At 32.6% G+C, this 72,089-nt stretch overlaps 3 protein-coding genes, 2 long non-coding RNA genes and 1 pseudogene across 7 annotated transcripts in view; 3 read left to right on the top strand and 3 right to left on the bottom strand.

Annotated features, from left to right (window-relative positions):
* Positions 1 to 2,242, bottom strand: part of LOC115957173 — a 7,663-nt gene extending 5,421 nt beyond the window's left edge. The window contains exons 1-2 of the mRNA XM_031075390.1: positions 1,882 to 2,242; positions 201 to 509 (exon numbers count right to left, since the gene is read on the bottom strand). Coding sequence (XP_030931250.1) covers positions 201 to 509; positions 1,882 to 2,242 — 670 coding nt within the window. The remainder of the gene's footprint in view (positions 1 to 200; positions 510 to 1,881) is intronic.
* Positions 2,243 to 19,317: 17,075 nt separating this feature from the next.
* Positions 19,318 to 21,059, bottom strand: LOC115954707. Its single transcript, XR_004083945.1, has 3 exons — positions 20,961 to 21,059; positions 20,678 to 20,718; positions 19,318 to 19,714 (listed from the first exon to the last, which is right to left on the bottom strand). It is a non-coding gene; the product is annotated as an uncharacterized LOC115954707 (long non-coding RNA).
* A 160-nt stretch (positions 21,060 to 21,219) lies between these two features.
* LOC115954475 lies at positions 21,220 to 22,828 on the top strand. Its single transcript, XR_004083917.1, has 2 exons — positions 21,220 to 21,495; positions 22,577 to 22,828. It is a non-coding gene; the product is annotated as an uncharacterized LOC115954475 (long non-coding RNA).
* A 12,072-nt stretch (positions 22,829 to 34,900) lies between these two features.
* Positions 34,901 to 36,906, top strand: LOC115958094. 3 transcript variants are annotated; one of them, XM_031076458.1, is made up of 6 exons: positions 34,901 to 34,974; positions 35,064 to 35,433; positions 35,501 to 35,542; positions 36,181 to 36,259; positions 36,363 to 36,414; positions 36,481 to 36,906. In XM_031076458.1, coding segments are annotated over exons 2-6 (234 nt in total). In that variant the 5' UTR covers positions 34,901 to 34,974; positions 35,064 to 35,373; the 3' UTR covers positions 36,482 to 36,906. The 3 variants fall into 3 exon arrangements, with proteins under 3 accessions (XP_030932318.1, XP_030932316.1, XP_030932317.1); XM_031076456.1 differs by having other exon boundaries at positions 36,344 to 36,414; XM_031076457.1 differs by lacking the exon at positions 36,481 to 36,906 and having other exon boundaries at positions 36,363 to 36,451.
* A 1,763-nt stretch (positions 36,907 to 38,669) lies between these two features.
* LOC115954423 (organelle RRM domain-containing protein 1, chloroplastic-like) lies at positions 38,670 to 45,728 on the top strand. Its single transcript, XM_031072274.1, has 9 exons — positions 38,670 to 39,091; positions 39,190 to 39,287; positions 39,435 to 39,675; positions 39,816 to 39,913; positions 39,997 to 40,062; positions 43,636 to 43,725; positions 44,068 to 44,136; positions 44,219 to 44,325; positions 45,513 to 45,728. The coding sequence occupies exons 1-9, from the start codon at positions 38,751 to 38,753 to the stop codon at positions 45,588 to 45,590; spliced, it is 1,188 nt and encodes a 395-aa protein (XP_030928134.1). The 5' UTR covers positions 38,670 to 38,750; the 3' UTR covers positions 45,591 to 45,728.
* Positions 45,729 to 53,859: 8,131 nt separating this feature from the next.
* Positions 53,860 to 63,224, bottom strand: LOC115958509 (annotated as a pseudogene).
* Between the last annotated feature and the right edge of the window lie 8,865 nt (positions 63,225 to 72,089).

Raw genomic sequence — 72,089 nt, 5'->3', positions numbered from 1 at the left:
AAGATTAATTGTTTAAATTTAAGTTTTTATAGTTTAAAACATTGCACACATAATTTTGCCAAAATCAGAGAAAAATGATTTTATTAATAAATTAAAATTTTAAATATTGTGAGTTATATCTTTATCTTCATAAATTTGCAGTCTATATATAAGTTTGTCGTTGTCCTGCGGATTAAGCTTATTTTAGAATGTTTGATCACGTTCATTTTCTAAAGACGGAAGAGAGATAGCTACTATTCTGTACAAGAAGAAATTAAAAGAGAGATAGCTACCTCCTGATTTGCCAAATTCTGCCAAGGTATCCCAAGCAATTTGGGCAGTTCTTGTACTTTTCTTAAAGCTAAAAAATGCATCCGACGATTCCCAGATCAAATATAAAGCTTTGACATTCTTCTTGCTCCAATCATCTTCGGGTTCGGTGGCTGCTTCAACAATGTTCCAAAGTCTTTGCTGCTTCAAATAAGCTTCCATCCGGACGCTCCAAGCCATGTAATCATATTCCTCAGGAACTAAAAGTAAAAGAACAGCAATTATATCTATATGTTCTTTTTTTGATAGAAGCAATTAGATATATTATGTACATATACGAAACTTTTGCTATCTATCTTTTGCAAGATACTTAAAAATAAAAAATAAACCCTTAAAACACCCACATAAATATACAAACATGCATAAGCGCATGTGCAAATATTAGAAAAAATATCTCTTAATTTTTAATATTAGAATAGGTCATAACTTTTAAACATATTGGATTACTTATATTATTAGTTGGGATGAAGAGAATTGAATCCTGAATGTTTTCATTAAAAACACTAAAAAAATACTAGTTAAGCTGCAAAACTTTGTATTACATAACTTATAAATATATTGCAAACAATTTTGTTTGATACATAATGTTGGAGAGAACTTATTATCTTATTAAATCCTAATGAGCATATAAATGTAAAAAATATCAATACTATTTTATTGTAACATTAAATCTGACCAATTCAGTTATTCCTTTGATCATTAACTATAATTAATTTAATATTTTAGTTCTCAATCAAATATGGACAAGCAATTAAAAATTTAAATGAGGATAAAATATTTATACAATTCTATATGTCCATTCATCAAACTTGATAAGTGAATTAATTAAAAAAAAAGTCCGGTTAACGGATGCTTTTAGAAAATTTGTTCATGAACCATTTTAGTAAAATTTTAATATCATTTTTATAGAAAATATAAAAAAGCTGTCAAAAAAAATGAAGAGAAGTGCTATGATTACAACATTTTCACAATATTTTTACAACAAATCTTAAATGGTAATTTATTACTAATTCTAATATGAATCTACTATTGAAATTTTTTTTTACCCACTAGTAACTGTTAGTAACAATTTGCCATGTAAAATTTGTTGTGAAAATTTTGTAAAATTATTGTGGATATATCATTTCTCTAAAATTAATAACTTTTTTTCCATAAAAAATTTCTAAAAAAAGTTTCTAAACTAATACTTCAAAGAGATCCGTTAACTTTTTCTATAAAAAAATGCCAATAAAATTAATTAAGTCATTATAACCAGTACTACTTATTCAAAATTAAGAAGGTACCCTAGAAAATATAGTTAGTGTAATTTAGAGGGTGTGTATATATATAATTGAGGTTTTATTGTTTGGTTTGTAATAACTACAGTTGTTTTGCTTGGTTTTGATCTGGTTGGTCAAGGGTGAGCTAGCTGCCAAGTTTTAACAGCAGCGATGCGCGTTTGAGTTTTCTTTCTTTCTTTCTTTTTTATAAAAAGTTTACTTTCTTTCTTGATATATATATAGACTACATATCCAACCATAAAAATGTTTGACCATGAGCATGTGCATTTTTTAGAGAGAGATCTAGAAATACCTATGTAATCACTTTTGTGGAATTCGCATATTTCTGCCAAAGTATCCCAAGTAACTTTGGCCGAAGTAATCCCCCAAATCGAGAAACGTAAGCGATATCCGCATGAAAACAAGATCACTGCTAAAGCCATGGCATTCTTCTCGGACCAAGCCTCAAAAGCGGCTTCATCATTTTCCACAATGTCCAAGAGCTGTTGATTCGTCAAATAGGTTTTCACTTGAAGACTCCAATCCCTATAATTGTCTACGTCATCAAGACGCTTAATAACAGCTGGAATCGACTCAAGACGTTCAATAACAGCTGCAAATCCACTTTTTATCTGTGAGAATATCTGTACAGCATTGATAAAAGGAAGATTCATTATGTATCATTCGAGTTCCCTATGTTACTTGCAGACTACTAACTAATGTAATGTTTAATAATCATTTGCTACTTTTTAATTTTTCCTAATGAATAAATTATTTTTTGGAAAGAAAAAAAAATACTAGGATTTGGAGCGTAATATACAAGTACAAACATTTGTCCTAAATCTGACAAACTTAAAAAACACACATAAGTATAGCATATGTGCATGCATATACATTAAAAGAAATATATCTTGTTTTTTTTTTTTTGAGCGAATATATATCTTGTTTTTTAATAATAGAATTAGAATAGGTTTTGACATGTGAACATATTGCATGACTATATGAATAGTTGGGGAGAGGGGGAATTGAACTCTGAATGTCTTCATTAGAAGCATCTAAAAGTATTAGTGGAGCTGCAAAACTCTTAGCATTGCATAACTTATAGCATTTTTTTTTTTAAATTTTTTTTATACAAGATAGAAATTCTACTCTAGTCTAATTTAGTATTTTGATTCTTAATCAAATATGGACAAGGAATTAAAAAATTAAATATATAAAAAAATATTTGTGCAATTCTATATTACCATATATAAATCAAACTTATAACTCATAAGTTTTTTTTTTTTTTTTTTTTAAATAGTGTCAACCTATAACGTCCGTTCCTGATAATAATTTTTTATCATCAGACCAAAACACCAATCGGTTTTTAGTGTAGGCAGAGATTGAACCCAAAATCTCTTATTCAACCATTAAAGACTTTATTAGTTGAGCTAACTGGAGTCCACATAACTCATAAGTTAAGTGAATATAAAAAATGCAAATAGGATTAATTAAGTCATTAAAGGAAGTATTATTGATTCAAAGTTAAGTGGGTAACGTAGAAAGTAATATTTTTATTACAAACCCAAAGTCGGATTTGATGTTATAATAAACAGAGAGAGAGAGAGAGAGAGAGAGAGAGAGAGAGAGAGAGAGAGAGAGAGAGAGAGAGAGAGAGAGAGAGAGAGTTAATGTAATTGGTTGGTGTGTATATATGGTTGAGGTTCTGTTTGAATTTTTGTTTTTTAGATAAAGCTTTTATTGTTTGATAAGTTGGTAATAACCAATAACAACAGTTGTTTTGGTTGGCTTAGACCTCTAGTTGGTCGTGGTGTGTACTAACTTCCAAGTGTAACTAACAGCAGTGCTGTTAGTTACACCAGTAAGAATGAAAGTTTGTGTTTGATGTTTTTCCCCCTTTTTTTTCCCTGAAAACGTTAAACTTTCGTTCTTGATACACATTTATCGGACTCATACTGGATAACTATACTAAATTAAAAATGTTTGAGCATGTGCATTTTAGAGAGAGATCTAGAGATACCTATATGTAACTTACTTTCGGAGACTGCGCATATTGCTGCCAAAGCATCCCAAACAATTTTGGCGGAAGTAATACTCTCAAGCTGGTCATCGAACCCGGCCTGAAACCAAAAACTTGAATACTTGATCAGTCCTAAAGCCATGTCATTCTTTTCTGCTTTGGGAGGGTCATCGATTCCTTCCACAATGTCCCAGAGTTGTCGATCCGTCAATATGGCTTTCACTTTAAGACTCCAATCCAAATAATTGTTCCCGTCATCCGCAAGAAATTCAAAAGCAACTGCAATTGCAAATACAATTATTCGATACATAAATTTTGAAGAAAACTTATTAAATCCTAATGAGAATATACATGTACGAAAATATCAATACTGTTTTATGTGTAACATTAAATCTTACCTATTTAGTTATTCCTTTGATCATTAGCTATAGTTAATTTAAGGTGTTACGTTAAAAATGTTTGAACATGTGCATTTTAGAGAGAGATGTAGAGATACCTATTTAACTTACTTTTGGGGAGTGCGCATATTGCTGCCAAAGTATCCCAAGCTTTTTTGGCCAAACTAATCTTCTCAATCGCGTAACGAAACTCATTATGGCACTCACGCCTGATCACTTTTAGAGCCACGTCATTCTTTTTGGACCAAGCCTCAAAAGCAGCATCATCATTTTCTGGGTTAGGAGGTTCACCGGTTCCTTCCACAATGTCCCAGAGCTGTCTACGCTCCAATAATTCTTCTTTCACTTCAAGACTCCATTCGTTATATTTGTCCACGTCATCAAGATGTATCACTTTTAAATCTGTGAATGCATCCACTTGTTGTGAGGAGCAAATATATACAACATTGATAAAAGGAAGATTTGTTATGTATCAATGATTGTTGCTTTATTGACTTCCCTAAGCTACTTGCTTACTACTAACTAACTAATGTAATGTTTAATTATTTTGATATATATTTTTAAAATTTTTCCTGATGAAAAAAATATTTTCTGGAAAATAAAAAGAGAATATTCTAGTATATGAATCCTAATACACTAATGGCCAAAAGACGGGAAAAAATAAAAAAAAGCATTTTAATTAAACGATAATAAAGAAAGCCACTTAAAGAAAACACTAACGACTAAAATATGACTTCGTTTTTATTCTCTTTTGTTTTTTCATTAATCTTGAGTAAATATTTTTTCTTTTTTAGAAGATTTTCCTAGAGTAAATCAAGAACACAACACAAAATTCAATTTATTTAATAGAATCTCTAGCAACCTAAAAAGTAGTGCGTACTTATCCACTTTAATGGCTATGGCATTAGAGAGAGTGATTTTAGGGGATAGTCTTAATTTTACTAAAAATGTCTTAGAATAATACTATAGCCACAAACTATTTTACAATATTTTTATAAAATGTTGATGTGAGATATTAATATTCTGACCCTAATGAGTTGGTTTAATAATTCTTTAAAGTCTTGTGATATCCATGAGATCTTGAGTTTGAAATCTCTTGCTAGTATTTTAAGGTCATCTTAAGAGATTCCTCCCTAAAATAATATGATGCTTGTTTGAAAAAAGAATAGAAATATTAGATATCATATCCAATCCTAAGTCAGGGTTCATAATTCATTATCTTAGTCAAGGATCATTATCCCACGACCTATATTAATGAAAACAAAAGTATCATAATTTTACTAGTAATAATACTATGCAATGATACAAGTAAACTAACTTTGGCCTAACTTTGGCTTAAATCTCTCTCCCCAATTCTAACATGGTGTTAAGAGTATTTATAGTCTTCTTTGGCCTCTACTTTTTTTTTTGCCCCTTATAAATTATAATTTTCAAATCTTCTAGGCACTATTAATTTTGAGTCACAAATCAAAATACTCGAAAAGATTAGTAGTACATCTACAGAACATCAATATCGCTACTATCAAAATCTAGAAACAACTCCCTCATGTGCCTTTTAGAGGTATATGCAACCCGCGAAATCAATTGCTGAATAATCATTGGAAATGCTGTCCACAACCGATGTCATCATTGTAGCTACTAGTACTATTATTATCCAGCCATTAGCAACACTCTCATCTGTTGATCCATCAATTTGGCATTGGCACTACCATTATCTGACCATTGCAACTATTCTGCGACCATATTCCGTCATCGACCATCACTTACTATTGCAGTCAACATCTTTTACACAATTTCAATTCCACGTCAAGCATGGTTATACATATCCAATTTGGTCTAAAATGATCAACATTAGGTTTGAGGATGGGTGTTTGACATATCAAACTCAATCTAATTCAATACCCAAATCAATTATCTTAGTTTAGATTTATCGTACTAGGACCTATTTGTATGTGTTACCCTAGATTATCTCTAGATTATTGGGATTGATACATGTACTATATAGATATAACCAGTATGTTTTCTCTACGTGACAAGTAGTGTGAACAAAGTGATAATGATTCAACTTATACTATGTTCCATTACTGCTAATTTAAGTAGCCTTAAGGTTGATCTAGGGTTTAATTTACTAAGTACTTTAGAGAATTAGGAATTCATGTTGTGTGTTACTTATGGTAAGGGAGAGAAAGAGAGCTATTTGGATGCGAATGAAACTTGGGTCTTGTAAAAGTACTTTTGTGACACTTTCTAATCTTTTTATTTTCCTAGCAATGATGGCCATGGAGACATAAGTTTAAAGCCGAAAGATGAGTAACGTAAATCTTTGTATTTCCTATGCTATTGTTTCTTTTAGTTTTCTATTTTTATTTTGCATAAACTTACTATTATTGGCTACACACACAATAAATAGTTATCAAAACTTAACAATAATAGCTTTGGCTTTCTCAACAAATAAAAACAGATAATTTTGACCAAAAAAGAATCCATTAGAAATTTCATGATTTTCTTAATACATGTAAAATATAAATTCCACCCCACGTGTTTGGTATACAAATGAACAAATTAAAAAAAAAAAAAAAAAAAAATACAGATGAACAAGTTCATAAAGAATTTTATAGAGTTTTCATACATGTGATACAATCTGGGGCTCTTTCATGTGAGTGTGTGTTAAAAACACAACACTAAACAACGTTAAACAAGAGACAAAGAAACGATGCCGTATCATTAAACAAGAACAAACGAAAATTCACAAAGTGATGTTGTATGGAGAAAAATGGAAATTAACCTTAAAATTCAAACATTATAATTAGTAGTTTAAGTTTTCAAACTATATTTTTTACTAGCATCTCGAGTCTAAGAGACTTGACTTAGGGTCTATAAATCGAGTTTTTGGGACTCGATTTTCATGGGTTGTTCATGTCTGATGTGACACTTTTTCCACATGGCGTCTACCTGGAAATCGAGTTGCTAAGACTCGATTTACATCTAAAAAGAAAACAAAAAAAACCACAACGACAACAGCAACAACAATTCCTAAAAATATGTGTTCATCAGAGAAGGGCGACCGGGGTCGTGCGGCGACGGGGGTCACGCGGCTACTTGGGTCGCGCTGTGACCGGGGTTGCACAGTGACCTGGGTCGCGCGCGGCCTAGGTCGCGCTCGGCCTGGGTCGCGTTGTGACCTGGGTTGCGCTCGACCTGGGTCACACTGCGACCTGGGTCGCGCGGCGACCTAGGTTTGGTGCAACCTGGGTTGGCGAGCTTACATCTCCATTTCGTCGGCAAGCTTGCATCTCCATTTCTTCTTCTTCCTCTTCTTCTTCTCTCTTTCTTTCTTTTTTTCTTTCTTTCTGCATTTTTGCTGTTTCTGCATTTTGGGTCATTAATAATTATTATTTTTGGGTTAGAAATCTAGTCTTAGAGACTCGATTTCCAGGTAGATGCCACGTGGAAAAATTGACACATCAGATGTGAACAACCCATGAAAATCGAGTCCCAAAAACTCGATTTATAAACCCTAAATCGAGCTTCTTAAACTTGAGATGCTAGTAAAAAATATAGTTTGAAAACTTAAACTACTAACTGAATAGTTGGGAAATTATGGTTAATTACCCATTTCGTCCATATTGTATAGATAGCACACGTGTCATAATCGTATTGGTTTCTTTTGCAATCGTTGCGTTAGTTAGATTTGTTATTTTTGTTTTCTTTTCCCGGTCTTTTTTTGGGCTCGCGTACATGCTCTGTTATGTAGTATAGATAGCAGAGGAGCTTTGTATTTTATTTTTATGCTCTCCATTTCTTTTCTTCAATATCAAGAATCTTATTAAGAGAGAGTTTCTTTCTCAGTTTTATTCAAAAAGTTTATTTTTCTATAACCCTATCAATGACCAAATGGGCAAAGACTCACCGAAACCACCACCACCACAACCACAACCACACCGAATACAGCAAAGAAACAACGGCAACCACTCCAGTGTTATTATTTTAGCTATTATTTTATCATCAATTTGCAAACCTTAAGCTATTATTTTAGAATGTTAGAGCATGTGTATTTTCAGGAGAGATATAGCTACCTGAGTATGGGTCAAGGGTATCCCAAGCAATTTCAGCCTCACTAATCTTCTCTATCAAAGAAAATCTGTCCAACCCCCAGGATTCCCTGATCAAATATAAAGCCAAAGCATTCTTCTTGCTCCAATTAGGTGTAGTTGGTTCGGTGGTTGTTTCAACAATGTTCCAAAGATCATGATACATTAAAACTTCTTTCATCCGATTGCTCCAATGCACATAACTTACTTCCTTCTCCTCTGAAACTGAAACACAAGCAACAATTTAATATATCATTCTCACATATAAAATTGTGACTCAGTGAAGATTCTATTAAACTCTTTTAGATATCCAAAATACTGTAGCGGGTGTATTAGGTATATTACATTTCAACCAATCTTGCTTTACGTGTTTGCCTGATTTCACATTTCAATTTCTCCTCATAATTCCAATGTACACACTCTGCATTCCAGACAATTGTTTACAAAGAGTGGACATCGTGTATGCACATTTTTTTGAAAGGGGGAAGCAGTGACTTTTTCTAAGACTTTTTGTTATGACACTGACCTCCCTTAATTTGGAATAAGATAGTCACTTCCTTTAAAATAAAAATTATTTACACATGCCCTCCCCTGAATGATTAAAAATTCATTAAAATTCTTTGGGGAATTTTTTTTTTTTTCCGAAGTTCCTATCAGAGAAATGTGAATGGCAATCTAAGTGAAGGGTAAAATACAAAATTAAAGTTTTTTAGAGCCTATTTTTGGTTATTTAGGAGAGGTTAGTGTAAATAGTTTGTATTTTTATTCCAAATTAGAATTTACTCTTTTTCAAAGTGATGTCCGGTGTGTATAGAGTGTGAATATTGGGAGTATGAGACAATTAATAATTTTTCCATTTGATAATGAAAATATATTATGATTTAATTAACAGCAAGAGATTAAAATCCTAAGGAAAAAAAAAATAGCAGTGAGCAACTTCATGGCATTTTCCTCACCTAATTATATTTAACTTGTAATTTAGAAGATCTAAATGAAAGAAAAATTACAAAATGGGTAGAAGGGAAGCTCACTAAATCTTTACCAGTACCAGCCACCCGAACAAGAATATAACTAGTAGTAGCCATTATAAAAATAAAATTCCAATAATTGATAGCAAGTCTGGGAGAACAAAATAAAGTTGGACAGATGGGGGGAAATTTTAACTAGTGTGGAAAACATAACATAATTACATTTTTTTGGATGAAGCAAAAAAGTGAAATTTACTGAAACTTGGATCAAATCTGATGAAGAAATTTGTAGCAAATGATTCTGTTATATACAACCTACAGCTTAGACATCTAAATAGAGAAACCTACAGGTAGCTTAGTTATGTATTTAACCCACCATTGTGACAGTACACGTGTTATGTTGTCATTGGTACCTAGAGTTGGTGGACCTTTCTGTTATGTTAATTATAAGCTATTAATTAGCCAGAGTTTCAGTTTTTCTTATTTTTCCAGTTTTGTATTCTCTGCTTCTTGCATATATAAGCAAAGATTGAGTTATTCATTCAATGAGAAATCAGAGAAGATTATCACATTCTTGATCTCCAATCACTAATTTGACCCTAATATTTCAATATCGTGTCAATTTAGTCTATATATTGTTATCTCTTAGATGAAAATTGCTGACATGACTAATGACCAAAATAAAAAATTAGTTGCCATTGATGTGGCAATAAACTAATTTTTTATTTTGGCCATTTGCCACATCAGCAATTTTCATCCAAGAGATAACAGCAGAGACTAAATTAACAAAATACTGAAAGGTTAGGAATCAAATTGAAATATAATACAAAGAATAGAGACTAAATACATAATTTACCATAAATTTAAATACTAGCCTCTCTAGATTCTTATTAAAAATATGTAATGCACTTAAATAGTTGACTAATGTATTTTTAATTCCCTCTAATTACTCTTACGTCATATATAGCTCATTAAATTATAATGTATTTAAAGTATACTATATTTGTTTTTTATTTTTATTAAATTGACTTGTATATAGCTTGGTCACCCTTGAAAAAGTTTTTGGCACTGCCACTGATTCAATGGTAGCTTTTTCAACGTTTGCTAAAACCCGTTCGCCAACCAGGCTTCAACCAAAGAATATGCTTGAAACTCTTACTATTGGCACAATGGAGGATAATCCAAGCACTATTCTTGTTACTCAACTTCATATGGATGACACAATTACAACACCTGAAAGTAGATATTTTCTCATGGTAGTGACTGCCAAAAATAAGATTTTTTATGTTGATGGAACAATCTTGCAACCCTTAGATTTCTTGAGCCCAGTGTTTAATGCATATATAGAGGCACTATAAATAAACTAAAGAAATGAATTAAATAAACTTGAAAGTAAAGAATTGAATTAAAAGAAAGTGAAGTTTAAAAACTAAACTGAATTGAATTTGAGACAAAATTAGAGGGCGTAATTTGTAATTTAACCAAAAACTTATTAGATAAATAGTATGAAATTTGACCACAAAAGAGCCTAATTTTATTTTTAGGAAAAAAAAGAGCCTAACTTTATGATTATAGCATAAAAGCATATTACAAGACCACGGATTATAATTTATTTATATCTAAATAAAATTGCCATGGGAGATGGGGGTGTTTCTGCAGTAGTATCAAAGTGGGTCTTTTCTGAATGCTTCAATCATGGATTTGGCACCCATCACATGTCCTCCGACATAAGGCCATTCCCGCTGTTCAAACGTTGGCTTTGCTTCTGTTAATACTGCTGGTGTATTAAAGTTGTATTGGTGGTGGCAACCAGACGAGACAAAGGGGAAGGAGGAAAAGCATGATGATTCTGTATTCCCATTCATTTCTTTCTTTTAAGGTTTTTTTTTTGGGGGGGGGGGGGGGTAGGGGGTATGTTTATTATCATATCTTCTAGAACTTAGGCCTATTTGAGGTATAAAATGTGTAAGCACGTGCAGTAGAGAGAGAGACATAACAACATAATGACTTTTAGGGATGCTGCATATTGCTTCCAAAGTTTCCCAAGCAATTTTGAAGGAATCAATCAGACTAATCACATGACATATCCGTTGCGGGCATGAAACTTGGATCACGTGTAAAGCCATGGCATTCTTCCTTCTCCAAGCCTTGAAAGCAGCTTCATCATCTTCTTGTTTAGGACATTCGTTGGTTGCTTCAACAATGCCCCAAAGATCTAGAGCAATCAAATAGGTTTTCACTTGGACGCTCCAACCCAAATAATTGTCTACTTTAAGAACTTCACTTACAGCTCCACTTGAGGATGTCCTTGTTTCCATCTTTAATCTGTCAATGTACCTACATGGTGTTAGGATCAGAGTACACTTTGGCAATCAAATCTGGTAAGAATATAGCCCAATCAGGTACAAGTTTAGAATCGGGGCAGCTAAAATTGTTGTCTGTTTCTTTTAAACGTTTATAGTCTTTTATGGGTCGGATCAATTCAAGATGTTATGTCATAACTTTAGTCCAAATGGTTCCAAAAATAATGTGAACACATGTTATATATAAAACATTAAAATAAAAAATAATGAAAATTAAATATCTCATAAGCATAACTAAATACATAAACTTTAAGGACAGAATATAACCTACTGGGATAAAGAGAAAATAAATAAATAAATAATTGGAAGAATAAAAACTACAATAAATATATATATATATAAAATAAAATAATGAAAAAAAAAAGCTACTCAGTATTAGTAATAAATCTAAAATTAAAAATATTTATATTAGAGAATTGCACATCAAACTACTTGTCAGTTTAGCACCCCCTCTATCTAATTAGTCCTCTCTTACTATTCCCCATCCCCCCCCCCCCAAAAAAAAAAAAAAAACCATCCAAACTGACCATAAACATGTATTTACACTGCTAAATAACTCAATAAATCGTTATTCTTTTTTCTTTAGGCGGATTTAAGAGGGTGAAGATACTTGCCTAGGTTTAAAGAAATAACCGAAGTCTAATTATTAAGCCAGAGGTAAGACCATTTGGTGGGTTTGAGGTGGAGTTTAGATTAGGATTTATAGACTGGTAAAAAAAATAAATAAAAAAGCAAGAACATTAATAAAAAGGTAAATTGCAAATTACACCCCTAAAGTTTGAGGTGTTTGGATTTTACACCTAGAGTATTAGAATTTGGATTTTACTCCCTGAAATTTGGGGTTGTTTGGATTTTATATTCTAATGTTTCAGAATTTTGGGTTGTTTGGATTTTACTCCCTGAAATTTGGGGTTATTTGTTTTTTATAATGTATTATTTAATTAAATTATTAATTATTGGTGTTTAGTTGCTTCATTAATTTTTTTTTAATATCTCACCTCACGCCACACGGTCCCATGGCCCCATCTAGGCATTTACCCCCAACTCAATAGATAAGATTCACACAAGATAAAGAGCCAATCAAATAAAGTCACAAATCACAATACAGTAAAAGACAAACTCACCGACACCACCATCACAATGACACACGGATAAAGTCAACAAAAAACAGGGACAAATAAATTGAATAATTATAAAGACTTAAAGACTAAAGAGAGAGAATCAAACTTAAAGACTAAAGACTTGAATAATTATAAGAGCTCTCTCTCAGATCACAGTGGCACAGTCCACTCCACAGCAAAACCCAAAGATTAAGAGAGAAAAAGAGAGAGAGAGTAAAGTGTAAAATACCTTGAGGGAGGCCTGAGGGGCGGCGCCACGGGTCGTGGCAACACATTGAGGCGTCGGAGGCGAGGAAGGATTAGAGGCCAAGTGTCGGCGTCGCAAGCTCTGATCCGATCGGACCGATCTCCAGTCTCCAATGCTCGATCCAAGCTTAGTTGCTCGAGTTTCAGGTGGAGGCGCCGTCGCCGCGTCACGTTGCTTGATGATGAGGTTTCAGGCGGAGGCTAACCGGCTAAGGCGTTGTTGAGGTTTTATTCTTTAGGTGGTTTTTTATTTTAGCTGATTTTAATCGGTGGACGCGTATTCGCATTGGGTTTTGTTTTTATTTTTTTATTTTTAGAATACGTTTGGGTTGGGCCTGTTGGGTATTTAGTTAATAATGTATTTTGATTTAAAAATCTGGTTGGGGTTGGTTTTGTTTAGGATTGATGTTGGGCTTTTTTGTTTTTTGGGCTTGCTCTGTAACCAATTTTTATTTATTTATTTATTTATTTGTTTTCAGATTCTCTATTACGATTTTTTTTTTTTTAAGATTTTAGTTCAAAATTTGTTTGTCATAAAAATGTTGAGAGTGTTCCTGATTTTGCTGAGGGTGTTCCTTTTTTTCTTTTTTCTTTTTTTTTTTATTGGGTAAATAAATAATAAAATTTAAATTTTTATATATATAATTTATTTTTTCATGTTAGGGTGTTCTTGGTAACACCCTGAACCCAACGTGGCGTCGCCACTGTGTTCAGTAGCTTTTCTTTAGTTTTAAAGCTTCAGTTCTTAGAGTTCTGCTTTTTGTTTTTAGGAAAGGGTAAAGTACCACTTTATTTTATTGAGTTTGTTTGTGGTATCCAACCATGAGTTGACTAGACTTGCACTCAAATTATCCTATTGTGGTTTGAGCGGTTTACAACTTGCAATTTAGGTTGGTTTGGATAGCATGTTCAGGTCCACATATGCAATTCACATGTTGGGTATTTAGTTAATAATGTATTTTATTGAGTTTTTTTCTATTAGAATTTTTATGTTGTTTTAAAGTAGTTTTAGTGTGAAATTACCATATGCAATTCACATGGATTTGCCATGAAGTAAGTTTTAAATACAGTTTATGTGAATTTGTTACTTTTAATTAGTAGTGACTCACTTCACTTTGAGACGGATTTGGGTTTGAAAAATGGGCTCGAGTCTTTGTGGCTTGAGATGTATTTAATATACGGTGTTGATCAGTTCCGTAGTGATTAGGAAGACTTCTTCATCAACAAGACCGAGATCCTCAGGAATGTGCCTAAACAGGATAGGATGTCTACAATTGCTTAATTTTCTTTCAACTACGTCGCTTCTAGGAATGAAAGTTAAAAACTGAAGAGGACAATCCATTTGTTTGTACATATATACCAAAAAGTCTACCTACAGACGTTTCTCTCACTCAAAAACATACAATGGGCCATTCGGATACGACACAACATGTCGTTTGCTAACCCAAAGACCACAAGGTGTGAAACGGGGGCTGGCATGCAAGCAAGTGGAGGGGTAGTCTCTCCTCTAGGAGGATTAACAAAATGGACAAGAGGGCCATAGTGCAAGTAATTTTTATTTTATTTTAAAGATAATTATAATATGCTGCTAATTTCATAATTCGGATTATTTCCCCTTTAGATCTCTAAGCATTTTGAGCATGGAAAAATGCCAATTCAGCTAAGGCGCTTGGCAAGTAAAATTCAACTAATCAAATGAATTTGTTGTTTAATAATACACTTAAATCTATCTAAAGTTCAAAACTCTCATCAGGTGGTTATTGATCCATTTGTAAGTCACCATAACCTCTCATCTCAAGAGCCACGAAATTTTATGCTCCCAAAGCCTTAGAAACATGTCAAATTAATATCACCTCCACAACTCTTAAACATCGAACTTTTGCATCATATGATGCCAGATTAAAATTTCTCCAATGCTTAAAGTTAGCATTCACAGCGGTGGATAATGGATATTCTTCATGAACAGTATATTAGGAATTCCTCATACCTTGGCATGTACATGGATGACGGAATATACATTATTACTTGTCCGTTGTCCCATGATGGTTGTCATATCTTGTGATTGAGGTTATGGAGCACGTTTGGGCGAAAATCGGGCACTGTTTTGGAAATGTGTGCCCATATTTGAAGAGGCATATTTTTGGTTTTATCAGGTAACGAGATAATCACCTCCTTGGCGTGATGGTAACTTTACAAATATAAGTGCTTGTGGAGTATCTCGGGTAAAAGTGGGGGTTCAAATCTCTAAGAGCAGGCTTCACACATATACACTTAGATTATGTTAAAATAGAATTTTTATCTTGAATATATATAAAAAAGTAATAAGATAAGTCACACAGTCACATATAATATGTTAAATTTGAAACTTGAAACACAATCATAATTCAAATTAGCTTCTAATCGTAATTTATTGTTGTTACGCTCTCCGGTTGAGTTACATCATCGTTGTCTCACAAAATTTTTTTTTTTTTTTTTTTTTTCGTTTCCACTTCACACATTCTCTATAATCAATCATCTTTTCTCTCTCTCAACTCATCATCTTCTCCATTCTTTAAAAAAACAAAAAAAAAAACTCACCATCTTCTCATCATTAATTATCCAACTTATTTTTACACATTCTTCAACCTTTCCCCACCATTTTACCTTTTCATATCCCCACTGCTACTACCTTAATACCACTCTTCCTCTATCCCTTTATTTTCCTTTTAGTTTTGGCTCTTTTTATTTCTATTCTCTTATTATAAATATGCAATTCACTCTCACATTCTATGCATAGTTTTCTCATAGACAAAATGTTATTTCTCTCTCCCTCTTTCTCTCTCTCTTTTTTTTTTTTTTTTTTCATCTCTACTTTCGGTTGATAAATTTTTGTGCTCTTTATAACTCTACTTTAGGTTGACGTGATTTAGTTTTATGTTTTTAAGTTGTTATCTTTTTTCTTTTCTTTGATTTCATAGATGTTATCTTATTGAATTATAAAAATAGTATATAAGAAATATAATGTTATTCTCTTACATAGCATGACTAGGATAATTTGGTGTTTATTACTATATCTTTTATTTTTACTATTTTTCTTCGTATCTTATTTTCTATAATTTTGTTATTCTCTCTTGAAAAAGTGATTATTCTCTCTCTCTCTTGATTTTATATTCTTCCTTGCAACTCTACTTTAGATTGATGAATCATTGTGTTTTTTAAAACTCTACTTGTGAATCATTGCGTTGTAGTTATCAAAAAAATAAAATAAAAAATTATTGGTGTTGTGTTTTTGAGTTCCCCATCACAAGTACTCTCTCTCTCTCTCTCTCTCTTTTAGCCTTGGTTTGGTTTTTTTTTTAGTTAATACTTAGTTATTTTGGAAGTGATAATTGAATTTATATCAAAACACAATATTGATTATGCATTTGAGTGTGCCTATATTTGTGTAATATTAAGTGCAATTTTAGGATGATTTTTTATTATTATCATGGTAATCTCCTTTAAGAGGATGATGAATTTGAATAATTTATTTGAAACTTAAATATAATAACATAATTTTGAGAATATGTACCACCTCATAAAGGAATAATATCAATCAAAGACTCCCAAAATAATAGCATGATATATTGATAGAGATAGAAAGATGAAATAGTTTTAGAAAATGTTTAACGTATTAAAGGTAACCTTTTTATTTTTCTTGAAGTATGACTTTGTTGTATTTTAGGTCCTGAAAGTAGTTGTTTCTTTTCTTCTTTGACTTATACATTTTTTATATATGTTTTCTATACTTTTGATATTAGGGAGAGAAAGTTTGGAAATTGAGAAAGTTTGTCAGATTTCTAAAATATTAAATGGGAAATGATATCTTTATGCTTCACCTTTTAAGTTCTTAATTAAAATTTTTTTTTTCATTCTTTCTTGCAACCCAACTTTAGGTTGACGAATCATTGTGTTTCTTATAATTCTATCTTGGGTTAATACTTTTTTGTGTTATGCTTTTTGAGTTCCCTATCACAACTCCTCTCTCTCCCTCTTATAGCTTTGGTTTAATTTTTGTTTGAGTTAATATTTAGTCATTTTGGAAGTGAGAATTTGAATATATATCAAAACACAATCTTGACTATGTATTTGAATGTGCCTATCAATCATTTGAGTAATATCAAGTGTAATTTTGTATGAGTTTTGATTATTATGATAATTTTTGTTCATTGTTTTGTGGTTAATTTGGAATCACAGAAACAGAGTGCTTCACCAAGGCTTTAACCTAAATCCCTTAGAGGTTATACTAATAGCCAAAAATCTATCTTGCAAGTACAGGAAGTCTTATGCAGGTCAACTCCATCATACCAGAAAGTTTAGAGCAACCAAGTCAGCCCATCTCACAATTGCAGGGCAATATCAGCTCATCATCAAATTAGCTAAAGCAAGAAGAAAGAAGCCACAAAGGAGAGCGTACGCTTTTGTAGCTGTAAATATGCAAGGAGCAGAAATGTTTTTAGGGGTTAATTGCAGTCTCACCAACACAGCAATAAGAGCTCTACTTGAAGCAATGATGGAAATTGGTATCATAGCTAAAAACTATGGCATCCAGCATGTTTTGTTCTTAACCGACAGGGTTAATCTCCATCAAGTTTTCAAATTGAGGAAAAGCGCACATTGACTAGATAGTAGTAGGATAGCTGATCTGAACTTTCTTTCTCAACATGGTTTATTTTGCAATACTTTAGTTGTTCCTCATGTAGTAGTTAAGGTTGTGTGATGTTTTGCTAAACAGGCAAATAACAGACTTTTGTATCACAGGTGGTACAATCTTGCTCTATATAACCATGTATGAACTCTTCCTTTGTTTGGTATCAAAAAAAAAAAAAAAAGAAGTATCCAAGAGAGAAGGTTATAGCCTTATGGGCAACCTTGTATCTTCCACGACCAAATGCTTAACAAGTAACATACACAGGCATGCTGGGTGGGTATTCACAACTAGTTCTAGTGTAGCTTCTTGGAGGCAATGTATTAGGAGTCAATTTAGAGTGATTTTCATCACTCTTCACTCAATTTCTATAAAGCAAAACTCACTTTTTGTGAGGCCCACATTCATTCCATTGGTTTGGCTTGATTTTCATTCTCAATTTTCATAACTCATAACTCAAATAATTGAGTTAGGGTTGTGAAAAGTGGAAATTGAGAATATCTTTTTGTTGTTTCTGAATTATGAAAATAGAATTATTATGGCAATTTTGTAATTTTGCTCAAATAAAAGGGTCCCACCCATATGTATTATCACCATCAAGTGCAAAGCACTAATTGATGACCAACGACTCTTTCACGGTGCATGTGCCAACCTTTTGTTTTTCTCTTACTTTTCCTTTACTTTCACTTTCCCTTAACATTTGTTTTGGTTTCCAAGTTCAACATCTCTGAAAGCTCTTGCAAAATTTGTAGCTTCAGTCTCTACTCTTGGGTGTCCGTGTGTGTTATGAAGTTTGTAGTGGTATCTCATCTCCTTTGGTTGCAAGAAGCCATGGGTCCTCATCTACAACTCTGATCAATGAGGGAATAAAAATCACCTGACCCATAATTACAAAACCCAAGTATGATATACAGAAACTTCATCCATCATTAGCCAGACAATAGCTTGGAGAAAAACGAGGAGAGAGAGAGAGAGAGAGATACATGTTCTAGATCCTGGGTTGTATTCGAACTTGGGCTCGAGCTTCTCGAGGGTTTGTACTCTCGATTTCAAACACAAAGACAAAAGGAAAATGGAGGAGAACTCCTTCAGTGCACTACTAGATAACGAATTCAAAAATAATAAGAGGAAGAGGAGACACAAAGGTATAGTGAGAGGAAGAGGAGAGGGGCGAAGAAAGAGAGGCAAAGAGAGAGGCGGAGAAAAAGAAAATAGTAGGTTTTGCAAAAACATATAAAGATATGTGAATAGATTGTGAAGTGGAGAGAGAATGTCTACGCAGGTACTCAATTTAGCTGTTCTGTGCATTTTGCAAAGTGCTAATTTTTGTGGGTCTCACAACTTTGCTTAAAGTTGAGTTTTTGATTTAAAAAACCCACTGAGAATTTCCATCAAAACACATTGCAAGTAGAGTTATGAGAAAATTGAGTTACAAATATGAGAATTGGATAATGAGTTATAGGGATGAGATTTGAGCGTTGAGATACGAAAATTGAGCCGAACATGGCCTAAGATTTGGTGAATTGAGGTCATATCCTGACAACCGTTACAATTTGAATCGCAATTGAACACTAGAAAGCAGTGGTTTCAATTTTCTTATAGTGATGACTGGAGGAAATCAATCATCCATGATCATGATAGACACTAGAGAAAAGAAAACTGAATACCCAATTGTTTCAAGCTGTATCCAAAGGAAAGCAATGACCCATGAGAAAACTACTTAATGTATTACTGCAGCCATCGAAATGGCAGGAAATGTGCCATTACGATAAAATCACCCCCTTTACTCCTCTAGACCTTCCAAAGTCAGATTCACAATTGGAAAATATCTGGATCCAGTGCAAGCACTTGATCAATGGGCCAAGTAAGACAACTCTTTCAACATAAGCAAGGGCATTTATATTCATAATCGAGGGCATTATAACTAAACAAGCTTTCATGACCAATGGCATTGATAGTTCATAATATAATAAAACATTGTGCTTTGCTTTAACAAAAGGAAACAAGTATCAACCACTCTCACCCTCTCAAGCACACAAATTATACAATACGCAGAGAGCAAACATGATTGTTAGGACTCATTGGAATTAAAGTAGAAAGCTTTAATATGAGATGATAATTTTCTTGACATGTCTCTAGGATGTTCTCTCTGATCAATTTGTTCAATTTTTGAGATGGGGGAATCAAGCAGTACCATCAGATTTGGAGGTGTGCTTTGCTTTATGTTCCTTGCACTTCGCCTCTGATGTAAATGTCCGCAAGCACACGATGCACTGCATTCAAGATTCACCAAAATATATTATAACTAACAAACAATTAAAAAAATAGTACAATAAGCAGAACTTAACTCAAATGAGCCAAGATACAAATCTTGATCTAAAATTAAATTGATTGGTCTGAGACCCCCAGTTTCTTAGGAAATACATACCCTACCCTAATCACTTACATAATAATCATTAGCTTAACAAAATCAGCATGAGTAACACACGCAACCAGGAAGAGTCCCTAGATGTCAGAGACCAACATTGGAGTTTGGATACAAAGAACGTTTGGATATTTAAAATGTAAACCGAATAATGCATTGACCTAATTCCTACATAAAGTAAAACTGCCTTCTGAGTTGAGGAAACACTCATTCCAAATATAGTATGGATTTAATCAGAGAAGATTCTGGCTTTGACTACATATTTCCAGATGAGTCTTCAATTTTCAAGCAAACAACCTAACATCCTGCTAATACTTATTTATTGGTCATAAAAAACAAATAAAACAAATAATTTACTATTTATAAATGGTTTGAATGATACTGCAATATCAATAGCAGTAGAGCGAAATTCCTCCTCCATCGAAGGAACTTGGGCCATCTTGTCCTAAAATTCAAGCTACCATATCCATGACAGTTTGTTATTCAGACTTAGGCAAAGATAAACGAAAAAACTTTGAGTTAACCTCTCGTTCAAACATATACATATTAGCAACCTGAGCGTCAGCCATCCATCCGGGAATGGATCATGTATGCCCTCATCTACTATATGGGGTTCTAAATTAGATAACTATATTGGCAGACACCGATCTTAAATCCCTGATACCCTATTCCTAATCATATTCCCTTCTCTCAAAATAATACTTCAACAAATCTCAATTTCCATAGTTACACTTGCACACAATAAAGCAAACTCAACACAGTTACCAACCAAAATTTTGATATATCAAATGTATGACAAATTCGAGAATACCTGGAATGGCCTCACGTACTTGTTTGATTCTAGCTGGCTTCCTGAGAAAATCAGTAAGATAATCCAAGTTAAGCACAACAATACCATTATCTCGATCACCCAGAAAAAACCCACCTCAATTAAAACCGTGTGGTTCGTTTATATCTGAAAACTTAAGGTCCATGTTTCACAAGATGAGAATTCAGACATAAAAGAAGTCTAATTTTCTTTGATTTTCCGAGTCATAGTCTCAGACCACAAAAGAAATTTGAGAAAAAGTGAGGAAGAGAGGATGAAGATTTACCCTTGCCAGCAGCCTTTGCCTTCTCCGACTTTTGGGCGTTGCCTCCTTCCATGGCTGGAAATCAGAGGGATCAGAACCTCAAAACCCTAGTTTTCGGGAACGAGAAAGTATATGTTGTTTCTGAAACTCCAACTCAGCATCCATATGGTGTTTCTATTTCCAATAAGAAATTGACACATGTATTAAAAAAAATTACAAATCAACAACTCAGTTAACTTAAAATAAATAAAAAAACAAACATGCCCCTAAAAATTTCAAAGCCGCCATTAAAACAACAATAGGCATTTTCCCTTTTTTTGAAAATCAAAATTTTCTCTTCATCTCTGCTTTCTCTCGCACCGCTCCCTCTCCTCCAAATCTCCATAGCCACTACCTAGCATCGTTGCCGGAGCTTCGCTGTCGGACATAATCAATTCCGAAAAGATCGGCCTTTATCTGGTCAGAAAACCCCAAAATCATCTCTTATTCTAGTTGCTTCCAACCCCCAAAGCCGGAAGCTTTCTTGCCGCTTCCAACATCTGATATCGCAAGAAAGGTTTTTTTTTTTTTTTTCTCTTTTTGTCTATTTATTTTTTGTATTTTTCACATCTTATTTGTTTTTTTTTTTTTCTTACCGAAAATAAAAGGGTCTATCTTTTTATGATGTTGGATTTGGCACCATAATCTGTCTTATTTTTATAATCAATTCTTACCTGAAATGGTTTTATTCTGTTATGGAATGAGAACAACTGATGTTGCAAGATTTGTATGATAATGAATTTGGCTTTGTAGGTCTGTTATGGGGTGAGATTTGGGTGTTTTTGTTTAGGGAAGAGACAGGTCTGATGGGAATTTGGGGTTGGGGTTTGGAATTATGAGTTTGGGGTTTATTTGCTATCATTGTTTTAATTTGTATCCTATATTATTATCAATGTCTATAACTGTACATGGGATTGGGCTGCCTAGATTAATTTTGATGGTTCCTTGTATCTAATTTATGATACTATTCATGTTGTGAGTTTGGGGTTTAGTAGCTATTATTCTTTATTTTAGTTTGTATCCTATTTTATTATCAATGTCTATAAACTTTACATGGGATTGGGCTACCTAGATTAATATTGATGGTTCCTTGTAGCTAATGTACGATACTACTCATGTTGGTCGCCAAGTTGAAGTAAGATTATATATTGCTAACAGTGTACTTTGTTACTTGAATATAGGTTCTACTGCTATTATGTTTAGTAGATATTATATTTCTGTTGATATAATTACATAGCCTACCCCATTGTTAAATAATTATTAAAGAAACTAATACAGAATATTTTGTTTCTTGCTTCCTTAATTAATTCTAAGTAACAGCCACCAATTATATTTATATTAATTCGTATACAAAGATCTGTTTTACTAGACGACACAACAGATAGCTACACTATAGTGATTGGATTACATAAGAACTCTTAAACATTATCAGTTTGCAGTGATTGGATAACATAAGAATCTTAAACATTATTATCTGATCCCTTAACTTTAGTTGGAGATACGTTAGCTAAAGTTGATGTTGTCTCAATAGTTATTTGAGTTCAATTTCTTAAGTTCCATTGGTTATAGTGTGTTACCTACTGGTTTGTTGGTTGTAGGAAGAGAAAGTTCCAAGCTTCACCAAGAAGAGAGTTGGGAGGTCTGAATGGGGGAGGGCATTCTTTGTTGGTTTGAATAGAGTTATATGTCGACTACAAGAACACTTGCAAAAGATTGATAAAGATAGAGTTCATCAAGATGAGTTAATTGTACACCACAAGGAGGAAAAAAGGTTGAGGATTGCATTGTTGTTATAGTGGGTTGCATTTGTAATTATTGTGAATCTTATGATATGGTGCAATGGGGTTAGAGTGGAGCACAAAAAGATTTTGCCAAAAGTTTAGCTAGTTTGGATCAAATTTACATTTTAATGTTATTGTTATGATTTGTAATGTACTTTGTCACCCATTTGATGGATTGTCTATTTTGAAAGATTAAAATAAATAAATAAGCATGGCACTTTGTTCATGAAATCTCAAATTGTATATTTTTGGTGGAATTCTAACATTGATTTATACAAGTGTTCCAACTCCTGAGACAATGGCAACATTTTCATCATAACCTGATATAGCAGAAGCAAAGTTGGCTCCTCCAATGATTAAAGGTTATATGTGTAATTGAAAAGCCATTAACTTGAACCATATATTTTACATTGTACTCAGTCATCATTCATGATTTCTATGCAAACATTCTATCATTAATGCATCACATTTCCATCAAGGTCTATTACAAACTAATCAGCTCATAACTAGCAATTTTCCAAGTAGTTTTGTACTAAGTTACAATGTAACTATAGCAAAGATGCTTATTCCAGGAAGTGAGTTTCCACACATCTGATAACAATTCCATGAACAAAAAAACCTGCATAATTTCATTCCACAATATCACCTCCCATGTTTTGGTGTTACCATCAATACATTTACCAAATTATCTAAGGTTTCACATCCATGTTAATTAATGGTGGTGCAAAAGTTAAACAAATGTTATACACTTGGTTCTTTTTTTGCATTCTTAGAAAAGACACAATTAGTCGTATCCAAAAATAGACTATAAAGTTTGTCTATGTCATGCTTCTTTGATCATGGTGTGCTTGGTGGGGCTGCCGTGCTTCTGAAAGTCTTCTTGTCAATAGGCTCACTAACAAGTCCACATTTCGGTGGCCTGCTCTTCCCTTTGTGATGGGCCACATTTCCATGCTTGTCACCGACAAAAAATGCCCTCCCCTGCTTAGACCTCCCAGCCATCTTCCTTGTGAAGCTTGGAACTTTCTTTCCCTACAACAAACAAACTAACAGTACTTCATATCCACAATTAATCTACCTAACGTAAACATTTACACAAATATGAAACTAAAAAACACAAAATCCAAAACACGCAAGTCCCAAAATATGAAACCTAAACCGCAAATTACTTACAGTTACTGACTTACTGTCAGGTTTCCTTCTTTCTATGGAACATGTCACATGGTGGCTGATTTGTCTTCAATCAGTGGGTTTAGGTGATTTAATTGTGACTGTCGATGATGGCTTATTGGGTTAGCCACAAAGTCATAAAAAAGAAGACAATGCATAACTATCCTTCACCTTGAATAACCATATCATGCACATATAGAAAATAATATATATGAATAAAATGTACTATTGCATAAAAACTTTCATCATTTGCATATAATTAGTCTTTAACTAGAAGCTACTCAAGCATACACAAAATCTATCATGTTTGAGTAACTTCATTAGTTACAAAAGTTTTCCAAATTGACAGCTATAATTAATGTTTGGCTATACAATCACTTATCCGAATTTTCAGCTATGCTAACTAAAAAATTTTCAAGTAAAAAATACTATCCAAGATGTTCTTCCACTGTGCAATAGAAAAAAATTACACGTCCATCTCTGCACCATGAAAAAAAAAATTATATCGACAAAAATGTAATGTATACTAAACATAACAGTAGAACCTATATTCAAGTAACAAAGTACATGGCTAGCACTATATGATCTTAGTTCGGCTTGGCGACCAACATGAGTAGTATCGTACATTAGCTACAGGGAACCATCAATATTAATCTAGGCAGCCCAATCCCATGTAAAGTTTATAGACATTGATAATAAATAGGATACAAGCTAAAACAACGAATAATAGCTATTAAACCCCAAGCTCGCAACATGAATAACATCATAAATTAGCTACAAGGAACCATCAAAATTAATCTAGGCAGTCCAATCCCATGTAAAGTTTATAGACATTGATAATAAGATAATAATACAAATTAAAACAATGATAGCAAATAAACCCCAAACTCACAATTCCAAACTCCAACTCTAAGTCCCCATTAGATCCGTCTCTTCCCTAAATAAAAACAACCAAATCTCAACCCTATAACAGACCTGCAAAGCGAAATCCATCATCATACAAATCTTGCAACATCAGATGTTCTCATCCCATAACAGAATAAAACCATTTCAGGTAAGATTTGGTTATAAAAATAAGAAAGATTATGTTGCCAAATCCAACATCATAAAAAGATAGACCCATTTTCAGTAAGGAAAAAAAAATACAAATAAATAAATAGAAAAAGAGAAGAAAACTTTTTTGCTATATCAGATGTTGGAAATGGCAAGAAATCTTTTGGCTTTGGGGTTGGAAGCAACAAGAATGAGAGATAATTTTGAGGTTTTCTTACCAGACAAAGGCCGATCTTTTCAGAATTGGTTATGTCCGGCAGCTCCGGCTATGATGCTAGGCAGTGGCTATGGAGGTTTGGAGGAGAGAGCGGTGTGAGAGAAAACAGATGGAGGGAAGATTTTGATTTTCAAAAAAGGGAAAAATGCTTGTTGTTGTTTTAATGGCGGGGCTTTGAAAATTTTTGGGCATTTTTGTCTTTTTAATTTTAATTTAACTAAGCTGCTAATGTGTAATTTTTAATACATATGTCAATTTTCATTGGACCTAGAAACACCACACAGATGCTGAGTTGGAGTTTCAGAAACAGAATATACTTTCTCTTCGGGAACAGTTCTTTAGATTTATGAGAAATAGCGGTAGTAATACGCTGCGGAACTGTATATATAGTACTATGTTACTATATAGGTAAAGGGACAGTGATTCACTCACCCATATGAAAGTCACCGACCAATAAAATTGAACGGTTATTTTTCATTAATAAAACTGTTGAATAAAGTTTATAAAAAACTAGCCGCAAACCCACGCGATGCGTGGGAATATATAAATATTTTGTAATGGGGTGTAATATATAAAAATTAGCAGTTACTTCAAATATTATTTATTTTAAAAAAAATTTCTACAAGTATTTTTCATCTTTTTATATCTACAAAGTACAAATATATCATACTATTATATTTTGTATGTTTGATTAATACTTTTTTAAGATGAATTATATTTTTCTAACTTCTGTTGTAGTGTGTTATATTTGATATACAATTAAACTTTATAAGTTTCAAATTTATTATTCAATTTTCTCATCTCTTAAGGAATAATGAGATTATCATAATAATAAAAATTCATTACAAAACTACAATGTTATCTTAACAAAAATTAAAATGAAACAAAAGGAATAAAAGACTTACTTTATATAATTTATTACTCAAAATTGGTAAGTATATTCAAATTCATAGCAATGTAGAATGTGTTTTGACATAAACTCAAATTCCTATTTCTAAAAAACTAAGTATTAACCCAAATCAAAATTCAACCAAAGCTTTAAAAGAGAGAGAGAAGACTCTGTAATGGGAAATTAAAAAAAAAAATACCAAAACACATATTTAAATATAAAAAACCATCAACCTTAATCAGAATTATAAGAAAGAACAAAAATCCACAAGAGAGGGAGAGAGAGAGTATTTACAATTTTTTGTGGGGAAAATATGGATTGAACAGAAGAAATGATATCAAATTTATACAAAATAAAATAAGGAGAAGAAGAGTCAAAATATAATACAGAGAAAATGATGAAGGAAGTATGACAGTAAAGTAAAAAGAGTAGTGGGAAGATAAAGACAGTCAAGTAGAGAATAGTGGAGAGATAAAGAGATAAAAATTTAATAGACCTTCACTTATACTAATTTCCATCAAAGACCAAATTGTCAAATACATGCCATTGATTCTATTCATGTCCACTACACACATTCATCAATGTGTCTATATACAAATCACGCACTTGCCATTACTTTCATTTTATCAATGTTTTGAATTTCCACAAAGAATCAAAATAGTGCATATACAAATTGTAAGCCTGTGAGTCACTTATATTATCATGATGTTGTGGTCAAAGTTAGTGGCAAACTTATTGAACTCGACCAATTGTTTTTGCCTCAGAGAAGATGGCTATTAGCATTCCGAGTCATGAAGTTTAAATGGCTATGGGAAATTATCATAATGTATTAGCTGCTATGTCCCAAAAATAGCAGTTGCTCCTACCTTCATTGCATCACATCAGCTATATCATATTATGTTTAATAAGGAAAGAAATAGAAAAATATGAAATTTAAAACTCAAGTATAGGAGTTTTGTTATGTTTTGTCTAAAACTCATGTACACAACATTCTAGACCTTCAATAGGAGACCATTCCAAAAAGAAAATCAAGTAGTTGAAAGAAAGTAGCATAATCCAAAATCTAAAACTAAAAACCCAACTGTTGTTCATGTACACAATATTATAGATAGATATTCAAGAATTAAAAACCAATTAGTTTCTCCATTCGCATAACAATTAGCTTAAAGCTAGATACTAATGGAATTTTAAAAAAATTCAGTTATTTGAATTTCCTCACTCCTAAAATCCCAAACAATTTCTCAAAATCTACACAATCCCCAAAGTTGTTCGTCAACCAAATAGGCCAACTAAGGTCCAAAACACAAAAATTCCAGCCACAACACAACAATCTACTTAAGCTGGTGTGCTTTGAAGAATTAGAGTTTCATTTAAAAAAGTTAAGATTAAAAGATTTAAATTGTTACACCCCATGTTCTAAACAACAAAAAAAATTTAAGCTTCAAACGGTACTTTGTTTTCTTTTCCATTGGCCCACAATTTCTGGGACAACAAATAGTCCAATTAAATAATGAACAACAAATTATTAATATAAGGAAAGAGAAATCTTATATAGCTAATGTGTATTGAACCATAAAAAGCAAATTATCAAGCACCACCCAAGAAAAACAACAAATTTATTCCCCTTCCTTCAAAAGGTTCTAAAAAATAATAATAATAATTACCAATTGATTGGTACGAACTTCAATAGAATAAAAAGCTTCCAGTGATTGCAAGGCTTAATTGTTGATATCTGTCAAGAAATTGACAAACAAAACAAAGATAAAAATGAAATTTAGGTCAACATATAAAACAATAGGAAAAGGAGAAAAATAACTTTTTATCTTTGATAAAAATGAATAACACGCTCATTATAAAATAAATACCAAAACGAAAAACATCACATTGAAGTTAATTATAAAATAGAAAAACATTATGGAAAACATATTGAAAGTAACACTCCTACATTCTAGAGAAGGGCAACCATAAAGCAATTTATAACAAACACGATCAAATGCTCAATTCAAATCAATTTTGAAAAAGAAAAAACATATTTGAATAGTTTTGAGACCATGAAAACTCAAACTCATTCATCATGAATCCCAAAATTGAATTACATTTTTTTTTTCTAGTAATGAGATGGAAATAAATAAATAATAAGAATAATACAGCAATAACAAAAAGAACCATTAGTAGAAAAAAAAGTGGTTGAAACAATTAAAAAAACAATCAAACAAAAGAGAAAAAAATTGGAGAAAGAGAGAGAGTATTGACCTTTTTGTCGTGGATAACTTGGAAAAAATAGGGGAGAGAGGTGTAAATGAAGTAATTAAGAAGAAATTTATATGACAATTAAGATGGAAGAGAAAGGGTGGAAGTAGATGAAATGTTGAATGAAGTGAAACTATTGAATTTAAGAAGATATAATGGAAAAATTTTTTAAATCTAAAAAAAATCAAATGAAAATTAAAAAAAATAACATTATTGGAGTGGATGAAATATTGAAGTAAAAAGACAATAATTGAAGAAGATGAAAAGTTAAACAAAGTAAGAATTGCGAATAAAAAAAAAAAAAAAGGAAAAAGAAGAAAAGATGCTAAAGATGTAGTGCATAAAGAACTTTATAAAATTTTTTACAAAACTCCATTATTATGTATAGTATAGATATGTATAGACATTATTTTTGGTTTTTTTATTCTTCATTGATAATATTATTTAGTTATAAACATCTAAATTAAAGTAGACAAATATGTAAAGGTAAAATTATATATAATGTTAAACCACCAAATATGAATTTATAAAGTCAATAATCTATTTATATTTTTTTGTTAAACATGTTAGTAATATAAAAAATAGAAAGGTTTTAAATATTTAAAAAGCATTTTTAGTAGATTGTAATATATAAAAAAATCTCAATATTTTATGTAACTTTTCCCATAAGATCAATATTGTTGACATCCTCTATATTCAAAAAACACTGAAACACAAAAACAAAGAGATTAATTGTGTAGAATTGGAAGAGTATATACGTGATATTAGTATTTCATTTACAACATATACACGATATATACATGATTCATGGTCAGTTGGTATGAATCGTAAAAATTACATCCTCTTCAATGATAGCAGCAGAAATTTTAGGTTGCATTAGTAACTTAAAATCATCTTTAACAGCAAGGCCATCTCTCCCCTATAGCCTTTAATTTCATGCACACTTCAAGCATCGTCAGTTGCTATGAATCGTAACAATTACATCCTCTTCAATGATAGCAGCGGCAAATTTAGGTTGCATTAGTACCTCAAAATCTTCTTTAACAGTGAGGCCATCTCTTCGAACACAGCTACATTGGCCTTCTATAAGTACAAGGCTGAACACAACTACAAGAAATCCTAGGGAGCTGAAGTATTTTACCATCATATTCTTTCTACAACAAAGATTTATCAATGACATCATACAGACCAAATGTTGATTCCAAAAAGTTATGAAAATTAGTTAAGAATTATAAACCTAAAGTAGAGATGCAAGTAAAATAAAAAAAAAAAAAATCAACAGAGAGAGAGAGAGAGAGAAATAACCTTTTTTTTAATGAAAAAAAACTACGCAAAGAACGGAAGAAAATGACAAATTTATAATGAAATGGTGTGAATAAGAAGAGAAAAAATAAGAGAAGATGAAAGGAAAGATGAAGAGTGATATTAAAATAGATGGTAGTGGGGAGACGAAAAGGTAAGGGAGAGATGAAAAGGTAAGGGAGGGAGAAAGGTTGGAGTATGTGAAAATATTTAATAAAAAAAAAGTAAATGTTAAAAAAATTAGAGAAAAGTTGGAAAGAAATAGGATAATGATGTAGTAGAAGAAAATAAATAATTAGTGGGCTAGATTTTTTATAGGGTGATAGTGGAAGTAAATAAATAAGTAATGGGTTGCATTTATAGGGTTGGGATTTATAGGGCTAAAAATTGTAAAAACCATTTTAAAATTGTAGGAAAAATTATATTATAAAAAAAGAATGACGTGGCAGCTAATGTGGCGCAACGTGAGAGCCAGTGGTGATGCCACGTTCAGGTCAGGGTGTTACCAGGAACACCCTGACATGAAAAAAAAAAAATTATATATAATAATAAATTTTTTTATTTGTTTACCCTTAAAAAAAACTAGGAACACCCTCAATCAAAATTAAAAACACCCTAAAAAAAAAGCTCAAACCTCATGGTTCTCACAGTTCCTCACACAAAAATCTTCACTGAAAATGGCTGGTGGTTGGGCTTGTTCATCTTCACCAAAAGCTCAAACCTTAGATAGATGTTAGATCTACCATTGATAGAATAGTTTGCTTAGGAAGAAAGGTTATAGAGGAAGAAATGTTTGCTCTGATCTACTTGTTGTATGAGAGACTAAGAGGTGAGATTCTCAATAAAAGAGAACAAAAACAGAGACAAAGAGGACGGGAGAAAGACAACTTTAGAAGAGATCAACGTGTTTGTGTTTCTTATTGTGTGGGGATGAGATAGAGATAGAGATGAGATCTTTTATATTTTTTTAAACAAAAGAATTCCATAGCCACACACCTGTTTTCATGTTACTTTGACATGTATTTTAGTTTTGAAAAATGTGTTTTAGACTAGTTGAATACCTGCTACTTTCTCAAAAAAAAAGTTGAATACCTGCTACAATTTCAAACTTTAATATATATATATATATATATATATATTGTGAGGACACTTCCCCAATTAATCGGTGTTTGTTCGCTTTGGGGAGCCAGTCCCTCACGGTTTTGTCCTCGTCCCCGAGTGTAGAACCCCAGGATTTTTGCCCTTGTGGTGATTGACACTTAGGCTCACCCGAATCCCACATCGGTTAGAGAACCCTCCCACTCATGGTTTATAAGCTTCTGGTGCGCTTAGTGCTAGCTGTCCTCTCCGTCGTATCGGGTTGGACATTTGGCTCACCCTGCCAGCAGCTGAGCTTCCCTCGGTGCCGTTTGCTGTGTCACCTCACACCCGGCGTGAGCTTCCCAAACCGAGTATTTTGGGCTCGATTTTTATGAACGAAAACTTAGTCCATTAGACTTGATTTCCATGTACAGAAACCGAGTCCAATGAACTCGATTTCCAGGCTTACGTGGACATCTCAGCTCTCTAAAATCGAGTCATCTAGACTCGAATTATTAGAAACCAAATTAGTTTCAAACGTTACCTAACTAATAATATAGTTTAGATTTTATAGTTATTTTTATTTAAAAAAAAAAAAATCCAACATTTTTAGGATCAAAGTCCCTAGAAGGTGAAGATTCCCAAATGATGGAATCATCAGTAGTAGAGACAGACCTGATGGGAATGGCCTTGATGAGTTGATAAGTTCTAGGAAGAGATAACAAAGGAGAGATGCAGTGGAGGTTCCAAAACCCCATTAGAGATTACATCTTTAACTATAGTTTTTCCTCATCAATGTCAGAGGACCTTCAATGAGGTTTTTCACAATACCAAGAGGACACAACTTGTCATACCATAATTTCAGCTGAAAGAGTTACTCCCAATTTGCCATCTGGTGCATTTAGAAAAGATAGTATTGCCCTTTTTTATTTTATTGCAGACCATGTATCAGAGCAAGGTTCAAGGGACTCTTTTTCATGGAAAAGTCTCCATCTCAGCTTGGCTAAAACAGCTAATATAAGAAGGAATGGCAGAAATGGTGGCTTGAGAAAGAACAACTCCGCCAGCAAAAGATAAAAAGTTTGCTTTCCAGCCAGCCAACTTAGCATGAACTCTCTCAATAATAGAGCTATAGTCCTGAGAAGAGGAACCCACATGTTTCAGAGGGAAGCCAAGATATTTACCTAGGTTGGGGGTAGAGTGGAAGCCAAGGACATCACAGAGAGAGGATCTGAGATTAACAGAGACATTAGGGGAGAAATAAACTCTAGACTTGCTAGAGCTCACCTTCTAGCTTTCCTCATTCTCTCTCAGTCTCACACCCTCTCAGTCTCACATTAGTATGTGTCTTTATAATTTGGCTTTTGATATATAGACAAGCAGCAAATTTATCAAGACACTTGAGATGATCAACTTATGGTCCTTTAAACTGTTCTCGGCTCAACTTAACTTTATAGGATGCATGCTGTTATACCATAACTTTAAGAGTCATTTTTCCAAGTATAGATAATAAAGTGGTATTAGTAGTGGTTCAAATTTTAAAAAATAAATAAATAAATAACAACTTGATAACTTAACAATTTTGAAATTTATTGTGAAAAATATTGTGTATATAACATTGTTCAAAAGATAATTGTTTTACTTTATGCTCCTCAATTTGATTTTAATCATATGATTGCATTGAGCTATTCAGAAAGCAATTTCTTGTTAACATAAGATGCAGAAGAAGACTGGGAAAGACAACCGGGGAAATTGTCTTTAAATTAAGTTTTGACATATATATTTTAAATGCATGCAGGTGGTTGGAATTTTCAAGAGGGTGGTGCTTCCACTTTTAGGTCAGCTTGCAGATGAACATGGGCGTAAACCACTGCTCCTTCTTACTATATCCACTTCTATTTTCCCATTTGGTATGTTTCGTTTGAACAACTTCCATGATTCTGTGAAGTTACATGTACAATGCTGTTATATATTTCCTTCTGAACTATGAGAATTATATATGGACATGAAATCCCTAATATGTGTTGCATTAATATTATGTGTTTGTCCCTGCTGTTTCACTATTATGTTTTTTTTTTTTTCAATTATAATTCTTTTTAAAGTTTAATATGATTCAGTACTATTGAAGTTACAAATGCTTTTCCTCTAAAAAAGAAGTCACAAATGCTTTTGAAGATAATGGATGGGAAACCATAGATCATGTGCATGTCAAAAGATTGATGATTTAGCATTCAAACCCAGAAACCATTTCTAAGGCATGAATTTGGCTTCAAGCTAAAAAAATCTGACAGATGGTCTGACCAAGAACTTTTTTATTATTGAAGGGTAAGGTGATCTTTTTTGTTTTTGGATTATATATCTGAAAAACACCTGAAAAATTTTGAATTCCTGCTGATTCTGATTGAATGAATGGCTACTGACTACGTCATTCATCTGAAACTGATCTAGAGTAAGATAAGCACCATACACGTTGAAAGAACAAATATAAAAGAAAAAAAGAAGGGAAATTTCAATTACAATTGTACATGATTACCTTTCAAAATTGTGAATGACATTAATGCTTTCTCTGTACGATGCTATTAGCAGTACATTAACGATATTGTCAAGATCATCAAGTGAATTTACAAATTTGATTTTTCTATATTCTTTTTTCAGCTATACTTGCCTAGAATTAGTCTACAGGATTTGTATATGCTTACTATGTGCTTCGTATAATATCTTTTATTCTAAGTCAAGGGAGTATTTTCTGCATTGCTATTGCTTATACGGTAAGAGTTTTTCCTCAGTGATTGATAATCATGAATAGGAAATATTGAGGAGTCTCATTGTTATTCCTAAATTTGGCCAAAATCCGATTGTCATTATAAATCAGTAATTGGCACATTGTGTGATTTGGGTTGAAAAGCAGAGGAGAAATCAAAGAAAAGGGAGAAAGGGGAAATGCCCTGTAAATGTAACTTGTAGGAGTTGGATTTGTTTGCAATGTGCTTACTCCAAAATAGATAAAAATTATTTTGATTATAATATAAAACTAAAGATGTCCGGTTTTAAAGGAAATATTTCATAGAACTTATAGAAATAGAATGTGGAAGGACTAGGAGAAAGAGAAATTGGTAGACTTAAGACATGAAGCAGGAGACACTGGAGAGCATTATTCAGGGGAGTTTGAATCAGAGGAGTCATGACTTGGTTGCTTAACAGTTGTCACAAGCATATGTCCTGAACCCACCAAAGTAATTTGATAACTTTTGCACTGAAAGTCGCGCAGAAAAAGAAAAGTTTTGAAGCTTCAGACTTGCTAGAGACTACAAAGCCAATGGCTTTCTTATTAATCAATAGTTTAGGATAAGATAGTGCTAGATTTATCTGCTCATAAGATAATTGTAATTTAACCAATCCATGAAGTTGAGTAATGATAGTTCGTGAAACAATGTTTTCTTTTTGATTCAATGACATGATGGTTATGCTACTACCTTGCAGTACTATCTGAAGGCAGCTTTTGGTTTTGACAAAAATGAGTTCTCAGAAATTCTGATGCTTGTGGGATTCGGTTCAATTATTTCACAGGTGAAGTGTATTATAGAGCAAAAGTTTCCTTTTATTTACTTAAGAGATTAATATTTCCTTATACTGAAGATGTGAATTATTCTTTAGCCATCAAGGTAGCATATCAATATCTGCTAGCATGTTATTTTGTTATCTGCTTGGCATATGCCAGAGTTTTTCTCTAAATCCTCTGCTTGGTTGCTTTGAAGTTATCAAAATAAGAATTCTTCCAGTGGTGTTGTAATGGTTGTTAATTTGTCTTCTGGATAGAAAACAATGCTAAGGCATTGTGGTTATAAAAATGAAACAATTCTTAGGGTTGTTATTCTGTTTTATTGTTTTCCCTCTTAATGAGCACATTATTTTTCATATTTGAAAATTTCTATAATTAAGAAGTTTATTTTATGAGTTCTGGAATTGAGAGTACTGTGCCTCTTAATGCTCAATTCCTAATAGCTTATAATCCTTTCAAAGTCTTTCAAAATAAGAGCACTGTCATACTACTGGCATACATGAATCCTCTTTTGTCCAAAATATTCCGTATGATGTTCATGTTAATCATGTTGTTTTCCCTTATGAAAAATTTAAAATCCTCAAGAAATGCTCTTCCTATAATATGTTCGGTTTTGTGGTTTGCTTCCACTAATAAATCCATTGGTTGGAGAGAAGGTGATATTGTGCATAGGAATACTTGCATCAATAGCTTATGTAAGTCGCTAATAATTTTTACCTTTAATACCCCCAGCACAAATTACAAAAGAGAAGAAAAACTAATGGTTCTGCCTTTTGCTGTGCAGGCATTATTCAATGGCCTTGCATGGGCGCCATGGGTATGTAAACACTTGATGAATGTTTTATTTAACTCTATTCTAATTTCTAAAGGAAAAATTTCTGACACACAAACACTTGAGCAGAATCTTTTCTTTATTTGATTTTTCTTTAGGCTATTTTGAATTTTATAGTTTCTATTCCTCCTTTTGGAGTTATAAAATCAATCATGTGTTAATCAAGACTTTGTGAAAGTAAAAACTAAAATTTTCCTAGATCTTTTTATTATTTTCAACTGTGGATACATTTCTCTGTCAGTAACAATGTAACATTGCCACAATGCATGTACCATTCATGGATGCCACATTTAAAGTGGTAGTTGTCCTTGTAAGACCTGCTTTAAGTATTGAAATCATCAATTCTTTCATAAAATAATATTCAATGTGGTTATTCAAATTACATGCAGACTTATGCCATTATTTCAAGAGCATCGAGCTCAAACGATCAGGTTTGGAAAATGCCTATGATCCCATTACCTACAGTATTGCATTCCATAGTTCTTGATATTCATTCTGGAAAATTATGATTTCCACCACCAAAAAAAAAAAAAAAAAACCTTCTACTTTTACTGCCAATATAAAGAAAAACCTAGTTTCCGTATTCTCAGTATTTTCATACATAGAGTGAGGCTGCTTAATTAGATAACGTTGTTTGAGGAAAGTTAATGCTATCATCTCATATATCACACTACTCATCTAGACTTGGATGTTCTCTACTTCGTTAGATTGAACTTTGAACTCAGTTGGGAAAAATCAGGTAGATTCATCAACATGTGTTCAATATGAATCAGATCAGCATGACATAGTAGTGAGTTTTGAGTTTAAAGTGGCAACTTTCTTGGCAAATTGGTCCAATTATTTTTCTCTTTCGATTTTTTATCTATGGTTATTGAATGAAATAGCTGCATTGACTTGACTGATAGTAAGAATTTCAGGAGTACGCAAAATGAAAAAGAAATAATAGATATGGGGTTCTCCTGTATCAAAATAACTTGTTCTGTGTTGAGTTACTTTTTGAGCTAAATAAATTACAAAGCACTTGAACCATGGTCACTCCATTGACATGCATGCTCAATTTTTTGTGCAGGGAAAAGCACAAGGATTTGTGGCTGGTTTGGAATCATTATCAAGTTTGTTATCACCACTTGTAATGAGTCCATTGACTTGTGAGTGGACTAACTCATCTTTTGTTTAGTTGAGTGTTAGAATCAATTCGTATGTATTGCTAACAATTTAAATTGTTGTTTCAGCATGGTTCTTATCTAGCAGTGCTCCTTTCAACTGCAAAGGTTTCGGTATTATATGCGCATCTATATGCATGGTAAGCACATACCCCTCCCCTTCTCTCTCTCTCTCTCTCTCTCTCTCTCTCTCTCTCTCTCCTTAGATGATTTCTTTATGTTTTGCTTGCCTGCTTGAACCTGGGGCAGCTTCAAGCAATAATTTAGAGGATGACATTGAATCACCATTGCTAAGTGAGAGTTGATTGTTTGTCCCAAGCTTATATAAATATTTGGGGTCCCTTGCATGGAGCAATGTTGTAATTGTATTAGAGCAAACAAGCTTCCAATGTGTTTCTCCCTTAGAAAGTTCTCTTAAACTTTATGCACCCTTGAGCTGCAGAGGATGGTATTGAAGCTTCACTTTCAAGTAATATAGTTCATTGTTGTATTTCCCAAGTGTTTTGTAATAGCTTTTATAGGCGGTGATGTCATATTTGGCATCCCTAAAAACACATTCATAGATATAGATGTATGTAAATTAAATCCTAGATTTTAAAAAGTTTCAATTAAAAACCTCAAATTTTAAAATTTATACAAATTTGTCCATTCAAAGACTATCATGTAAATATCAAGTGGAATGTTAGAACAATCTAATTCACAAAACAATAGCACTTCTATTAAATTGTATTGTCTATTAGAATTTTTATGTCGTTCTAAAGTATTTTTAGTATGAAAATACAATATGCAATTCACATGAAATTATCAAAGGATTTTGATGTCAAGTAAGTTTTAATTACAATTTATATTAATTTGTTACTTTTAATTAGTAGTAACTTGCTAGAGATTGATATGAAAAGATTTCGAAAATCCATAGTTTAAATTAAAACTTTTTAATATGTATGATTTGATTCGAAACTAACTCTAAATCATAAGGGAAAAATATATAGTTTAAAGTTTAAATTGTTGCAAGAAAAATGTTTGTATGATCTTAAATACTCCCAAGATCAAGAGTTATCACTTATGTATTCCAAGAATCTTGTAGTTGTATTTCAATTGACACCTTCAAGTGTTTTCTACTAAGAGGCAAAATTTGCCAAACAGTATAATTCCGGAAACATATTAGGCAAATGGCATGCGTTCAAAGTTAATTAGTTAGTTGGACTCTTTTTAGAAGTCGAGTACAGCAAAATCGACTTCCTAACAAAATCGAGTTTACTATACTTGACTTCCTACCAAAAATTAGTTCTGACATGGATTAAAAAAAAGAGGAAAAAGCCACATAGACTATTGAAAGTCAAGTATAGTAAACTCGACTTCCAAGCCTGTAAATTTCACCACCTACCCCACTTATCTCAGTTATGTGAGCACGATAAAAAAAAAAAAAAAATTTAAATGGAACTTGAGTCTATTAAACTCGAGTTCCAATAAATTTTACACCAACCTCAACCGTCTTAGATATATACACTTTTCACCTCCCAACTCACTCAACTCTCATTTCTCACAGCTCTCTCCCACGCCTAAACTCTCCCTTTCACACACAGTGATCATTCTACAAATTAAAAAGCTTTTCTTCTTCTTCTTCAATTTGTAGGTAAATATTCAAACCTTTTTTATTTTTTATTTTTTATTTTTTGGTTAGACCTTGCTAATATATATACTCACTTTTTCACTTGGTAGACATATATATACATATACCACTTTTATGTTGTTGATGAGTAATGTGTTGTTGTTGTTATTATTATTATTATTATTTTTTTTTGTATTTGTTATTTGTGCTTTGTAATGGGTTGTTATTTTAAATATGCAATGGGTCTTCCTTTGTAATGCGTTGTTATGTATAATGCGAATGAATGGGTAACATGTTTATTTGCAATGTGTTGTAATGTGTAATGGTTTATTAGTTGTAAGGTGTAACGAATATTAATTTTTTTAAGGTTAGAGACCATGTTTGCCAAATTTTGCCCCACTAAGACATCAAAAGTTTAAAGCATCTTTCTCCCAACTATCAAAATTATTAACCAAAAAAAAAAAAAAAAAGAAGAAGAAGATGTAAGTTGAAGTTTGAGTTATGATGTCATGGAATGGCTATGGTTTTCAAATTTAACATTCAAATATTATGGTTTAATATGCTCAAATCTAAGTTAAAATTAGTTTGATTCTGATTCACGTTTAAAATTTTTCCAAATTTAGAAAATCGAAAACCCAAAAAAAAAAAAAAAAAAATTGTATTAACCCGAAATTAAATCGACCCAAACACCAACCCGCCCGTAACCCGGTTGCCCTTTCAGTCTTTCCCGGACACTAATCTAATTTCTAAGCGCCCAAAAAATATCAGAAACACAACACAAACAGATGAGATACACTGATAGCAGATTGGCATAGTTGAGACTTTGAAAGAGCTTCTAGTTTGCCATGAAACCTTAAAAAAGCAGCCATGGAACAAGTTCTCTCTTCCTCAACCATAATCTCTACAACACAAATATTTCCACTCAAACCTCTCAAAACCCATCTCCAAACTCCAACCATAAACCTCAAATTCTCCATTTCTCCAAAGAAAAACAACCACCTTCATCTTTCTTCTTTTTCTTCTTCTTCTCTATGTTTCTCTAATAAAGCAAGTGCCACTTCAACGACAACACCACCAGCATTAACTTCCACTCCCAGTAGTGACAACCACCACTGGATGGTGCTCATGGAGGCTCCTCCACAAGGGGTCAATTCCAAACCACAAGTTATTGAATTCTATGTTAAGACATTGGAAAGAGTTTTAGGCAGGTGGGTATGTTTCAAAATATTCTTCTTTTGTCATGTTGCAAATGTTTCTTAGCATTTGGTCTGAAATCCTGCTTTGGTTGTGATTTTTTGAATTACAGTGAGAAGGATGCTCAGATGTGTATATATGATGCTTCTTGGGATTCCCACTTCGGCTTTTGCTGTGACATTGATGAAGAAACCTCCCGTGAACTTGCCGGTAAGTTTCTATGGCAGAAAAAGTCTGAGTCATCTGATGTACTTCAATTCTGTACCATACTTTGCTTTCATGTTTGTGGAGAAACTAAAATTGTGAGAGTCACTTTCGTAGTTTCATTAATATTGATGTGTAATGAATATGTTTTAGGATTACCCGGCGTTTTATCAGTTAGGCCTGACCCAGATTATAGTTCTGTGAAAAAGGATTATAGTTTTTCAAGTATTCAATCCAGTTATCTGTCAAGCTCACAAATTGGAAGTAATCTGTTGTTTCCCATGGGGAGTACCAAACACTGGCTTGCTCGAATGGACAAACCAGGGATTGGAGTTGTTACAAAGGCTCAAATGGTTGATTATTATGCTCAAATACTGACCAAGGTTTTGGGGAAGTAAGTAAATAACATTTGAGCTTGTTATTATGTTTCTGTTCCATTTTATTGTAACGTCTCTAACAGTGCATCAATGCAATATTCTTCCTTTGATTGCTTTATTTCTCTTCACCCTGAAAGTGGAATAATACTTTTTGTAGTGAGAAAGACGCACAAATGTGTATTTATCATGTTTCTTGGCAGTCCAACTTTGGGTTCTGTTGTGAACTTGATGATGAATGTGCATGGGAACTAGCTGGTTAGTATTTGCATTGGGTTTCTCTTTGCACGGTTGTGATATGTATTTTGCAGCTTGAAGACAAATGCTTCCATATGGTGTAGGTGTACCAGGTGTATTATCTGTTCAGCTAGATAAGAATTTTGAGTCAGAGAATAAGGATTATGGAGGTTTGTACGTTTTTCAAATAATATCTTTGTGTGTTTTTTTAATGTTTGATCAGATAAAACATGCTCCACATCTTTTCTACCTTGCAACTTCGCTTCTCTTCAAGCGTCGTATTCAGTAATATCTTGATCTCAGAGATATATTGCAAATTATTAACTTTGACTGTTACTTTCTTTCTTTTCTTCTTTTAATAATTTCTATTTGAAAGGCCTGTGTGTCAAAAAAGTATATAGCAGCAGCACCATGTAACTTATGCTAGTATATTTGTGTCGGTGTCATAACAAATACATGTTTTAGAGATTCTAATACTTAATCAACCAATATGTTTATGTGATTTCACTGTATGAGATGATCTCTCAAGTAATTTAGTTATGTAAGTAAAGCAATTAACTTTAGACGTTTTATTAATTTGAGCTGGATTTTAGTGGAGGGGTAAATTCTATGTCATTGTAGATGGCCAGTCTTTGAAGCAGCTAAAGGAAAGTTCTATAGTCCAGTAGCAGCCATGTGTCTTTTCCTCGAAAGTGGAAGACTTTGTATTGAGTAGAAAAATAGGCTTTATAGTGGCTGCAGTTCTTTGTGGCAGAGATGAGTCTTTTCCTTGGTTAGAATCATGCATTGGGCTTGGGAACACTTTGTACTGTATAGCAGTTGTGATTCTAGAGTTTGTGGCAGAGCATGCCTTTGCAACAGAAAGCACACAATGTCAATTAATGACTTATAAAAGTGGACAGCGTTTGATACTGACTGTGAAAGTTGCTAAGTGAGCTTTAGCACAAGGGAAAGCTCAAGGAAGTAATTCCTGATCATATTTTATTGTCAAGCTCAATGAGAATGTTGCTGATGGAATTGGACATTCAAAGGGAAATATTATGTCAATTATACTGAGTCATGTAGTAGTTAGTAGAATTGTACAATATATGAAGTATTAACTATAGGCATGAGAAGTATACCCATGAAACTTTAACCATATGGCTTACAGAAGGTTTAACAAAATGAGCAGATTAGGAAGGTATCTGATGCTGGGGTAAGAAAGAGGTAAGTATAGCCAATCTCGTCACAAAATCTGTTGTGCAAAGTTGCTGGAAGTCTTGAGCGAGGAGAAATGAATCAGATGCATTGAGAAAGAGAGATTCCCGATGTATCTATGTGAGGGGTGAGACTGAAAAAGGTAGGGTCCAACTTATTATATTCTTAAGTGGAATTCATCCAACTGGTTGGAGTTTAGGTGCAGGTGATAACTTTAAATGGGTAGAAGATTCAAATGCTACTGAGGAAAGTAAATTGCTTACTCCCCGTTCTTGGAAAATTATTTTGGAAAGCCATGGGAAAAGAAATTATATTCCATAGACCCCAAAAAGTGATGTTTAACGTTATAGTGACATGTATGGTGGTGCATTTCTCAAATACTTGCTATTAAATTTGATAACAACTAGTTTATGTCAGAAAATGGCTTCAGGTCTGGTTCTTGTGTATTGATTAAGGCTCATCTTTAAATTGAAGTTCATGTATAAAAGGTGGTTTTGGAATATATTTTACAACATGCATGAAGTTTTAAGAAAAGGGGGGGTAAGGCTGCCTACCTACCATGACCTCTCCTAGACTACGCAACAGTGGGAGCTTTGTGCAGCCTCTCCTAGACTCTGTAAAAGTGGGAGTTTTGTGCACTTGAAGTTTTAAGAAACTCTGTTGCTGGTTGCTCAAGCAAATGAGGAGGTATGCAATGCTGAAATTGGTGAAGATATTACAATAACATAATAAAATTGTTGTACCTAGTGCCAAAAACTCCTCTTTTGTGGGATTTGGGAGAGGTGATTGGTAGGCAATCTTAGTGCTTTACACCCAATTTTATTATGGAATGCCTGATTCCTAGACTCAAATCTGCAACTTGTCACTTTGGGTGGAACGCACTTGCTATCGTACTAAGGCCCAACCTCTCTGTTAAATTACCGATTCTCCCAAAAGCTTAAACTATTAGGAAATGGTGAATTTAATCACTTAACCATAATTCTAACACTCTCTTTAAATAGCATAATAACTAACAATAGATTTTTTAATTCTTAATCCAATTGCTCTGAAACATGCCTTAGCCAAGATGGGTTACTGGCTAGTCCAACTTGGTTAATGATGATCAGATGATGTAAGTGAGACTGTCAAGATGATTTGGTTGTGTGAGACAGAAATCTTCAATGGTTAATGCGAGGTATACTTGGTGCTAGTTAAGGTCTGTATGAGGGAGTGACTGATATCAGCCACCCCAACAAAAGCAAAAATTTATAATTTATTGAAAGCCTGTATTTTGTGCTTTGTGATAATATACTGATCTTTATCGGTGGACAATGCTTGAGGGTAGGTATTTAGGTGATATCACACTCTAAGCAGTCCCATTTAATATAATATTTTTCATTACATGATTAAGAAATTTTATAGTATAACCCGTCAAACATCATTTTTTTTTGTTTTCATTTTTACAAATTTTGAATATTTTGGAATTTCTAAAAAAAACCTCATACGGTGTGATGGACTCCGGTTCTATCAAGTGCTATATGAACAGTAGGCGAAACAATCTACTTTGAGGCTGGCCAGCCTCCTAAAATAAGAGTGAGGGGGTGGGGAGACATTTGAGTTAGAATTATTCTGAGATTCCTTTATCGAATACAAAACCTACATAAATAGCCAACACCTCTCCTAACTCATTGAAAAGACTAATAGGAATGATAACCAATCTATTTTCTACGTTGTCTCCCGAGTCCAAGGAACTATTCTTCATTATTATTTGATAAAACCACGGCAAAATTTGGTAAAATAAATTTAATCTATCTAATCTATTTCGGTATCAAACATGCAAAACTTGCAGCCAACCTTGTGACATTACTTGCTGCCTGGCTAAAATCAGTGTTTTCACCTGTTCTGATACATTCACCAGTGAGGTGAACATACCAAGCACATTAGGTTATATTTTTTGTTAAGGAACTAGTCCTATAGAAACCATTAAATTTTTCAGTTTAGGATTTTAATGACATTTTATCACCTAGTGTAAACAGCTGGTTAGAGGATTGGTCGAGTATTTGATAGAACTTGACTGCCTGCAGAATAGACATTATCTGTTAACTATTAGAGTAAAATTCTGAAACCTTCCTCAATAGAGCGATTGATTGATGCCATGTTTACCAAGTGCTAGAGTACTTGTTTATTTATGTTTTTATCATGCTTCTGTTAGTTAGCTTAAGCATGTTTTATTATTATGGAGAGAAAATCTTCTAATGTGAAGTGGAATATGTCATTACTCTTCAAGTTTTTTTTTTTTTTTAATAAGTCTTACTGTTCAATTTTTTTTTGGATAAGGCTTACTCTTCAATGTTTTCTCAGTGGACAATATGCAAATGATGATTTAATAACTGGATTACTATTGTTGTTATATGGGGTTAGAATAAACTACTGAAATTATTAATCTTGATTTGTTTTTAATAAGATGCCAATTCCCAATGAATCATTTTAATGTCTTTCAGATTATATCTTTAGTTTACCATTGCAACAATTCTTTCCATTGTAGAGTAAACAAGCTGTATTTTCAGGTAATAATCTACAGAGTTCCACAGATCTGCCAGATCCTTCAGAAGCAAGTCAAACAACCCCTATAAAAACAAAGAAACTATTCGTTACAGGTATGTTGCAAGACTGAGTTTGAATTCTTTGCTTGTAAATTTCATATTTTCGAAGACCACTTTTAAGAAATAATTCAAGATTCTTATTTATGAAATGTGCATGCTTGTTCTACTATAATGGTTGTCTAATTATGCTTTTTTGAGTTTTACCTGATTAACATTTGGTTCTATTTAGTCTTTGGAGATTCCCTGGACCTTGCCATGGTGTCCTCTTATGAGATCATAATGTATTACTTGTACTTTCCAATCTGAAATCCAAAAGTTTTCTGGTCCAGCAACTTTATTACTCCCTCTTTTTTTATTCACAAATGACAGTGATTTACAATCTTGATTTAAAAACAGGGCTGTCATTTTACACATCTGAGAAAACCTTACGTGCTGCATTTGAAGGCTTTGGTGAGCTTGTTGAAGGTATGTTTGCATTTCCATGCTCATAAATGACGTGTTTCATTAGTAAGGTTATACCCGTGCTGATGCACTGCTTCCTCAACAGTTAAAATTATAATGGACAAAATTTCCAAAAGGTCCAAAGGTTATGCATTTATAGAGTACACTACAGAGGAGGCTGCTAGTGCAGCACTCAAAGAGATGAATGGCAAGGTAAGTTTTCTTCCATTACGAATCTTCCTTGTATTTTTCTTGTGTGTTGGGAAATTTAGACCTTAGTTGATAGAATTAATAAGTTTTAAACCCAAGTTGTTAATTAGATTTATGTGAATAAGCTTATTAAAACAAACAAACATCAATATCATGTCAAAATCATGTAGCGGAAAAAATAAATAAGGCAATATATGATAACCCAGAAAAACCAATGAAACAAACTAGTTTCACAGTAAAAAAACCTAGGAGGAAACCTTCCCGAAAAGAAATTCACTATAGTAAAAAGAAGTTTCAAATTTAGTACAAAACTTTTGTCCATAAACTCTACAATCCCCGTAGATGAACTCACAGCAGAAACCTTCTACCGCTTTAGAACCTCTGAACTCTTCAATATATGAACGCCAACCTTTTTGTTGCACGGATTTCAGTATGTGACTAACTCCTTTACACAAATCCCAGTACGTGACTCACTCACCAACTTGAGGAAGAAAAATGTTGGCTGCAAAGTTCTTCACTTCATTAACAATGAAAATCAAGAAGCACTTGGTTACAAAACCCTAAGGTGCAAAGATGTAGTAGCTTTTTTTAGAGAGAATAAAGCATCGATCACCTTTTACATATGTTCTCCTTATATTCTCTTATGTGACGGCCTCTAAAATAAGCTTTATATATGTCTAGGGTTGTGAGAAAAGAAACCCTACATATACATGTCAGCATGGGCCGAAAATCAGATTTGAAATTCTGAATTCCTGTAACCTCGATAGAGAGTATCTGTCGAGCCTTATTAAATCTCGATAGATAGCTATTTGTCGAGAAGCTGTCGAGCTATTTGTCCGTAGGTATCGAGCTATTTGTCCAGCTTTAATGAACAACTTTCTTCACTTGTTTTTTAGTCCAATTTTCATGGTTTTAATACTAGACTTGAACAACATGTTTTTTGAAATATTAAACACATCCTAAATCTACCCAAATACAAGTAAATTGCGTTTTGTCAAAGGATTAGCCAATTACATAAAATAGTGACATATGCTCATAACAAGTGAATCACATATGTCCTAACATTGTGCTTAATGTTCAAATGCAGTTTTGTTTTCCTTAAGCTTTGGTTCATAATTGTAGATAAAACAAATATAACTCTTTGAGTAAGAGAAAGGGTAATCTCTCCATTTTGTTCTTGGTTCTTGCAGATTATTAATGGCTGGATGATAGTTGTTGATGTTGCCAAGACTAATCCACCAAGATACAGCAGGGGTCGCCCTAGATAGGAATTTTGACAAGAGAACAATTACTGATCCACTGTCTTCAAGGTCAAGCAAGATATTCAGGCTACTGCTCTCAAGGTGTCGGACTATTCTCATACTGCCACCTAAATTTTGTTCGATTAGTACCTGCAAGAGGCAAGAGCCTTTATCAGCTCCAGATCTTCAACTGAAGCACTAGTCGTTCACATTGAGTTTTTAGTCATTAATATATTATGTGCGCCTCTGTGTGTGTATATATATATATATATATATATATATGTAGTTTGTGAACGTCTATTATGTTGCATGCTCTTTGAAGGGGGAAATGAAATTCTCTATACTCAAAAGTTTCATGTCAGCATTATATGATGCCTTTGTTATCTTTTTCTTTGGTACATTAAATACTATAATTTTGAAGACATTACTTACATGTAGCCTATTCAATTATTCAATATATAATTTAGTTTGATTTTTACCAAAGCATTGAAGTAAATATTTTTTTAATCCTGGCAACATTGAAGTTTGGAGAAATGACATTCCATCCTAAAATTGAAGGGAAAAATATTTAAAAACATACATAATTAAAAATAGGGGTAATTTTACTCCATTTCCTTGAGTTTGGGGAGATGACACTCCACCCCAAACTTGAAAAGAAAAAACACTTCCCCTTTTCACATCCGTTTGATCAAATTTTGTTAAATTAATATTAAAAATGTTGTGTACTAACTCATCCTTTGCTTAAGGCCATGTCTCCAAAATTATCCTCCATTTAAAAACTAAAATTCTTTGTTTTAAAGTTTATAAAATTTCAAGTATGACTTCTGCTTTTTCTTTTATTTTTTTAATGGATTATGGAGAGATTTGTCATTGCAGGTGTTTTGATACTTGATAAATATTGCATTTTTATTTTAAATTTACCAATTATATTTTTTACTAACCATGCTTAAACTTTTGTAAAAAAATTCTTATGAAAATTTATAATATTTTGTTACTAATATAAATAAAATTGAGTGTTAATTTCTTCAAACTTGAAGGGAAGAGAGTGTTGTGGGAGCAAGTAATCTAAGGACATTCTAAGGCCCATGGGCCTTGCTTGAGGATGATGAAAGGTCCATTCATGCGTCAACCCAAGTTTGACATGTGGGTTAAGACCGAAGAGGGAAGACGTTAAGACCACTCAGGTTCAGATTAAACTTAGAATAAGAGGTCTGAGGAAAGGAGGCAAGCAAGACCATCGTCCGAGGAACCTGAGAAGCAAATGCACCTTGGGAGTACCTTACTCAGTTTCCTACTCCAGAAAGTAAAGCATGATGGACGGCACCAGAGTCATGCAAGCAACGAAAAAGGGAAATATCTGGAAAGGTAGCCATTACTTCCACATTCAATGCTCTGCACCAACTAAGCTGGCCGCATTTATGAGGAAAAGACACCTGAACAGTGACTCCACAGCTCACAGCTCTCTTTACCTCCTCCAGAAGGGTCTTGATGGGACAAGCATCCCAGTGATTCACCTTAAACATACAGGTGGAGGGCTGAGATGCAACAGAAAAGACTATATAAGGAAAGGAACCCCTAGAATAAGGGATGGACATTTTATGAATTGAGAGAAAGAGAACTTAAGATCTTACTATAAGAACTCAGTTTTGACTATTAATGAACAATCCATCCTCAGACCTACCCAAGGAAGACTTTACACTAAATCACTGCTTCATTCGTTCATATTAATTACTTTTGTCCTTTTATCCTCAAGTTTGTGATTTACTTAGCATTGCAATTGACTTGGAAATTCCCGCTCTCTTACAAATTTATTATATTGAGCTTATAGTACTGGGTGCCACTATTCTAAGTGGGCTTGAGCTATTCTTTGGGTCCTTACAAGTGTAATAACTCCAAAAATAATTCTATCAATAGTTAAATTTATTGGACTTTATATACATACATACATATAGGATTAACTTTTAGGGGATTTTTGGGATATTTTAAATGCATTATTAAAATGGATTAAGAAGCAGCTGAATATTTGTATTAATAATACTATGCACATCACAGATTCCCTCTTTTTTCCTTTTAAGGCGTTATGTTCTAAAGTTTGTTTAATTTTAGTATTTTATATTTAGTTCTTGGCCCACCCTTCAGTTGGTTTAGTTCTAATATTTCACTTTGTAGCTGGCCAACCTCTGCAGCGAGCTTTAGATCCATTAGAGGCGGAAGTCCATTTGAGTTAATTAAATTATATTTTTCCTTGTTTTGGTTTTAAATTCAACAACTTATGTTCTTTCCTTATATGATTCAAAAAATTATGTTTTCCCTTGTTTTGGTTTTAAATTCAACAACTACTGTTCTTTCCTTATATAATTCAAAAAAAACTAAAAATATTATAGGTGTATAACATGAGTCCAAATCTACTATCCTATTTTTCTTACTCCACCCTCTACTCCATCAATAAAAATTTGCCACATACACACCTATTAAATTCAAATATAATTTTCAGCCTTTTCTTACTTAGTTTCCTAAAATAAAAAAAAAAAAAAAAAAAAAAAAAAAAAAAAACCTCAAACAATCCCAACCACCACCACCGGTCCTCCACCTCCACCCTCGCCAGCCACTGCCAGCAACCTTCGCCTGTACCACTATGAATGGATCGTCGACGACATCAACGGCCACCCATGACAGAGGAGACCAAAGGCTCAAATCAAAAAGTTCTCTTCAATTTTTACGTTTCTTTTGCTTCCTCTTCAATCTTTATGGCACTGACTATTTTTCTTTTTTCATTCTTATATTTTAAATTACCACAGCACGCATGGTTTCTGACTTTTAATCCAAATCAGTGAATTATTTTTGGCTTGGTATGGTTCATAAATATGCAAATTTGGAGGAAACAGTGAGTCATAGAAGAGAGGAGTTAACGGAGAGTTAAGAGAAATGTTTGGGTTTGTTGAATTAGGTGGTGTGGTTTGTGTGGGCTTGGTGGTGGTGGATGGCGGTGATTAGTGGTGTAGTTGATGCCGGCGAAGGTTGTTGGTGGTGGTGGAGGATTGGTGGTAGTAGGGGACGTTTTGGGTTTTTATTTTTATTTTTTTGGGTATATGAAAAAATAAATAAATAACATAACATAAAGTTAAAATCTAATTAAATTGGGGGACACATGAAAAGTTTTGATTTGTGGAGCATAGAGTGGAGCAAAAAAAGTGAGACAGAGGATGTGGACTCGTATAACATCTAGAACTTTTTCCTAAAGATAACATTAAATAAAACCAGCAATAACATAAACATAAACAAAAAAAATATTGTTTCCTCGTAAACATATTTTTCTTTCTACAAATACATACCCTAGAAAATAAATAAATAAAATAATTATAATTCCATCTATATGTAAATTTATTAGGCTTTTTACAAATTAATTTATTGAATATATATACACACACATATACATACAAGATGCTTCCAAAGCCACTTTTGGAGCCATTAGGAGCTAAGTAAAGTCCATTTGAGTTGATTCAATTTATGTTCTCCTTTGTTTTGGTTTCAACTTCAACAACTACTCTTTCCATAGATAATTAAAAATAATCTAAAAATGTTATTGGGACCATTGACTATAGGATTTAAAAGTGAAATTTTTATGTTTAAAAATTTAAGTTTTAACTTGGTATGTTTGACATTACAGGGTTTTTATTTGGACTGCCCCAAAACTATAGGGTTTAAAAGTGAAATTTACACTAACAAGAAAAAAAAAAATTGTACTTGGTTCTGATAGGAAATGTACAAAACTCCTAATGCCTATAAAATATAAGACATTAGTACTCCTGCACTAAAGATCTTCCTTAGTTGATAGATTGATATGAGAGCTTTCCAAAATGATTTGAATGGAAATTAATCCTTAAAAAAAATAAAATAAGGGTAAGAAGAATGCAAATTCCAAATACATAAAAACACACAATATTCTTCCAAAGTCTAAACTATTAGAAGGAAAATTATTATATTGCCCTATTAAAAATAACCGAATCACAAGCATTAAATGTGTCCTTTCTTACGTTCCCCCAACCGAAGATAACCCAACTTAGGAGAAAAAAAACAAGATAATGAAATGGGTCACAATTAGCATTAGACCTTAGTAGTGTGAAATTTATGATACAATGACAATCTAACAATAAAAAAATCGACACATTGTAAAATCTAAAAGAGATAAATAACATACATGACAGTATGGCACAAGGCGTTGAGTTATTTGGATTATGAATTATGTTCCATTCCCCAGAGTAAAGGGTATATGTTCATATAGAACAAACTAAGAAGATGCTCAACATCATAGATTGAATTCCCATAGTATAGGGGTAACTAGATGCATTTAGGGTTCTAAGGCAAAAATTGATTATCTTGTTTTAGATGCAAAATTACTATTAATTAATGTGAACCACATATATTTATTTTTTTAGAATGTTTATAGACAAAAAATTGGACAAAACTTTTCACACCTGTTGATGTGTCAGATTGATAGTGGTAAGTAAAAGAGTAATGTTAGTGGTGAACTTATATGAAAACTAGTAAAAGTTTGCTAACTGAACTATTGTGAAAAATGTTATGAATTTTTTTGTGTATTGATCTGTTTTTTTAGAAGTGTTACATTCACAATTTTTTCACAACAAATATTAAGTGTTAAGTTGTTAGTGGTTCTAATTTAAACCCACTACTAATTTTTTTTTTTTTTTTTGCTATTAATAATAGCCTGTAACAACCTACTACTTAGAATTTGTTATAAAAGTGTTATGACAAATGTTGTAGATGTAGCATTTCTCTTTTTTATTTTGTTTGTTTTTCATTTGATAAAAAATATTATTTTATTTATTGACTAATATTTGGGTTTAATACTATTACAATGAAATAAATAAATCTATTAGTTAAAATTTTGGGGCTTTTTTTTTTACTTGGGGCCTTAGGTGACCACATCAATTGCTTATACCATAGAGCCGGCACTACCAGAGTATAAACATAAACATAAACAAAAAAAATTATTATTATACTCATAAACATATTTTTACTTTTACAAATACAAACCTTAGAAAAGATATAAAATTAAAAAAAAAAAAATCTATTAGACCTTATTAGGATTTTTACAAATTAATTTATTAATTATATAATCATTTTAATATTTTCCACTAAAATCTATAATTTAATTTAGAAATGGAATTACAATCAAGCCTATGGGCACTAAAGACAATTATGGTTAATCTTGTAGTTATCCTTTTAGCCAATTAACCTTGGCTAAATTAATTTCCACTAAGGTATGTTCAATCACAGTTATCACTTATCACTTTCTTTTGGTTCTTATGGGTGATTTTGTAATACAATAGAAGAACTTGAACCTCCAGGATTGGAAGTTTTAAGAAAATATATAAACTTGGCAGTTTGGGCTATTGGTCTTGTACTCCTTCAAGCCATGATTTCATCTTCCTCTAAATCTTTGATACACGTGTTATCGGCCAAAGAATCAGAAAACAAGCTGGGTCCTCAGTAGAGCAATGCATAGAATGGCTGAACTAGCACCAGGAGGTTTCGGTTTTGAAAATACAATTGGTGCTTTCCCAAATGATGGAACTTGCTATTGCTTTGGAAGAGAGTGGACTGCCATTTGTTTGGGTCATTAGGCCACCTATTGGTTTTGACATAAATGGTGAATTTAGAGCATACTGGTTATCAGAAGGATTTGAAAATCGATAAGAAAAAACAAACGAAGCTTGCTAGTAAATAACTAGGCACCCTAGTTGGAAATTCTACCACACAAAGCGACTGGAGCATTTCTTAGCCATTGTTGGTGGAATTTAGTGATTGATAGCCTAAGCCAGGGAGTGCCAATCATAGGTTGGCCATTGGCAAGAGAAAAGGCATATGGCGAATAACATCTCTTGATTTTTATTGCCTTGAAATTAATGTGTCATCTTCATCTATAATTTTGACAGCAAACAAAGTGACATATAATATAAGATTCATTTAGAGTAGCTCATTTTCATGGCTTTGTTTTGCTTTTAAAAAAAATGGTAAAAGTACAACTCTTCTTCCATCATACTTATTAATATATACTCGATACACATAATGTCCATAATTTCATGCACAATGTCCACATTTTTTTGATATCCACATTAGTGATGGAGTCAAGAATTTATGTGTGGAAGGGGTGAAGAGGGGGGGGGGGGGAATATGTGTATAATAAAAACTAGAGGTAATTACACTCCCCTCTTTTAAGGTGTTGGGAAATGAGTCAAACGACATTTCACCTTAAACTTGAAAGGAAAAACATTTTCCCCTGTTGACATTCATTTAATCAAACTCTATTAAATTAACAATGTTGTGTACTAACATATCATTTGCTTAAGGGGAGGTTTCCAAAATTTTCCTCTATTTTAGAATTAAAATCCATTGATTTAAAATTTTCGTTAAAGAGTATTTTAAAATTAGTATGACTTTTTTATTTTTTTAGTTTGTCATTGGGTTGTGGAGAGATTTGCCGTTCCAAGTATTTTGGTGCTTGATAAATTTTGCATTATTATCAACAAATTTCATTATGTTTTTACTAATAATGGTTAAACTTTGGTAAAGAAAATTTCATAGAAATTTAAAATATTTACTAATATGAACAGAAGGGGAGAGTTTTATTTTCTTCTAACCTCAAGGGAGGGGAGTATAATTAGTTAATTACCCCTTAAAAAATTTCATTAAAAAAATATTTAAAAAAAAAAAATTATGTACTTTAGTTAGTTGAAATCATTAAATAATGAGAGTCGTATCTACGGAATATGATTGTGTCACTTGTTACTATTGATCCCGTGGATTCTTCGGAGATTGGTTCTATCATCTAACTAGTTACTTCCATTTTCTACATGGTTCTCATACCCGGACCGGACCGTATGATTAGACCTGGTTAACCGTGAATCTCTCACCATTGTGGTTCTTTTAACCCTAAGAACCTCTATATGAGAAAAAAGCATGGAATTGCTCAAACTGTGGTCGAACCGTGCGCGCGCACACACACACACAAGAAGAAGATGACGAAAAAAAGGAAGCACAAATTCAGATCTTCGTGGACAAAGCTAAAGTTTGGCTGCCATTTGAAACTCTTTTCTTCAAGGCTTGTGTTTCTGGAACTTCTAGAGTTGATTTGAAGATAGATGATTTTAGTACCTTGTCATTGCTTTGGAGGCTAAAATTGATTGGAAGGTGGAGAGATAATGTGTGCTAATTCTTTAGATTTCCAATAATCAGCACACGTCATCAAAATTGCCTTGGGAAACTCCACAAAGAGATAAGGACCATGGACCCAGTCACTTCCGCATTAATGAGATGTTCTCTACCTAACCTCTTCCACATTAAATGCTTATAGACAAGCTTGAATAGCAAAGGCACCCTCAAAATTCCTGTTACATGATGAAACAATGGCATAGCAGAGGGGTGATGGGACAAGCATCCCTGAATCTAGCTAGAGGCAAACTAGCTGGAGAGATAAGGAAGGGAAAGCTGCCTAGAAAAGGGAGGATGTGCAATAGGAAAAGGGGTTCAGAAAAATAGAGAGAGAGAAGTTGAATAAGACTGAGTTTTATAGCTTTCAATCCAACCTATTGTACCTCGGAAAAACAGTTTCCATATCAACAAACAACCATTTTGTTACTTGTTGCTTTGAAATCAGTTATTTAGATCTCCTATTGTGGAATTTTTACCCTTTAGTTCTTATAAATTATTTGTGTAAGTTATCTACTTAGCACCAACCTTCATGAGTGTTTTTTATTGACGCACACAATTAGTATCCTTATGTTAAGCTTTACAGGTTTTTTTTAAAAAACTTTACCTTTCTAGACTATGCTAGGGGTGCTATCTATGAGATATCTTCTGCATGTTAAGGTTACAATGTGTTATTTGACAAATTTTATGTTATTTTATTTTATTTTTTCACATGGATTCATTATTGGTACTATTTTTATTATACATGAGGTGAACTCCATGACTTCAGAACACCTTTTCCTTCTCTCCCTCCATTCCAAACATAAGAGTTTTATCCTTAGGTTACCTTACTTTTAATGGTGGCGCCCTAGGGCATACTCAATAAGATAACAGTAGTTCTCTCGTAATGCTAAATTTTTTAGCTGTCATCATTTGCTAATTTTCATTAACGATATCAATCATATAGAAACTTGTTTTCTAAGTCTATTTTAGATGTTCATCATTGGTTAATTACAAATTTGGTTCCAGCAGCAGCTAGGATATTGTTTCCAATGAGCATCTAGTGGCAAACCGGTAGGAGATCATACCCAGATGGGAAAAAATTGGTAAGATTATCAATCATTATTGAATATGGAGACTATGACCAGTAACACTAAACATCAATTAAGAGCTTTCCACCTCTTCCTCTTCTGGTGAGACAGACAGAGATTGAAACAATATGGCACGGTGTTCTCTTAAAAAGACGCTGAACTTTCTATTACAAGCAATATTGACGACTATATATACATTTTTCATTTACCTATACTAGTAGTTTTACCTGTTTCTAATAGTTAATCAGCCCTTGTGTTCAAACTCAAGTAATCAGCCTTCTTCCCCAAACTCCTCCGTGAATCTCTCATGCACCTCAAGATCGGCTTTACTTACAGTTGGCTTCTGTCTTGCAAGTACTTTATCAAAATCTGCTCTTGTGATTGGTGGTGGCTGGATCTGCAAGTCATACATTCCCAGAGCCAGTTACATTCAAGTCATTATATAAATTAAAAGAAGTGGATGAACGAGGCTAGAAAAGAAATACCACAAATTGACCTTCCTCCAAAGAATTGTGTAATTTTGATGGAAGAGAAAATCATCATTGAATGTGCATTAATGAAATTGAATGAGGCACATAAGATAGAGGCATGCTCTTGTTAAATCTCTCCCCCACCCCCATCCCCCCTTCTCTTTTCCACTTTTTTCTACATTCCTACTTTTCTGAAATTGACTAACTACATAAGTCACAACATTGAATAAGTCTTTAATAGTTCTATTTAAGTTATTGATACCTAGCTCTAAATATGATTATAGTGCTAATTTTGGCAATGATTTCTGGTCTAGAGCTTTATGTAGTGCCCATTAATAATAATAATAATAAGTAAAATAGTTTCCTACCCAATACTTACCTTTGAAACTAGGCAAGTTCCTGCAAGGTAACCTAAACAACTCCTCGTTCAGTAGGTTCGCAAGGGACCCACATGTCGCTAGAGTTCTTTTTGAAGAATTTCGCATCACGGGTTTGACGAACAGGTTCAAATAGAACGTCTTTAACCTATCGAAAGAGAGGAGGTAGCTAACAGCTTTCAGCCATATAATATCTCAAAAGGGACACCAAAAACTAATGTAAACTGGACACTTACACAAACAGCTATGTCTGAACCTGAAAATCCTTCTGTTTTGTGAGCTAAATGCTCAAAATCACTTTCAGTTAAGTTATGAGGAGTGTCTCCAAGATGGACCTGATTAAATTAAAAACCTATTGAGGATATTAAGCAAATCATAATCTCCAAAAGAATCAATTTCTATGGCTCTACCAAAACCACAGTGCCTTAAACATGTGCTGCCTTGCCTTCAAATCTGGGAGAGGGATGTAAATTCACTTATCAAAACGCCTACGGATGGCCTGTATTTAATTTTCCTTAGTCACAACCCCAAAGCAATGAAGGTCATAAAACTCTATAACTTAGGTCCAATGGATCAGAGTTTTCTTACCTGATCTAGAGCATATGGAGTATTCGTGGCAGCAAGAACCAGAACTTTCTGATCATCGCTGCCTACACCCTGAAATGTGGTAAAGAAAATTTCCATTTGAAGATTAACAGTAGAAAAACCAAAGGCAACAACCACTGTTTAATAAAGTTAAGAACTAATGCAGGTTAAAGATAGTTGTAGTAGGGAATAAGACGAAAGAGATGTGGGCTAAATATGATGCACCAAGAATGCAAGAAGAGAGTAGGAAGGGATCTATGTCTTCGATCCAGGTCAGACTATACACTCCCGACTTGGCTATTGGGAGTTCAAATTGGAGAATTATCTGGTGGTAGGAGTTTGATCACTAGCCATTGCAATAATTTGCATATTTCACTACCATAAGATGGATTAGTGTGAAAACAGGGAAGAGATCCTATGGCTAGAATTTGAGTGAGCATGAGGAGAATGTGAAATGGAACCTACTTTTCATATGGGCCATGGCCTAAGAGACTCAGCAATAACTAGGAAAATGCTTGATAGTCAACTGACATAGGTACAGCCTGCCTTTGTAACAAAATTAACTACATTCCAATAAGGCCCATACACCAATCTCTAAAGTAGAAGAACCAGTATTCTGTCCTTGTAACAAATTTAACACATATGATTGTAACCTTTTTTTTTCCCCTTTTTTTGGGAGGTAGATTGGAGATAAGGCTTCAACTCAAGACCACTTTTTGTCACAAAAGCTAAAACTATTAGAAAATTGTGAATTTAATCATTTAACCATTATTCTAACAAAAATTTTGTTCATGGACAAAAGGAAAGGCCTAAGAATTTTAAGCTCCAAAAATCAAGTCTAAACGCTATACATACTGGTATTGGCAGGAAGCAGAATGCATATACATATATAAATTATATGACTTCTATAATCTTTCCCTAAAGTAACAGACAGATAGCTTAGCAACTGAAACAATAACTGGACCACTTATGGAAAGTAAAAGAGAAAAAGAAAATGCAAGGACAAAAAAAAAGTTGATGATAGGGAAGCTATTAATATTGCATATCACCTACTAAAGTATAAGGATGTCAGTTGTATTAGTATAAGATAAGCTTGGAACAAAGCTCTTATCCACTTCCAGTGAACACAAAATACCTGCATCTGTACAAGAAGTTCTGTTTTGATATGTCGAGATGCTTCACTCTCATTGCCTTCACCTTGCTGGCCACATAAGGAATCAATTTCGTCAATGAAAATAATGGAAGGAGCATTATCACGAGCCATTTGGAAAAGATTTGAGACTAGCTTTTCGCTTTCACCCATCCATTTTGAAACAAGGTCTAATGACGAAACACTATGTATTGACAGCATCTAGCACTCATCATGTGTTCACAACATTCCATTAATATAAAGACCAAAAAAAAGCAAAAACAAAAACAAAAAAAACAAAAAAAAAAACCCTACATCCATGGGCATACAACTGGAAGTGTAAATCATATATGCATTTGGAAATTCAAATTCACTCGCGCGAATGATGTGACAATTACAATAAAAATCATGAGAAGCAGTCAACTCCAGCCATATATGAAGTATACGAAAAAAACTATATAAAAAAAAATTATTAAGAACTGTAAGCATACTAAAAATCAAATATCTTAAGTTAGGTATAAGAAAGAATTTTTGATCCATTAAATCCACATTTCATAATTTTTTTTTCCTGTCATCTCACTTAGTGGACATCAGTATTCTGACTTGTTGCCTTTTAACAATGTTCTTATGAGACTATTTGACAAACAAGAGAAGTCATGGCTAACAGCAGAATGAGGTAATTGGCATTGATTGCAAACTTCTTTGCTGCCTTTCTACCAAGTCATTAAAAGACTGAGAAAAAGGAACAAGATATGAAGAGAGCATCCTCATATGCCTACATTCACTCTCCAAGGTATACATTACACATTCTTGGTTTGTGTGCATCTTGCAAATTTCAGTGGAGATCGCATCATGGTCCCCTAACAAAGTTCTTCAAAATCATCCATTCTAATATGCTCATTTGGAACAGAAGTTCAAATTTCCTGCTTTACAAATAAGCCTAACCAAGCCCCTGTTTAACTATGACACACTAATGAAAGCATAGAAAGCAAAGATCATCACTAAGATATGGGCATTAGTGCACAAACGAAACTTATCAACAGAAAATGGATGAGAATAAGAATGACATGTTGACCATGCACAAATGAAACCTAACCAAGTTTGTAGGCTTCTTGCATTTTATTTATTTATTCATAAATAACATTACTTGTTAAATTTCTTTGCAAGAGAAACGAAATCTCCAAGCTTAATACATTTCCTTCAATGTTTTTTCCCCCCTCATAGAAGACCAAATGGAAAAATGGGAACTAGTGCAGAAATTCAACAATAAAATGGTTGATCAGCTGCTTGGGGGAAAAGGTTGATATCCTCCTAGGAAGCAACAGTATTACAATACTTGCATGGTCATATTTCTAAGTAAGTAATATAGCAATCTCTCATATAATCTAAACATTTAGACTAAGTCACCTAGAAAATTGATCATACTAGAACACAGAAGATGTATGGGAACACATTACATGACCTACCCCAGAACATGGAATGATGAGGTTACACTTATACTCAATGCACATGTTGTTTCATTAGAAGTTACAATACAACAAAGCTGTCCTCAAGTTAAACCCTTATAATTTTTAGCCTGGTTCTCTCCAGAAACTCTATAAAGCATATAAGATTTTCGTTTTACTTAAAATATCCTCTTTCAAAAAGAAAAGGGAGAAAAAAAAGGAGGAAACTTTTGGATTATGAAAATTTGCATGTTAGAACAAAGGTGTACCACATTTTAGATTATCCTGGATTGTTGTGTGCTAGTTGTTGATTGGTGCTATATGTGCAAGAGTTTTTTTTTTTTTGATAAGTAACTTAAAAGTTTATTGAAAGAACACAGCCCCGTACATAGGAAATGTACTAAAGAGGCAAAAACATCAAGAAATCAAAGTACAATGATCAAGCAACCTAGAAAGGGAAATACAAGAAAAAGAAGGTAAAACCAAACACCATTCGAGAAGAGTAGAAAAGAAAAAAGACTTAAAGTCAAGAATGGACCGTTCGTGATCCTCAAAGCTTCTCAAATTTCGTTCCCGCCAGATACACCACATCAAACAGTGTGGCACAATCCTCCAAATAATTATATTATGATGTCGCCTAAAATTGCAAGACCAGCAATCCAACAAATCCTTTACCCTTTGTGGCATCACCCAACAAATACCAAACAAGCAGAAGATCATACTCCACATCTCAAATGCAATAGGACAGTGAAGGAGGAGATGATCTACAGATTCCCTACACCCTTTGCACATAAAACACCACTCAAGAAAAACAAAGTGCCTCTTCCGAAGATTATCTATAGTTAAAATCTTGCCTAAAGCCACAGTCCAAGAGAAAAAAGCAACCCCAGGAGGAACCTTCAATTGCCACGCCATTTTCTAAGGGAAGGGAATGACAATAGATGGGGAAAGAGAATGATAATACCCACTCACCTTGAAACCTCGACTGCAGGCAAGCTTCCAACAAAGTTTGTCAGCACCAACACCTTGGACCTTTGTGGAATAGATCAAGACCAAAAATGAATCCAAAGAAATTGACTCTTGATCGTTCACTAAGCGATGAAACTGAATGTCCCAAAAAACTCTCCCATTTGTGTAGCACATAACCTCAGAGACCAAAGCCTCCCTTGTCCTACTAATATTATACAAATCTGGAAATTCCTCCTTAAGAGGACAATCCCTACACCACACATCATCCCAAAACTTCACACGAGTACCATCACCCATATCATATCGAAGGCACTTGGAAAAATTCAACCAGCCACTTCTAATGCACTTCCACAAACAAACACCATAAGCCCCCAACACAGATTTTGTACACCAACCACCCCATTCATTCCCATACTTCGTCCCAATGACCCTTCTCCAAAGGGCATCATTCTCCCAACTATAACGCCACAACCATTTGGCTAATAAGGCATAATTAAACCTTCTCAAGCACCGAATGCCTAACCCTCCATTCTTCACTGGCCTACAAACCTTAGACCAATTTACCAAATGAATTTCATGATCATCCCCAATACCAGTCCAAAGAAAATCTCTTTGTAATTTCTCCATCCTCTTAGCCACCTTAACTGGAATAGGGAGAAGAGAAAGGAAATACGAAGGTAAGCTAGTGGGGAGTCAGTGGATCATCTTCTACTTCATTGCCCCATAGCTTGTGAGTTGTGGTCGTTGGTGTTCTGTTTGTTTGGAATCCACTGGGTTATGCCTCACAAGGTTATTGAGTTGTTTGTCTTGGCAGGGTATGTTTGGACGACATTGTAACATACATTTTTGGAGACATGTGCATCATTGCTTGATATGGTGTATTTGGCGTGAAAGAAATGCTAGAAGCTTTGAGAGATGTGAACATTCTACACTAGAGGTTAAGTCTTTTTTTTTGCACTCTCTCCTTGATTGGAGTGTGGTTTTTTGTCATCTTTCTTGTTCTTCCCTTACTGTTTTACTTGATCGTTGTAATTTTGGTTCTTGATTTGTGCCCTCATAGTACATTCCCAATGTACTTGGGTTAGTTGTTTTCTTACTTTAATAAAATTTTCGTTACTTATAAAAAAAATAAATAAATAAAAAGTGTAGTAGACTAGTAGTGTATTATGGTAATCTTTCATCAATAAGAATCCTATATATCCAGCATCCTTTCAATACCATCAAAATTTATCCAGGCCTATAGTTTGGTAAACAAAAAAGATATTGTGTCCTTCATAGCATTTGAATGAGCACATTGGAGTTTTCCTAAAATATTTCATAGTAATTAAGGCGAACTCATTTATTATTGTAAAATAAACTAATGACTACACCATTTAAAGGAATTGATTCGTGTATCCAAATGTAATCTAACATAATGGAAGGATATCATTTTCTTGGAAATCTACAGGCTTCCAATTAACTAGTGCGGATCTTGCAACTCTCTTGTAAAGTCATCATGAATATTTGCCTGTCAAGGGCCATAAAACCAGGATCCTTTTCAGTTATTCTACTTCCAAACATTCATCGCTTGCATCTCAGTGCATTGCACAATTTAAACTATGAAACTGATATTGTAAAATATTAATAAAAAATAAGCATAAGAGATCAAATGGTTCTTAGATATATATATATATATATATATATAAATTATGTGGCAAAAATCAAAGAAGGAGAAGAAGAACTAAGATAGATGATCACATAGATTTCAAATATACAACTCACAATTACGTGTCATTGGCAACAAATATAGACTTAGTTCTAAAGTTTGCTATTGCAGTCCAATAACTTGCCATCTATAGTTGCTTTATCTGTTATTGTAGTCTAGTTACTTGCTATACATTGGTCAAATTTTTACCTAAAGAAAGTTGAATCTGCTTCTGTTGCCACTGCCTTTGCTAAATAGGACTTCCCCGTTCCAGGTGGACCATATAATAGAAAAGCCCTCCATGGTTTTCTCTTTCCTGAAAAAGAGATCAAATGATTCTTTTATTATCAAGATGTACCATATGTGACAAGATATTTATATTAGTGGCTCCAGAAGGAAATACTGCAGAAAATGTCCTGGAAGTATATGGCCAGTTCATGAATCTTTTAGATTTAAGCATTAAATGATAATGTCTCTATGACTCTTCTTAATGTAGATAGTTCAAATCCCACCGTTTATTAGGAATGGAAAATTAAGTTCTTGATGCAAATTATGTTTAGAAAGTCTTCAGCATCCATACATTGGCACATATGACAAATAGCAAATGTGCCAAATAGTATTTTGCTTTTTATTAATACCAAATAGAATGTTTATCTTCCATTGCCATAAATTCTACTGTCAAGCAGACAGATATAATCATTTTTTAATTCACAGCCAGGTGCAAGGGATGGTCTGAGTCTGAGCTCATGACTAAGTAGTGTGCCTCACATATTGAAGCAATGTAAACCCCTCAAACTTTAGAATGAAACTTGATATGAAAAAGGTTTTCAAATGGGTCTTAGAACTTATTATAGTTGATATTATTACTTGATATGTATCTTTACAATTGGAAGATCAATTGGAAGATACACCATCCAAAATCTAAAAAATCAGTGAAGCAATGGCAACAATAACTCTTAAAATATCCTTTCTACCTTCTCTAAACTCAGCTGATTCTTTCATGTTCAGAATTAGGCTGATACTCTGGGCCATCAAAGACCAATATTTGAGCCTTTTTGAATTCAACTGACAGAACAGAAGCTCAATTAACTATAAGAATTTTGCTTTGTTGTTTGACATGAGCTGTTTATTGTACAACTTTACTACAACATGTCTTCTCCATACATATTTTCAGTTGTTTCCGGTGGGATTTATTTGTACAATTTCCATTGCAAAAGCAGAGCTTGAAAGTCAGAAATTCTGAGTAATACAATTGGAGCATACGATCTCGGCAACTGATTAACTTGAATTTATGGTACCAGTGGCATATTTTTGAATATTCATAAGCTATCAAGTGTCACCATAAACCAAATCAAGGTTATTCACATTAAAAGCATGCCAAGATTCAACAAGAAAACTAAAAGCAAATAACCCCCAAAACTTAAAAATAATGATTGAGGAACTAACCAGTAAAAAAGTGGGGAAACTTCACAGGCAGTATTACAGCCTCTTGCAATGCCTGTTTGGCACTCTCAAGCCCGGCCACGTCACTCCACTTCACGTTTGGTTTCTCCCTGATTATCACAGAATCAAGGCCAGCCCTAAGCTTTGCTTGCTCAGATCCTCCGCATCTTTCCCCACTCCTCCCTTCGACTTTGTCTTTGGTTGGCTAGCAACTGTTGCATCACCACTAGGGGAAGGCCCACTCCGCCCATTATCGAGAATGGCCCTTATCTCGTCTGCCCTCTTCAAATATTCCATACATTTTTGAGTAATCGCTTCCTTAATCTTTGGATTCTTCTCATACTTCAAATGAGTCCTAAAGTACTCTAACGCATTCATATAGAGCGGAAATGCTTTGCTATAGTTTCCAGCATCATCCTTCTGAACTGCCTGCTTCACATACCCTATTGCGTGCTCCTTAAAATTGCTATACATCTTTTACTTACAATAAATGCATAGAAATCAAAGCCACAAAAAATGACACTCAAACTAGTTTCAAACCACCACTCCTTCCCCCTAGAACCCAAAATCCAATACTGAGTTCGACTCTCCAATGATTTCTTTTTGGTAATGATATTATACACACTCTTATCACAATTCTAAAACTTGAATTCTCAGATAAGCAACTTATCCACACCCTTAGAACTTGCAACCAAAAACCCAATACTCAGCAACACCTCAGATTTTCTACTAATATTTCTGATGCTTCAAAATATAACCAAACCTGAAAGTAAAATGAAATAAACCATTCAACTTGAAATCAATCAAAAAGAAAAGAAAATAAAACTGCCCAGTACTCAAATTTCATTGCATCATATATTTATGATAAGCCATTTACAATTCAAGATTTTTTATATATAAAAAAAAAAAAAAAAGTGAATTTGCAATCAAACCCTGAAATCTAGTTCAAAAAGTACAGAAATGAAAAACCCAATTCTCAGAATTTGTTTCTATGATGATAGTGATGTTGTTCAAGAAGCCATAACAGGTAAGCTTCACAGGTCCGAATAGAAGACTCTGAACAGAAAATTTCGGTTACAAACCTAAAATTCAAGCTTTATTTTCTCTCTGGTGCTTTGCATTTTGATAATGAAAATGAAATTTTGGAAACAAAGAGAGAACCAACCAATAGGTGCAATTCAAGTCCGGTCTTCTTCACATGAAGAGACAGAGCCTTTAATCGTAGAAATTGCACAACTTAGATCATAATTACGTCGGCTCTCAAGTCTTTTCATGTTTTTTTATTTATTAATTATTTATAGGAAGTCTTTTCACGTTTTAATTACAAATGATTGGAAAAGTTTAAATTTTAGACACTTTTAAGTTTTAAGGTGTTTGGTAGAAGAGTTGGAGTGTTTTTTGATATATGTGTGGGTGGAAAAGTGTATAAGTGTGTTTGAAATGTTTAAAAGATTGTTCAAAATAGGTTGCCAAACGGAAAAAAAAAAAATTTAGAGTAGTATTTTAATTTCTTTTATATCTTTATTATTTTATAATTGAAGTAGTCTTTTAATATGTATTTCTTTAGAAACATTGACGAAAAGTGGCATTTTTCAAGTATGAAAATAGAACATAATATATGTGTGTATTAGGAAATAAAAATAAAACTTGTACCATATTTCAAGAGTGAAATTTTTTTTCTAATAAAAAAAATTTGTAAAAAAAATTATTTTATTTTCAAAATATTTTAGTTTTATGCTTTGCTTATGTGATTTTTATTCTTAAAATATTTTAGTGCTCAAGTCAGTCCTTTTGTTTCTTTTCCGTTATTTTGCTTGCTTACGAAATTTGATCCTGCAATCTCTCTCTCAATCTAAGAGAGGAAAAGAGTGATTTTTGTGGGAGATCAAAATTTTCTCTATTTGTTTGTGTTCTCAACCAATTATTAATTGTTTTATGTTTGTGTTTTGTTGCAAATCAAAGATTATTGTGGCTTATTATTATCATCGTGTTCATGTTTTTCCTTTTTAAGAGGTTTTATTTTCTTTATATTATTATTGTTGGTATTGATTGGAGAATTGTATTTTGGACCAAGTTTTAGGATAGACGTTTGCAAATTTGACAAATATGTTTGGGATATATGGTCATTTTATGTGTTGTTAAACTAGAAAAATTCATTGTGAAGGCTAAAAAAATTGTGGTATCCAAGTATAATACATGAAAATTGTTTGGCCACATTTCACCCAACCGCTTATGGTCAAAACTCAAAACTAACTAAAAAAGAGTAAAATAACTTCTGTGGAAAATCAATTTACTCCACCACCAGTTGACTCCTAATGTGAGCCTATTTATGTAAGATTTTTACAAATCAGTGAATTGCAAAGCACAAATAAGTATTACATTTATAACCAAGTTTGCAACGTTATTCACAAAGCTACAATTTTGTAACATAAAACCAGCTTAGCAATCAAATTTATGGATATAACTAAGAGATCCTTACTTGTGTTTTCTCCTTTGAAGCACTATTCATTGTAATCGAAACCTGTAATTACAGTTTAGGAACTCAAATTTTCAACTTCATTTCCATAAACCTCTCAATTCAATAACAAACACTGAAACACACTCACACACATGTATATGTACAAGCATGCTACACCAAAAATATGTACCTTCATAATGTTTGAACTAACACTGTCAAGTTCATACAGACGGCATATCTCTATAATCTGCATAAAAATATAAGCGAATTGAATCACTCACAAATATCTCCATCAAATTATAGGACACTAAAATCCAAAAAACCTTACATTGAAAGGTGAATCAATTACCTTAAGTAGTACTTGATTATTTTGAACAGGTTGCTTGCTCAATAAAATCTCTAGCAAACCCATTCCCTGCTTTATGCATGATGCCAAATAAATTGGAGCTATCTGAAGACATAGGAGCATCAAACTTTATGAGGATTACTTGAGATGAGCACATACACTAGTTCAAATAAAAAAATAAAAAACAAAAAAAAGCACCTAAGAAGAGATACTGATAGACATGTTGATTAATAGCCAACCACAAGTCAACTTTTACAGTTGATACACACATGCGTGCAAAAACTAAAATGATATGATATTTTACAAGGTGCAATCTAGAATATGTTAGTGAGGATTACTTGACATAAGCATATAGGAGCACGAAACTTTATGAGCATTACTTGAGATGAGAAAAACACATTAGTTCAAATATCAAAAAGTGCCTAAGTAGAGATACTGATAGACCTGTTGATTAATAGCTAGGCACAAGTCAACTTCCAACAGTTCATATGCACACAAAAAGAAAAAGAACTTCATATTTTACAAGGCACAGTCTAGAATAAGAAAGTGACCCTTAGAGATGGCACTAAAAATTTATTGAAACTACTGAACACTGGGTAGCACAAAGGCAATGATGGTTACAAATTATGTTATGATGCAATTCAATAGGCAAATTAAGCAATAATATGGTTGAAGTCCATGGGGATATATAGAACAGAGATTTAAATATCTAGTGTGTGCCATTTAGTAGCATTCAGTTCCATCACTTTGAGCAACTGGATCAAAAAATAATTAATAAATTATAGATACTAAGCACGTATTCAGATGCATTTGCTCTTGGCAATGGATGAAGCATGATAACACTATTCACAAATCTTAATCCCAAGTCAGCCTCAGGAACCCTCCACTTACAGGCCCTGTTTGTTTCAGCATAAACTTTTTGCACAAAATGTTCCACTTTCATGCGTTTGGTGTGCTTAACAGTATTAGTCACCTTGAAAGCATTTTGGTTGACCACGGAAAAGCAATCAAAGAGTCAAGATAAGTCATCCGAGGAGGGGGGAAAAAATTCCCTCAAAGATGGTCTTGTGTACTCCTTCCCACCCCCCAATCTCCATTTTTGCCTAACCCCCCTCTCTAAGCCGCCTCACATTTTTTCCCAGATATCTCTGTCATTTTTTCTTTGGGTGTCTCTTAATATTTTTATTTTGCTATACGTTTCTTGATTATTTTTCTTTCTTAAGTAACCAAGATATATTGAGATCTACAAATTCCTTGGTTATGCCTTATGTATGTATCTCTTCTTAAAAATAGTTTTTAAGTTGATTTTCCATATGAAGAAAATGCCGGAAAATGTTTCCAAAGTATTACCAATCTCTAGTAGAAAAGAAAAAGACTCTAAATAATTTTTTTGATTATACATAATTATATAATTGCCAATACAAATTTAGCTATAACAAAAATTGAAAAAATATTTCCTTTTCATTGGAGACTATCAAAAAAATCCGAAAATGTTACAAAATTTATATTAACTGCATTTAGTATTTCTTAGAGTTGCAACCAAATAGCGGAAAATAAGCAATTTATTCTTGAATTCAGAAATATAGAGTTGGGTTCAAGTTACATTTGATGTAACTCTAGAAAATGTTACGCCAACCAATAACTTATTCTTAAATTCATATTTTGAAAATCCAACCGTTCGATCACATTTCTATATGTTCTTAACATGCATGCTAATTTTCATGACAATCGGATGTAATTTACCATTTGATCTTTAAACTCATCTTTTCTGAATTATTTTAAATTACAAAAACTTGAATTTAAACAATTGATTGATGACATGGCCATTAAACTTTGATCTTGAAATTTTTTAAGCATGAAAAATATATGAAGATAATGAAATCTAACGGTAGATTTGTCAAAATTCACATCGAATTAAGCAATTTAGAGTTAGATTCAAGTTACACTTGATGTAACTGTAGAAAATGTTACGCCAATCAATAACTTATTATTGATTTCATATTTTGAAAATCCAACCGTTGGATCACATTTTTTATATTTTCTTAACATGCATGCCAATTTTCATGCCAATCGGATGTAATTTACCATTTGATATTTCAACTCATCTTTAATGCGTTATTCTAAATTACAGAAATTTGAATTTAAACAATTGATTGATGACATGACTATTAATCTTTGATCATCTTGAAATTTTATAAGCGTGAAAATTATATGAAGATAATGTAATTTAGTAGTAGATTTGACAAAATTCACATCAAATTAAGAAATACAGGGTTGGGTTTAAGTTACACTTGATATAACTCTAGAAAATGTTACGCCAACCAATAACTTATTCTCGAATTCATATTTTGAAAATCCAACAATTGGATCACATTTTCTATATGTTCTTAACATGCATGCCAATTTTCATGCTAATCAGATGTAATTTACCATTTGATCTTGAAACTCATCTTTTATGCGTTATTTTAAATTACAAAAACTTGAATTTAAACAATTGATTAATGACATGGCCATTAATCATTAATCATCTTGAAATTTTTTAAGCAGGAAAAATATATGAAGATAATGTAATCTAACGGTAGATTTGTCAAAATTCACATCGAATTAAGAAATATAGGGTTGGGTTCAAGTTACATTTGATGTAACTCTAGAAAATGTTACTCCAACCAATAATTTATTCTTGAATTTATATTTTGAAAATCCAACCATTGGATCACATTTTATATATGTTCTTAACATGCATGCCAATTTTCACGCCAATCGGATATAATTTACCATTTCATCTTTAAACCCATCTTTTATGAATTATTTTAAAATACAAAAATTTGAATTTAAACAATTGATTGATGACATGGCTATTAATCTTTTATCACCATGAAATTTTGTAAGTATAAAAAATAAATGAAGATAATGTAATCTAGCGGTAAATTTGTCAAAATTCAAAACGAATTAAGAGATATAAGGTTGGGTTCAAGTTACAATTGATGTAACTCTAAAAAATGTAACACCAACCAATAACTTATTCTTGAGTTCATATTTTGAAAATCTAACCATTGGATCACATTTTCTATATGTTCTTAACATGTATGAAAATTAAAATTCCAATTAGATCTAATTTACCATTTGATCTTTAAACTCATCTTTTATGCATTATTTTAAATTACAAAAAATTTGAATTTAAACAATTGATTGATGACATGACTATTAATCTTTGATCACCTTAAAATTTTGTAAGCAAGAAAAATATATGAAGATAATGTAATCTAACGGTAGATTTGTCAAAATTCACATCGAATTAAGAAATTTAGGGTTGATTTCAAGTTACACTTGATGTAACTGTAGAAAATGATACGCCAATCAATAACTTATTCTTGATTTCATATTTTGAAAATCCAACCGTTGGATCACATTTTTTTTATTTTCTTAACATGAATGCCAATTTTAATGCCAATCGGATGTAATTTACCATTTCATCTTTAAACTCATCTTTTATGCGTTATTCTAAATTACAAAAATTTCAATTTAAAAAATTGATTGATGACATGGCTATTAATATTTGATCATCTTAAAATTTTATAAGCGTGAAAATTATATGAAGATAATGTAATCTAGAGGTAGATTTGTCAAAATTCACATCGAATTAAGAAATATAGGGCTGGGTTCAAGTTACACTTGATGTAACTCTAGAAAATGTTACGCCAACCAATAACTTATTCTTGAATTCATATTTTGAAAATATAACCATCGGATCAAATTTTCTATATGTTGTTACCATGCATGCTAATTTTCATGCCAATCGGATGTAATTTACCATTTGATCTTTAAACTCATCCTTTATGTGTTATTCTAAATTACAAAAACTTGAATTTAAACAATTGATTAGTGACATGGCTATAAATCTTTGATCATCTTGAAATTTGTAAGTATGAAAAATATATGAAAATAATGTAATCTAACGGTAAATTTGTCAAATTTCACATCGAATTAAGAAATATAGGGTTAGGTTCAAGTTACACTTGATGTAACTCTAGAAAATGTTACGCCAACCAATAACTTATTATTGAATTCTTATTTTGAAAATCCAACAGTTGGATCACATTTTCTATATGTTCTTACTATGCCTGCCAATTTTCATCCCAATCAAATATAATTTACCATTTGATCTTAAAACTCATCTTTTATGCGTTATTTTAAATTACAAAAACTTGAATTTAAACAATTGATTTATGACATGGCTATTAATCTTTGATCATCTTGAAATTTTATATGCGTGAAAATTATATAAAGATAATGTAATCTAGTGGTAGATTTGTCAAAATTCACATCAAATTAAGAAATATAGGGTTGGGTTCCAGTTACACTTGATGTAACTCTAGAAAATTTTACGCCAACCAATAACTTATTCTTGAATTCATATTTTGAAAATCTAACCGTTGGATCACATTTTCTATATGTTTTTAACATGCATACCAATTTTCATGACAATTAGATGTAATTTACTATTTGATCTTTAAACTCATCTTTTATGCGTTATTTTAAATTACAAAAACTTTAATTTAAATAATTGATTGATGACATGACTATTAATCTTTAATCATCTTAAAATTTTATAAGCGTGAAAATTATATGAAGATAATGTAATCTAGTGGTAGATTTGTCAAAATTCACATCGAATTAAGAAATATAGGGTTGGGTTCCAGTTACAATTGATGTAACTCTAGAAAATGATACGCCAACCAATAACTTATTCTTGAATTCATATTTTGAAAATCCAACCGTTGGATCACATTTTCTATATGTTCTTAACATGCATGCCAATTTTAAAGCCAATCGGATGTAATTTACCTTTTAATCTTTAAACTCATCTTTTATGCGTTATTTTAAATTACAAAAACTTGAATTTAAACAATTGATTAACGACATGACCATTAATCTTTGATCATCTTGAAATTTTGTAAGCATGAAAAATATATAAAGATAATGTAATCTAATGGTAGATTTGTCAAAATTCACATCGAATTAAGAAATTTAGGGATGGGTTCAAGTTACACTTGATGTAACTCTAGAAAATGATACGCCAACCAATAACTTATTCTTGAATCCATATTTTGAAAATCCAACCGTTGGATCACATTTTCTATATGTTCTTAACACGCATGCCAATCGAATATAATTTACTATTTCAACTTTAAACTCATCTTTTTTACGTTATTTTAAAATACAAAAACTTGAATTTAAACAATTGATTGATGACATGGCTATTAATCTTTGATCATCTTGAAATTTTATAAGCGTGAAAATTATATGAAGATAATGTAATCTAGTGGTAGATTTGTCAAAATTCACATCGAATTAAGAAATATGGGGTTGGGTTCCATTTATAATTGATGTAACTCTAGAAAATGTTACGCTAAACAATAACTTATTCTTGATTTCATATTTTCAAAATCCAACCGTTGGACACATTTTCTATTTGTTCTTAACATGCATGCTAATTTTCATGCCAATCTTTTGAACTTCAAACTCATCTTTTATGCGTTATTTTAAATTACAAAAACTTGAATTTAAACAATTGATTAATGACATGACCATTAATCTTTGATCATCTTGAAATTTTGTAAGCATGAAAAATATATGAAAAAATGTAATCTAACGGTAGATTTGTCAATATTCACATCGAATTAAGAAATATAGGGTTGGGTTCAAATTACACTTGATATAATTCTAAAAAATGTTACACCAACAAATAACTTATTCTTGAATTCATATTTTGGCAATCTAACCGTTGGATCACATTTTCTATATGTTCTTAACATACATGCCGATTTTCATGCCAATCGGAAGTAATTTACCATTTGATCTTTAAATTCATCTTTTATGCGTTATTTTAAACTACAAAAACTTGAATTCAAAAAATTGATTGATGACATGACTATTAATCTTTGATAATTTTGAAATTTTTTTAGCGTGAAAATTATATGAAGATAATGTAATCTAATAGTAGATTTGTCAAAATTCACATCGAATTAAGAGATATAGAATCGGGTTCAAGTTACACTTCATGTAACTCTAGACACTGTTACGCCAACCAAAACTTATTCTTAAATTCATATTTTGAAAATCAGACCGTTGGATCACATTTTCTTTATGTTCTTACCATATATGCCAATTTTCATGCCAATCAGATGTAATTTACCATTTGATCTTAAACTCATCTTTTATGCGTTATTCTAAATTACAAAAAACTTGAATTTAAACAATTGATTGATCACATGGCTATTAATCTTTGATAATTTTGAAATTTCGTAAGCATGAAAAATATATGAAGATAATGTAATCTAACGGTAGATTTGTCAAATTTCACATCGAATTAAGAAATATAGGGTTGGGTTCAAGTTAAACTTGATGTAACTCTAGAAAATGTTATATCAACCAATAAATTATTCTTGAATTCATATTTTGAAAATCCAACCGTTGGATCAAATTTTATATATGTTCTTACCATGCATGCCAATTTTCATGCCAATCGGATATAATTTACCATTTGATCTTTAAACTCATCTTTTATGCGTTATTTTAAATTTCAAAAATTTGAATTTAAACAATTGATTGATGACATGGCTATTAATCTTTGATCGTCTTGAAATTTTATAAGCGTGAAAATTATATAAAGATAATGTAATATAGTGGTAGATTCGTCAAAATTCATATCGAATTAAGAAATATAGTATTGGGTTCAAATCACACTTGATGTAACTCTAGAAAATGTTATGCTAACCAATAACTTATTCTTGAATTTATATTTTGAAAATCCAACCGTTGGATCACATTTTCTATACGTTTTTAACATGCATGCCAATTTTCATGCCAATCAGATATAATTTACCATATGATCTTTAAACTCATTTTTTACGCGTTATTTTAAATTATAAAAACTTGAATTTAAACATTTGATTAATGACATGGCTATTAAACTTTGATCACCTTGAAATTTTGTAAGTATAAAAAATGAATAAAAATAATGTAGTCTAACGGTAGATTTGTCAAAATTCACGTCGAATTAAGAAATATAGGGTTGGGTTCAAGTTACACCTAATGTAACTTTAAAAAATCTTGCACCAATCAATAACTTATTCTTGAATTCGTATTTTAAAAATCTAACTGTTGGATCACATTTTCTATATGTTCTTAACATGTATATCAATTTTCATGCCAATGAGAGGTGATTTACCATTTGATCTTTAAACTCATCTTTTATGCGTTATTTTAAATTACAAAAACTTGAATTTAAACAATTGATTGATGACGTGACTATTAGTC

This window comes from Quercus lobata, chromosome 8, assembly GCF_001633185.2.
Source record: "Quercus lobata isolate SW786 chromosome 8, ValleyOak3.0 Primary Assembly, whole genome shotgun sequence".
Classification (NCBI taxonomy): Eukaryota; Viridiplantae; Streptophyta; class Magnoliopsida; order Fagales; family Fagaceae; genus Quercus; species Quercus lobata.
The sequence above is the reverse complement of the archived record's forward strand: the minus strand, read 5'-3'. Positions and strand labels throughout refer to the sequence as shown.

Coding starts and splice junctions, on each gene's coding strand:
- LOC115958094 (XM_031076456.1), top strand. CDS start 35,374: ATGCATGTACCATTCATGGATGCCACATTTAAAGTGGTAGTTGTCCTT. Junction 35,434..35,500: donor TTGTCCTTGTAAGACCTGCT/TTAAGTATTGAA, acceptor AATTACATGCAG/ACTTATGCCATTATTTCAAG. Junction 36,260..36,343: donor TGTAATGAGTCCATTGACTT/GTGAGTGGACTA, acceptor TTGTTGTTTCAG/CATGGTTCTTATCTAGCAGT.
- LOC115954423 (XM_031072274.1), top strand. CDS start 38,751: ATGGAACAAGTTCTCTCTTCCTCAACCATAATCTCTACAACACAAATA. Junction 39,092..39,189: donor TTGGAAAGAGTTTTAGGCAG/GTGGGTATGTTT, acceptor TTTGAATTACAG/TGAGAAGGATGCTCAGATGT. Junction 39,676..39,815: donor CTGACCAAGGTTTTGGGGAA/GTAAGTAAATAA, acceptor TACTTTTTGTAG/TGAGAAAGACGCACAAATGT.